The sequence below is a fragment of the Schistocerca americana genome, chromosome 2 (genome assembly GCF_021461395.2).
Source record: "Schistocerca americana isolate TAMUIC-IGC-003095 chromosome 2, iqSchAmer2.1, whole genome shotgun sequence".
Taxonomy (NCBI): Eukaryota; Metazoa; Arthropoda; class Insecta; order Orthoptera; family Acrididae; genus Schistocerca; species Schistocerca americana.
The window spans coordinates 43919460-43991548 of NC_060120.1; positions in this window are offsets into that span (position 1 = coordinate 43919460).

Consider the following 72089-nt stretch of genomic DNA (forward strand, 5'->3'; position numbering starts at 1 on the left):
GCCACCTGGCTATGAACGGCGCCGGCCACCTGTCACGGCACGGCAGTCTAATGACAGATACGGAGTTACTAGCATGTAACCCGCTATTGTTCCTACTTTTTTGTGTCCACGCAATTTATTAGTGATTAAAGCTTATAACACAGGCAAGCACAGATGCTTAATTTTACAGTTCACCAGGGTATGAATTGAATGAATTCCTAGAATTCCCCACATGCCAACATTGCTAGTACCCATGTCACTTGAAATATACTTCACTATTACACCTTGAGTATAGAAACATTTAGTTGCCTTCTTGAGGGTATTCCAAAGTTTGTTTGGGTTTATAGAGTTTCCAGTTAAAAAATTTGCCACAACCTGCTTCCAGTGTACAGTTAAACATCGCACCACAAAAACTAAGGTATGGCTGGCTAGCTGCAGCTCTGATGAACTGCTTAACTCTTCACTAACAAATCCTATATATCTTTTTAAACCTTTGTCATATTCAGCAAATTGCCTTATGGACATTTCATCCAATGAAAGTACACACAATTTCCCTTGGACATCTTCAGACTGTAACGTCACACCTAACCACTGAATAATAGCATTCTGAATGCCAGGTGCAAATTTGCAGGCTTCAGTTCTCCTCTTCAGGGTCCTTGCTGATGTTAGTGGGTAGTTGGTGCTCCTCAGATATTCATAACCCTTTGTACCAACAAAACATTTCACTTTTAGAGCAAATCTTATAGTTTTGTTTGACCATTTGTAAGGGTTTGACTCAGAAACTCTTTCCAAGTAACTTATATGGTCTGGGTGTAAAAATGTGCTCTCCATTGCAGTCATCTTATCATTCATTTTCTTAATCTGTGAAGAGAGAAGAACATTTTGTATGGGCCTGCCATCAAAACATATGTAAATGATAATTATTATAGCACATTTCTCACTAGTAGATTTTATTAATGATAAGTGACTTCACTATAAAAACTCACATCTGCTTTCAGTCTCTTGTTTTGCAACTAAAGGTATGCAACAGCATTGTCATCTTTACTGCAGGCTTCCTGTTTCTGTTCATGTGTTTCTTCCTCAAATGCTTCAGTGGCTGGAAATATAATTATGAAACTCCATTATTTCACAGCTAAAAATGTTCAAATAAAGACAAAAGTTGAAACAGTCTTCTCAGTAACCACCTTACCAGCATTGCGACTTCAAACAAACACTGGCATGCACTCAGCTATGAAACCAAGTTCCCTAATCCCAACATTGCATTTGCAGCTTTAATATTGGCATAACACAATTAGTGTGTCAGGTGCGACAATTGTTATCTTCTGATTTACAATTTATTCTTAATATGAAAGATTTCACTGACCACATTACACAATAACAAACTGTACAAACCCATGTTGTCGACAGAATTCGTGCCAGTACAGTACTGAGAATCGACAGAAACTGCAGTAGACCCAAAGCAGAGTTTTAAATGATTCATGTAAATTTATGCTGTCTACAAATTGCTCACCACCAATTTGGTTCCATCATGAACTAGCATCATTTCAGGTTTAACAAGTGATGGTAACTGATCATAGACTGGAAGGTTACATTCATAAAGCTAAAATAAAGTTAACAACTGCATTCCGTTGGAAACATATGAAAACTGAAAAATGTTGATGAGTATCTCACTTTCATAGGCATTTGATTTAGTTACTGTGCTTGCTTTATGATGTTTCCATTTTGAAGAAACCAATTTGGATGGATTTGGGACGTCACATTTCGTTGGAATGGCATTCCATTTTAGCAGTCTTCTCCCATCTGCTCTCCTTAGCTTGAACTGTGAATCCTCAAACTGAAGCTTTAAAAAATCTTAAATATATAAATTATATAGAAAACGTACGATATTTCAGCTGTAAGTCTTTTAATCGGTAATTTACTTACCAATCACAACTGGGAATGTGTTGTTGGCTTCCATTTGTCTCTCGTACAGTTCTGTAACCATTTATGTTTCCGATCTTTGACTGTAGGAAATCTGAATAATCTGATCCCCTTAGACAAATTGCTGCTACAATTCGGTGCAGTACAGCAACCCATTTCTAAATACACACACTTTCTAGCGACAAACACTATATCCAGTACAAAAACAATCTGCTACATTCGTGTAATAAGCTAGACCCAAAATGGCTGTGATCGTAAAGGATCCTGGTACTGTGACCAGACCTTTCCTATATAGACCTTGGGCACACAGACCCAGCTGCTGCAGGAAATAAACAAACCAGGGCGATGGCCGATGCCCGGGCCGCCACAACACAGCCCAGCCAAAACAAAACAAGCGGCTACTGGTGGTTTCATGCGCAAGTCGGCACTGACGCACGCCACTGCCGACAGCTGTGTGGCTACCCAAACTACACCGGCACACCAGCCTGCCTTCCTACAACAAGCCATCTTTCTACTGGAGAAACCAAAGCACATAACACACCCCACACACATACACACACACACACACAGGCAGACAGTGTGCGAATGTTTGTTTACAACTGCCGGCTACACCAGTACCTGCTGGTCGATACAGGCACTGACATCAGCACGCTGCCCCCACATCTCACCACAGGAGATTACAAGCCCTCAACCATGCAACTGGGAATGGCAGATGGTAGGGGAGGGGGGTCTGCAGTGACAGTCTGCTGTCCACCACAGACCCTTCCCTTCCACCGCTCGGCATGGAGACCGCAGCAGATCTTACATTACAATGTGCAACACTGTGTGACAAACTCCACAAAAAGGTCATGGCCTATGAAAATATCTACAAAGAGAACAACAAAATGTGAACAGAGAACGAGTAACTATGCTTCCACCATCACGGCAATGAATCCAGCAACTACAGACGGCCTGATGCACCTGAGAGCCACAGGATAACTGTATAACCACTAACACAGATACACAAGTTAGTAAAGTGCCTATTATACTTGGTGATGTAGCTCTCATGAGTGGGTTGAACAGTTAGTGTTCACGCTCTTGCGAGCAGGTCAAATAGTGACAGTGTTTCTGATCTCGCAAGTGGGTTACCCACCGATGAGGTTATCGCGCCTAGACCACCCCTACCAAACAAGACAGTTAGCATAGTTACAGACGGCACTGTCTACAGAAATAATACAACTCCGGGACCACCTGTACACTGTCGCCCCACCACCTAGACACACACCCCCCCCCCCCCCCTCCTTCCCCCAGACTCAAGGCAGCAATTAAAGAATTTCTCAAGGACAGTATAATCGGACCTTTGGACAGTGGATGGGCATCACCTATTACTATGTGGCCAAAGAAAGATGGTACATGGCACCTCTGCAGCGACTACCAGTACCTCAAAGCGAGAACGATTATAGATAGCTACCCTGTCCCAAATATCCGAGATTTTGCACATGAGTTGGCAGGGACAACCATCTTTAGCGTGCTGGACTGTAAAAGAGTGTACTCTCAAATACCTACAGCCATGGAGGACTTTCACAAATGGCCATTATCACTCCATTCGGTTTAGATGAATTCTTATTCATGTTTCGGTTGAAAAACGCCGCACAGGCATGGCAAAGATTCATTGATGGGTTGTTTTTCAACGTGGCACAGTTCTACTGCTATTTAGACAGTTTAATTATATTTTCTAAATCCACAGAGGAACATGAACGACACCTGCATTAAGTATATGACAAGCTGTCTCAACATGGGATGGACAGCCTTGTGTCATGTTTGTCAGCCACCTAGTTGATGCAACAGGCATATAGTCCACACAGTACAAAATTGAGCAGATTACTAGCTGGCCCCCTCCCACAAACTATGAAGAACCACATAAATTTCTTGGTGTTGTCACATTTTACCGACAATGCTTACCCCATGCAGCTGAAACTCTACTTCCCATCATAGAAGCTCTACTGGGGAAAAATACATCAGAGAAGAGGAAGCTAATGTGGATAGTTGAGATGCAAACTGCATTCAACAACATTAAAGCTCAAGTAGCCCAAACCGTCACACTCACACTACCTTCACTGGATGCTCATCTCATCATTACATCAATCATTAGCAACCGAGCAATTGGTGCTGTATTACAGCAGGAAGAGCCAGGGATGACACAATCTTTCCGTTGTTTCTCAAGGAAACTGACAGATTCTCAAATGAAGTGGTCGACCTTTGACCGCGAACTACTGGCCAAGTATGAAGCGATGTGCTACTTCCATGAAGATAATGAAGGGAGACCACTTATTATCTATACAGACCATCGACCATTAGCTGATGCAGTAACGAATTTGACTGCCAACATCACACCATTCTGGGGGACAATATCACCCCTTTGACACCACACCATGACACAACCTCCTTTTCCATCACAGTTGATGTCAAGCACTACCTTCCTGAAGATATCACAGTGCCTCTGTATGACACAACGGTCATGGTATCTGCCACGTATGAAAACCAACAGGTCAGCAACAGCACGGTGTCGCATTCATTGTACCACTTCATACTGATACCACAGTCAGTCGATACAGCTACACTGTTATCTACGCTATCCAGGGATGGCATCCTACATGTGTCAGCCTGAGACCACAACACAGAAAACAGGATCAGCCTACAGCCCCACCACAGGATCGCATACAACCACCAGTGGATGATCTAATGATGACACCTCCAGTACCGTCCCCAAGAATATCACTGTGAAAACAGTATCTCTGGACCTTGAGTAGTGTGTTCTGAGTTAGTTAGGTAGTTGGTTGCATGTTCCATTGATCAGTCACACGGTATGGTAGCCGTTATGATGTGGAACATGTCAAGTACACAAGAAATGTGTGCATGAAACAAGATTTTTTAACATATATGTATTACAGTACAGCGTTAAAGATTAATATTCATATTATTTACTCCATTCCCTTAAATGGCACAACATCTATATACTGTATTTATAGATTTATTTATTCCTGTTCAAGAATTCATCTATGGTATGGAAGGAGTTGTCAAGGAGATATGATTTCAATTTATTTTTGAAGCTGTTATTGGTGTCTGTCAGACACTTTATTTCATCTTGTAATTTATCAAAAAAGTTAATAGCAGCATATTTTACCCCTTTCGGTGCCAAAGATGGGTTGAGTAAAGGAAAGTGTAAGTCTTTCTTTTTTCTGGTATTTTAATCATGAATGTCACTGTTGTTTTTAAACTGGTCCATGTTGTTGAGAACAAATTTCATTAGTGAGTAAATGTACTATAAGGCTGTTGTAAGAATTCCCAATCTTTTAAAAAGATGCCTACAAGATGTGTGACTATGAACCCCATACATTATTCTAACCACTTTCTTTTCAGTAGTGAATACTTTCTGTGCAAGTGTTGAGTTATCCCAAAATATTATTCCATATGACATCAGAGAGTGAAAGTATGCAAAGTATGTTAGCTTACTAATTTCTGTATCCTCAAATTCGCAATTATTCTGATTACAAAAGTTGCTGAACCTAGTCACTTTAGAAGATCCAAAATATGAATTTTCCAATTAAGATTCTCATCTATATGTACACCCAAAACCTTAGTATGCTCTACCCTGTCTACTGACTTCTGTTGATGTGTTATATTTATTGAAGGAACTATAGTTTTTGCAGCAGAAAATTGGATGTACTGTGTTTTTTCAAAGTTTAAAGCAAGCCCATTTGCAGAAAACCAATTAATGACTTTTCTAAAGACCCTATTTGTATCTTTTCAATTTGAGTTTATTTTACTGGATTAACAGCTATGTTTGTATCATCAGCAAACAGTGTCAGTTCAGCTTATTGTTTCAGATAAGAAGGGAGGTCATTCACATATAACAACAGAAGGGGACCCATGATTAAACACTGTGGAACATCTAATGTAATTTCATCCCAGTTAGATGAAGTGGCAAACTTATTTAAATCACTTGACCCATACAAAAAAACTTTTTGTTTCCTGTTCTGTAGGCATGACTTAAACCACTCATATGCTATTCCATTTATACCATAGAATTGTAATTTCTTTAACATAATGTCATGGTTCACACAATTAAATGCTTTAGACAAGTCACAGAAAATTCCTTTTGGTGACATTTTACTATTTAAAGACTCTATTCTGTGGACAGTGAAATTGTATATTGCTGTCTCAGTGGAACAGCATTTTTGAAATCCGAACTGTGATTTACTAAGTATCCCACTGCTGTTGAGATTGCCGACCACTCTTGAGTACATTACTTTCTTGAAGATTTTTGAAAATGGTGCAAGCAAGGTTACTGGCAAGTAATTGACATCTGTGGTGACCCTCTTTTTGTAGAGAGGCCTGACAATGGCGTATTTTAACCTGTCTGGGAAAATACCTTGAGTTAGTGATGCATTACATATGTGACTCAGAACATCAGCTGTAATTGCTCCACACTGTTTTAATATTTTATTAGAGATGTCATCTACTCCAACAGAACATTTATTTTTCAAAGATTTAATAATTTCACTTATTTCACGAGAGGTTGTTAGGTGAAACTTAATGTGGCTAAAATTTATCAAAACTGACTCTTCTGTGTATTGCCTGGCTTTTTCTTTTGAACTATTCTCACCAATTTTTTCTCCTACACTTAAGAAATGGTTGCTAAATACATTAGCTACTTGTGTACTGTTCGTTAGCATGGTCTCATTCTCTTTAATAGTAATACTAGTTACCCTAGTGGTTACTTTTCCTGTCTCTGTTCTAACAACATCCCATATTGATTTGATTTTATTGCCAGAGTTGTTAATTTCTTCTCTAACATACATATTTCTTGATTTCCTCACAACATTTCTCAGTGTGTTACAATAACTTTTATAGTGTAAAGCTACTTCTGGATCTTTACTTGTTCTTGCTGTCTCATACAGTTTTCTTTTTCTTTCTGAAGTAATCTAAGTGTTTAAGTTGTATCTGTCCGTATATGTGTTTAATAAATATTGTGTATGTAAATCGGTAATGTTGACTGCCATTACACATCGTGTTCATTACCCAATTCCTACACTGTCCTCAAACAGTTTGGAAAAATTCCTTCCACGTATGACTTGTTGATTAGTTGTGTAAGTGGTTTTTTGAATCCTGCTAACAAATTTAATTTCTATGGGTGATATTCCATCAGTTCCATGTGGTTTTGTCTGTTTTATTATCTGCAGTGTTTCTTTTTCTGTCACTGGAAATAGAGCCACAGTGTTTTGAATGGGATGAATATATGTATTCCATGTGCTATTGTGTCTACAGTTTGTCTTTTCTCTAAGTTTTTGGCCTACTGTGGCAAAATGGTCATTGAAGATATTGACAGTGTTATTCTGTTCTTTTATCATCTTTTTGCTTATCATAAACTGTATTGTGATGTGTTCCTGTGGATTTGATGGTATATGATTTGCATTCGCCTCTAGAGACTAAAATACCTTTTGTTATCCAGTTTTTGTTTTTGTTGATGACTTTACTACTGGCCGTTGTTATTGGGCATGTTATTTGAAAGTAATAAGGAAAGAAATTTATGAAGTATGTTACTTTCTGATCCAGTGTGAAATTTTTTTCCAACCTTTCCCATCCTTGTTTTCTAAGTTTATGCCTGAGGGCTGTTAGGTTTTGTTCATTTAGGTTTCTACTCTCCCTTTTTTTTTGTACACTTTATTCTCTGGTGGAATAATTTAAGCGTATTTTTATTGCATCATGATCTGACAGGGCTGTTTCTATAATTTCACTTTTCTACTGAAAATCACATAGATTTGTGAATATATGAACTGTTTGTGTACAGGTGTTTGCAGTTGGGTGTGTTGGCTTTTATATCGTCTTGTTTAAGCCATATGTTTTCATTGTCTTCAGGAGTTCCCTACTGTCCTTTGAATCTTTTAATGTATTAATGTTGAGGTCACTAGTAGAATCTATTACATTTTCAATGTTATATTTTTTGCATAAACCAAGACCATGTATACAGTTTCTGTTTATCTCATTATGGATTAGTATAGCAGTTCCCCCTTCTTAACATTTCTCCTGCATGAGCAAGCTGTTACACAGTAATTTGTTATGACAAGATTTAAAATTTCATGCTCATTTAGTCCACATTCTGTTAGAGCTAGAACATGAGGAATTTCTTTTTTTAGTATTATTTCTGATCGGTTTACCTTGTGTTTAATGTACTTTATGTTCTGGTGTATTATGGCTAGCTCATTGATGGTGTTGGATCCAGTTGACGATATCGAAGTGGTTTCCCTGGAGCCAACCATAAAAAAATAACTGCTCTTCTACGGAACTTTTCTTGTTCTAGTGGGCACACATACAGCAGCTCATTTGGTTTTACACATGTTTTGTGCTGTTATTGGTGAAGCTGCTTCTGTTGATTGCTGTGGAACTAGTCTGTTGTTGTTGTTGTTGATCCCATTTCTGCTTCTGTTGCTTGCACTTCAGCTGTTATTTGTGTTGTTGTTTGAGTTGGTTCAGATGCTGCTGGTTTTGTCGGTGCTGGAATTTTTATTGAGTATGGTAGTGATGTTGCAGTCATTAGCGATTCTGCAGCTTCTGCATTTGTTGCCTCCAAGACAGAGTCATTTCTTGTAGGGTTGCATTCAGCAATGTATTGGTGATTCGTAAAAGTGGCTGGTACTGACTCACACATACTCTGTTTTTATATGTTTCTAACATTCCATAAATTGTTTTGCACAGCAGAGACTTGCCTCTTCTGTTAGAGTGCATGCCTTGTTATGCAAAGTTACATCCCTCCAGGAAATCTTCACTAAGGAATCTTATGATTCAAAAATTTTAAATATTGTTTGTATCTGCCTGTTTGCTTCCTTAATTTCAGCATTCACACGTGAAGTTGATTCGAGGTCATAACTATGTGGTATACCAAAAACAGTTAAGCCTTGGTTCTCTATCGAACTCAGGGCAGTTTTTAAACTGAGAATAGCATTCACTAACTTGTTACAATACACATCATTTGCTCCCCCCTCCCATTAAAACGGCCTTGACAACTTCCTGCATTGGTGCTTCTGGTTTCACATAACTGTATGCTTTCAGATCATAATGATTACAAAGTATTTCGGCAAGTCTGCAACCGTGACTATCTGAATAGATGCTAAGTCGAGTGAACTTTCCTAAAGATTTCTTATTTTTATTTGGAGATATGTACTTAAAATGTGCACAGTTTTTTGCTTCGTTGAATTCACTGACTAACACATAGATCATTTTTTGAGATTTGTTTGAGTCACAGTTTTCTTCATGAATATGTTCCACATATTCATTTCTTCATTTCTAGGTGGCAGCACTTCTTATTGCATTGTATTCCTTCACAGGACACGTCATTACCGTTTTTTGAAACACAGCTTGTATTACTCCACATTCGCAAATTTTCATCATTTCTGGCAATGTAGTCCCCGTAATCACAGTCTTCTTAGTACATAAAATTGCTGTTTTTGTTTTGTAATGCTAACAAGTCTTCTTTGAGGGATTCAATTTCTTTTGCAGCATTTGAGTAACACTTTCTTTTGTATTCACTTCACTTTGGAAATCAACCTTTTTGTCACAAAAACAGTTATGTAAACAATCATGGCAGCACCACAAGAAATCATCATTCATGAATTTTAGGTTCACTTTTGCACACTTTTCATGTAGCCAGAATCAACACTTCATGCACAGAAATACTTTTGCAACATATTCTATACTTTCCATGCACATTGCATTGCTTAACATTTGCTTTTTAAGAGAGCTGCAATATTACACTGACCTATCGGTGCCATCATGGAGTTACATTCTGGCATCACTCTCCTCTGGTTGATGTGCTGAACTAGAATGAAGTTCTAGATTGTCCCCAAGTACATGTGAAACAGGCCTCTTGGAAGGATGAGGCCATGAATGGGAAAGTATATTGCCACTCTGCTTAGAAAAGTTTGGGTGAAAAACCTTCATAATTCTACATGGAAATGTACTGCCCAGTATACAGGAGATAATTGATAATGAACAACTTCCAGTGGAGGGGAATGCAAGTTCAGACGAATAGGAAGGGGAAGTTGTCACCAATGATAGAAGTCTACCTTATCCACTATAATGGAACAATGTTACTTCACGTTGCTTGTAGTGTGTTATCAAAATATGAAGTGATTGATTTATGAATATTTAATTATGCTCATACGGAGGTAGATGTATTCAACACCTTGTGAAACTATAAGAACATTTGATTTTATGTGTTTATCTATTTTTCTAGCCTTGAGTATGTAAATGAACATGAAATCTAGATGGGCTGAACTCATTTTAATGCAGTACATAGTATTCTGCAAAAGAACTGTGGCAGTCAACAGACCTGAGCAAGACCAAGCCTTTCCTCTTGTTGCTCCATTTCGTAAATACCTATCCTACAAGGGAGAATGCACAGTAGGCTGACCTGGTTGACAGCATTGAGGTATGGTGGCAAGTCACCTTGCTATTTTCTGTTTTGGGAATGCTTTTTCTCTGGTGAGAGGTAGACTTAAGAATGGACTGTGGAGAGTAGACTGCTGGCAGTGAATGTGGTTGGTCATGTTGTGGGGCACTCTACAAAACCTTGAGTAATCGTGCTCACTGTAGTACAATTCATTGCAACAAGTAATACTAGCACTTCCAAACATTAAAGTTGTCTCTGTAATATTGTTGCCATGAATGCAAGATCTTTTCAGGCATTATTAGGTGTTGCAGTTATTACATCATATTACTTCAAGTATGCTGCTCAGGGGTAGATAGCGTGTTACTTCAGCTTATCCAGTATATTAGAGACATTAATAATATGTAGGAGTATTTGCACTGCATGTTACAAGGCAACCTACAGACACTTTATGCTGTAATATTACGTAGGAGAGCCAGACTCACGTCAATTACAAATGAGTGAAAAGAGGTCTTGAGTTAGTACAATAAGAGTTAACTATAATGAGTGTTACCACTTAGCTTAAATGCTATCATTATGGTTAATAATTTATGGTTGGAAAGTTGCACCAATGAAAGCAATGGTGGTGTTGTGTTTTAATGTAAGAAATGCAGTCTCACAACTTTGATGGGTTGTATTGTTTCAGTCTTTCCGTAACTTTTGTTCGCTTAAAATCATTCACTCAAAGTTCTAAGAATAAAGTAACTGATGCCTAAAGACCAAAACTAATTTCTGTTTTGTTTACAAGATCCTTAAAGTAATGCCTGAATACAAAGCAGTTTAAAGTCTGTCAGTCTCAGTCTGATGTAACAAACATTAATCACATTCATGAAACAACAAATTCAGCAACTGTCCTAAGCTGAATGAGCAAACCGACTTTTCCAAAATTCATCCCTTCAGGGTGTGGTGACTGTTTATAGTATGTAGTATATTGTTTTTCTGGATGATTGTCCACAAGGTAAGTCAGTATTGATTCTGGTCTAGTATTGTATGCTGTCACTGTGCGTTAGTGGAAAACATCAACTAACAGAATGATAGACGAAGGTAAGAAGTGGTGTGCATAGCATTTTTTCACTACAACCCTTTAGGTTGCTCAGCAAACACTTCAGATGGAGTAAGACTGTCTAGTTAAATTTGAGAGAGGTAATAATATGGTTAACTATAGTAAGGGTGTGCAGCCTATGTGAAAGTGGCATTCACAGTGTTTATATTGTTGGTTAAGTTGCAAGTTGAAAGTTGTTAGTTACAAAAGGTAGCCAAGGTGGTGGGAAGACCATGCTGCTTTGCAGATGTAACTAAGGACCCGTAACATAAGGTGATCATAGAATCCCACATTTTATGAATAGGAAAGAGAATGGTAGTGTCATTACAACACTGCCCCTTCGAAACTGATTGTAGAAGAAATTGTCACTTTAATTGGATTCAGAGAGAAGCCTTTTATAACCACTAATAGAGGAATTTGCATCACTATTTGAAGAAAGGCAATATTTCATGGCCACAGATTTGATGTAATGCAAAATTTACAACAGCGTGAAGAAAAACCAGTTCATTGTAGCCTTCTCTGTCCAAATATGCTAGATTTTGTGAACCAAAAAGTAAAGAACTACTGACTTTCACCCTAAAGCCAATGGAAGAGTAGAATGAGCTTATAAAATAATATATTAAAAATGTTATTATGTGAACAAGACACATGATGAGTGGATCAATATTTGCCATACATCGTGATAATGATCAATGACCTCCCCTCGTTTATTAGATCCACCACTGTATTGTATGCAGATGATACGACTTTTCTCCATAGCAGTAACAGTCTTAATGATCTTAAAACCTGTGCTGAAAATACACTCACTCATGCAGCATATTGGTTCAGAGCAAATAGTTTCCTGCTAAATGAAAATAAAACTCAGCAGATAATCTTCACTCTAAGAGACAAGCCACTAACTGATGACCCTAGTTCTGTTAAATTCCTGGGAGTTTATTTAGACGAAAAGTTATCCTGGGGCCAACATGTAAACTATATTAGTAGTAAACTATCTAGAGTAATTTATTTATTAAGACAACTCAGAAATTGTGTACCTGAAACATACATCAGATCATCTTATTTTGCATTTTTCCAGAGTATAATATCCTATGGCATTATCTTCTGGGGTAACTGTAGTCATATACATGACATCCTATTATTGCAGAAGAAAGCCATTAGGATAATTACAAATTCTTCACATAAGGCTCACTGCAAACCCTTATTTACTAAACAAAAAATTATGACTGTAATAAACCTCTATATATACAATGTCTTAATCTTTACGAAGAAGAACCTACAAGATGTGAAACGTAGAGAAAATGTACATTGTTACAACACAAGAAGCATCAAACACATATACACGCCTTACCACAGACTATCAAAATCAATAAATAGCTATGAAGTCACAGGGCACAAGCTATTTAATAAGCTGCCACATGCCATACAGGATCTTCCTGAACATACATTCAAAGAAAGACTGCATGAATGGTTTATTGCCCACCCGTTCTATGATATCAATGAATTCTTCAACTGTAAAATGCAGTAATCCAACAGATGACCCACTGTACATTTATTGTAATATAAGCTAAAATATTTCAGTAGTCAATACCTTATCACACTGTATTATAAATTGTAACTTCATTTGACGTTGTCAATTGCTGTAATGGCCTAAAGACAATAAAATCTTTATTATTATTATTTTCTTACAGCAGTCGCATTCATGAATCAATCATGAGGTGGTATATGGACAGCCAATGAGTTCTCCATTTGAACTTACAAATTGCCACCAGGTAGCGATTCAAATGAGGTAGAAGTCCTGATTCAGAAACTTAAAATGATTTGATGAGGGGTACAGCAGTGTAGCCTCAAAACTATTTCTAAACAGATTCAGAGAAGTAACTAAGGGGCCTGAGCCATTTCACCTACTAATTGTGTAACCTGGTGATCAAAAAGTGAAGAACAAAAATTGTCCACACCCAATGAAGGGCCATACCAAATTATGTGTCTGACGTCCTCAATCAGTTGAGAGGTAAGTTGACAAACCACATGCACTTTGACATGTTAAAGGCCTATCATGGACAAGCAGCACTGTGCCTACCTCTGGTTCTGGTGGATCCACCATTAGTGAAACACAATGCTCCTAAGAGTGTGAGAAAGTGTAAAAATCTTCCATCCTCAGCACCATATTGTTATGCACTATGTTCCCAGCATCCTGATGTCCTTTGCTCATGACACTGCATTTGGTGCCTGCTACACAAACAACAACATGCAGCACACATTACATTGCCATGTGTGAGCTAGCTTAAACATCATGTAAGTTATCACATTTTTCTAAACACCGGGAACAATGTGTGACACAGAGTGCTGGAGTTTACAACCTGTGAAGTGATTGCTTATCTACAGCCTTTGTGCCATGCACCTATGGCAATGAAATTAGGACATATACACCACATATGCTTAAATATCTCATGAAAACTTCACCTCTGAGTTGTAGGTAGTTCCCACAATGGACCAAAATTGCTTCATTATTCACTTCACTATGTGAACTAATTGATGCCACAAGACAAAACTTACTATGTGATGGCTACTAAATTTCTCTAGGGCCTACACACTAATATTGTTGATGTTGTTAGTGCCAGTAGTCAGATAAAAAAGCATTGGCAGCCTGTGGTCTTACATTGTCTGTCAGTTCAAAAGTAAGGGGTTCAGCAATCAAGTAATTTACAAATAATAAGTACAGTGTACAAATTTTAATCCGGTTGATTTTTAAATGGGAATGCAAGGTGTGGGCGAAGAAAGTGTCACTAGCGAGAGTAGTGCAGAGGAAGCTTGTTTTGTAACAAGTGTCTACCGTCATTGTGGATAGTTACCTTTGGTTTCCATGAATGAATTGTAAGAAGCAGTTAAGATACACTGAGAATTTCTTCATCACTCTGTAAAAAAGGATGTCAGAAGTAAGAAGTAACAACTGCCTCAGTGACTCATTAGCTCCTAGTTTAATAAATCACCTGTAAATACTAAATATAATTTATCTTTCGTCATTTGAAAAATAATGGTATTCAAAGATTTTCTTTTTCATTTTTGTTTAATTATGCACTAAAGTTGATGATGGTGATGGGAGGGGGGGGGGGGGTGGATGGTACTACCTAATATTTGATGGCACTCAGGGACTAAAGTCTCAGAAAGGTTGGTAACCACTGAGTTAGAATAACTGGTTCCTCTATACCACTTTTCTTCCCTGAATACCTTGTCATCATACACTGCATTCCCAGTAACCTTATGCCCTTCAATCTTGAGACTGAGTACAATCCCCTCTACACCTGGAACAACACATACCACACATTATGTTGTTAAATGTGACTTTCTTAATTGTCATTCATCTGTCCATATAAATTGTTATGGTTGTATTATTTTCTCAGTTTGTTTATTCCTTTGTGAATCAGTGTTGAGTTGTTACATGCCATGAACTTACCCTGTCCTTAAACAGAAACGTAACTTCAACAGCAGATAGATACAGGAAAAATTCAGTTCCTCTACACCAGTCTTCAGCCCTCTTCCTCGTGGTTTACATTGCTCTGCAAATGCCAGGATGTTGACCTGTGGAAGTATGGCAGTTAACCCGCTTGTGAAGTTTTAATCAATTTGCTAATCACTTTTCCTTCACTGCTGATTGAGTACTTGTTTATTTGTTGTCTCTTGTGAAATCCATCATTGAGGCATAACTGATTCATATTCTTGACCCCAATTAGCTCTTTTTGTTCTGTTTCTATGCACTATCCACTGTGGTGTGTCAAACCACATGGAATGTAAGTGCCCATATGCAGAGGGCAATGTGTAGACAGTGAGAAGGTGCAACTTGTGTGATGCCTCCTCACCAGTCATAGTGGCTGCTCGTAATATAAGTAGCAACTGATGCCAGCTCTGCCACACCACACCTAGAATAGCTTTCCGTTGCCCTCCCAATGTCTGCAATATTCTTGTCAGACACTGTGCTCCTTCTGCACCCATCTCCCTACCCTATGGCTTCTATCCGTGAATCCTCCCCATGCAAGATTTGCCCTATGCACCCTCCTACCACCACCTAATAGGCACAATACATACTACCAAAGAGCGAGCCACAACTGGCGCAATACATACTATCAAAGAGCGAGCCACCTGTGAAACGACACATCACATACCAGCTGTTATGTAAACACTGTTCAGCCTTTTACAATGGTGTGATTACCACGAAATTATCAATTAGCATGAATGGGCTTAGGCAGAGGGTGTATACTGGCAACACGAATATCCTGTTGCAGAGCCTGCTGTACAACATGACAATCATGACCTCAGTGCCTGTTTCACCACATGTGCCGTCTGGATTCTTCCCCCAGACACCAGTTTCTCAGAACTCCGCAGATGGCAACTAGCGTTACAACATGTCCTTGGTTCTCGCCATCCACCTGGCTTTAATTTACGTTAATTTCTTTGGTCTCAGCATTTCTTCACAGTAACTACTCTTTTCTTCACTCGGTTTTAGTTTTCTGCATCTTTCATTTTCTTACCCGTCAATGTTTCACCACCCCTTTTTCTCACAGTACACTTAAATTTTCACTCTTATTAACATGTGTAAGATGTTTAAGCTGTAATCTCTGTCTTGTGTATTACGCTGCCTTCCACCTTTGAGCTCTCAGGTTTTCAAATCTCATTCGAATTAGTCCACAACAATCAGTCTTCTTCTCATCCCATCCGGTAAGTCTCCCCTAGCCTGCAGTGCTAGGCGACTTTCCCAAAATCTGCCCCTTGTCATAGACCTCTCCAGTCCTTTTCCTTCATGCATCTTCCTTCCCCTTCAACTGTTCTGCCTGAAGAAGGAGCCAGTGTCTCTGAAACCTTGCCTGATTATAACCTTCTATGTCTATGTTCCGCCACCACTTGGTGAGTAAATTTTTTATCTATCCAGTTAAATTGTTTTGTCAAAAATTCATTGTTTTCATTGTTATATTATGCCACAGGGTGTGTCACACAAACTTGTGCTCAAGAAGCTGCAACTTTGTGATCCTACGTCATGAATAAATGTGACATTTAAGGATGACAGTCATACCAAAACATTCTTCTGCACATGTAATCTCATAAAGCATTTAAGCCTTCATGTCAGAAAGACATTCTTTTCTAATTTAATTTAACAGAGGATTGTGATGTATGTTACCAGACCTATAGTGTACTGCACACATCATTGTACTTATACATTCTTTGTTGTTTCATCATTAAAGGACATTGAGTGCCCTCGTTTCAATTATGAGCCAGAATTATGGTGCCAATCCTCGCTGACTGTTTGACCAGTACATGCAGGCATCTATGCAAAAACATATACAGGACAGCCCTTGTAAAAAAGTCTTGAATTTGATGGACCAAAGAAAACCGGGAAGCCAGCAGAGCTCATAACTGAAGCTGAATATTTCACAGGCAAAGAATTTAATTATGTACTCGTGGAGGGAAATCAGTGCTGAAACTATTAAAAACTGTTTCACAAAAGCGGGGTTCTGTGAGAATGAGATGGCAGCTCCTGTGGAAGATGTTGCAAGTGATTTGCAAGAGTTTCAGGAATTAACAGGCAGTGATTCTGTCACTTGTGAGGACGTTGTGGCTGTTGATGACAATGTGGCAACCACAGGAGTACAAAGTATTGAGGAGCTGACTGCAGAGAGAAGCTTGGAGAATAATAGTGGTAGTGAAAGTGACAGTGACAAGGAAGATGACCCTGTGCCCACATATACTAAGGCAGCTGAAGCCTTTGAAACATTCAGGAGGTATATGATGGCTCATAGACTTGGGGACAGAACAGTAGTTCATCTTGCTCATTTGGAGCAAGAAATGATTACCATAGAGTCTAGGAGAAATAGAAAACAAACATGAATGCTTGAATATTTTAAAAAATCATATGTATGTGATTTTCAGATTGCATAGGTTCCTAGAGTTTTGTGTAAATTTAAGTTCCATTTCATAATTTAATTATTAAAGTAATTTTTTTGTGACTAATTCTTTTTTAATCTCTACCATTTACGGTGTTTTTGTGTAATATATTCAGTGTATCATAAACAAAATTTGGCTCATATTCTATAATTGGATCGACTGAAGAATGGAATACCACCTGTCAGCTTAGGACAATGTCAGATCTTAAGAATGAGTTATAACTTTTTACAGTACAAACTGATCCATTTACTTTCACCCATCCACCTACTGGGCCCACAGTTTTAATTACAAAAAAACTAATCATTTGATACATTAATCATTTGCAATGAATGTCATATTACTGTTGCGAAAATTTAAAATGTCATCTATGGCACCATTTGTCAAAGCCGATTAGTGGTATCCCGATCTTCAGTACTGCCCTGTAATTATTATTTGGAAGCCCTCCTCTTTATGCTGTTTTCCTCTGTACAGTGTTCAGAATTTGTGGTCCAGTCCAAAAATTTCTTTCAGGAGACTGTCAACAGCATCAACATACTTGGAGAAATAGAAATGCATGATACAGACTGTGCTGTCTTGCAATATATTTATTCTCTACTGGTTTCAATCGTGGACCATCTTCACAGTGAAAAAAATCTACTGTGACAACTTCTCATGTCATACATGCTACTTAACCTGGAAATTATATGCCTTTGATGACTTCAAAATGTCAGAAAATGATGCTTAATGCCATAACACTGGCTTAAGCAAGCAGAAATCATTGAAGACATGTAACAGCAATAAGAGCACAGTACCACTGCTTAGACACAACAATACCCCATAGCTAGTAGCCAGTGTATTCACCTCCTGGGTGTTGTGTTATTTATTTATTTACACGTCAAGTTCTGTAGGACCAAATTGAGGAGCAAATCTCCAAGCTCATGGAATGTGTCAGTACATGAAATTACAACATAAAAGTAATAACAGATAAAAATAAATGTTCATGAACCCGAAGAAAGTCAGTCCATAAGAGTAAGTAAACGCAATCAACAGTACAATAAGAATCTGCTTAATTTTTCAAGGAACTCCTCGACAGAATAGAAGGAGGGACCCACGAGGAAACTCTTCAGTTTTGATTTGAAAGCTCGTGAATTACTGCTAAGATTTTTGAATTCGAGTGATAGCTTACTGAAAATGGGTGCAGCAGTATACTTTACACCTTTTTGCACAAGAGTTAAGGAAGTCCAGTCCAAATGCAAGTTTGATTTCTGCTGAGTATTAACCAAGTGAAAGCTCCTTATTCTTGGAAATAAGGTAATATTGTTAACAAGAAATGACACTAACAAATATATATATTGAGAGGGCAATGTCAAAATACCCAGACTCGTGAACAGGGGTCGACAAGAGGTTCATGAACTTACACCACTTATTGCCCGAACCGCCTGTTTCTGAGCCAAAAATAACCTTTTAGAATGGGAAGAGTTGCCCCAAAAAATAATACCATACAACATGAGCGAATAAAAATAAGCAAAGTAGAATAATTTTTGTGTCGAACGATCACACACTTCTGATATCGTTCGAATAGTAAAAATGGCAGTATTAAGCCTTTGAACAAAATCCTGATTGTGGGCTTTCCATGACAGCTTACTATCTTTCTGAACACCTAGAAATTTGAACTGTTCAGTTTCACTAATCATACGACCGTTCTGCGAAATTAAAACATCAGGTTTTGTTGAATTGTGTGTTAGAAACTGTAAAAACTGAGTCTTAGTATGATTTAACGTTAGTTTATTTTCTACAAGCCATGAACTGAGGTCATGTACTGCACTATTTGAAATGGAGCCAATGTTGCACACAACATCCTTTACTACCAAGCTAGTGTCATCAGCAAACAGAAATACTAGAGGGCAAATAATTTATATAAATAAGGAACAGGAGTGGCCCCAACACTGATCCCTGGGGCACGCCCCACTTGACAGTACCCCATTCAGATCCCACATCACAGCTATTATAAATATTGTGAATAATGACCTTTTGCTGCCTGTTTCTAAAGTGAGAGGTGGACCAATTGTGAGCTACTCCCCATATTCCGTAATGGTCCAACTTCTGGAGCAATATTTTGTGATCAACACAATCAAATTCCTTAGTTAAATCAAAAAAATACGCCAAGCATTCGAAATGTTTTGTTTAGCCCATCCAGTACCTCACAGAGAAAAGAGAATATAGCATTTTAAGTTGTTAAACGACTTCTAAAGCTGAATTGTACATTTGATATCAAAACGTATGATATAAAATGATCAATTATCCTTACATACACAGTCTTTTCAATAACTTTTGCAAACACTGATGGCATAGAAATAGGTCTAAAATTATGTACATTATCCCTTTCTTGCTTTTTATAAAGAGACTTTACTACTGAGTACTTTAATAGTTCAGGAAACTGACCATTCCCAAAGGAAAATTTACAAATATGGCTAAATACAGGGCTATCTTGTGTAGCACAGTACTTTACTAAGCTGCTAGACACTCCATCATAACCGGGAGAGTCCTTAGTCTTCAGTGATTTAATTATTGACTCAGTCTCCCTCTTGTTTGTATCACAGAGGAGTATTTCAGACATCAATCTCGGAAAGCCATTTGCTAAGAAAGTTATATGATTTCCTGTAGAAACTAAATTTTTATTTAATTCACCAGCAGTGTTCAGAAAATGATTGTTAAATACTGTACATATATCTGATTTATCAGTAACAGAAATATTTTTACTGTGAACTGACTTTATTTTGTCGACCTTGTGTTGCTGACCAGACACTTCCTTAACAACTGACCATATGGTTTTAATTTTATCCTATGAATTAGCTATTCTATTTGCATACCACATACTCTTTTCCTTCCTAATAACATTTTTAAGTACCTTACAATACTATTTGTAATGAGCTACTGTAGATGGATTGTGGCTACTTCTAACACTTTGATATAATTCCCATTTTGTTCTAAATGATATCCTTATCCCACTAGTCAGCCACCCAGGCTGCTCATTACTGCTAGTACCCCATTTGGCATGTTCTAGTGGAAAGCAGCTCTCAAAGAGCATGAGAAATGTGTTATGAAAAGCATTGTATTTATCATCTATGTTGTCGACACTATAAACATGCTGCCACTCTTGTTCCTTGACAAGTTTTAAAAAACTCTCTATTGCTGTTGGATTAACTTTCTGACATAGTTTGTAGTTAAATATGACATTGGTTTGAGTACAAAAGCCTTTTAGTGTTAAAATTTGTGCATCATGGTCTGAAAGCCCATTCACACTTTTGCTAACAGAATGCCCATCTAGTAATGAATAATGAATAAGAAGATTGTCTATGGTTGTGCTACTGTTCCCCTGCTCCCTAGTTGTAAAAAACCCAGTTTGCATCAGATCATATGAATTTAGGAGCCCTATCAACATCCTTTTTCTTGCAAAATCATATACAAAATTAATATTGAATTCACCACATATAACTAGTTTCTGGTACTTCCTACAAAGTGAACCAAGAACCCTCTCTAGCTTTAGCAGAAATGCCCTGAAGTCTGAGTAAGGGGGCTTATAAACAACAACAATAGAAGTTTAGTTTGACCAAATTCAACTAACGCAGCAGAACTTTCAAATATCTGTACAGTGCAGTGTCGTGATATGTCTGTAAACTGAAATGGAATACTGTTTTGTACGTACAGAGCCACTCCCCCACCCCTCAAGGAACTCCTTGAGAAACAGCCAGCTAATCTGTAGCCTGGTAAAGGAAGCCTCTCAATTATCAAATTATTTAAGTGGTACTCTGATATACCAATAATTTCAGGGTCAAAATATATTAGCAGTTCACTAACTTTATCTCTAATACCTCTTATATTTTGATGAAATATGCTAATTCCTTCTCTACTTGGAAACATTGCATCCTCTGACTTCAATCTAAAAAAGGTGCGTCTCTAACACCAACTACCACCCACTACACTGTCACCTATAAGCTTAACCAGCCTCCCCTTACCATACCTATTGAGGAGCTGGCCATGCCTAGTGAAACCCGATCTACTGATCGATCCAACTGGCACCACTCAGATGTGACCCATGCCCTCTGCCATCAGTGCCCTCCCCAGCCCCACCTTAAGAGCCGCATTAGGGTGAGGCTGATCATGATGCTGAAACAGTTGCACGAAATGCACATTAGTGCCACCAGCTTGAGTAATTATCTTAACTTGTGTCACACTGGTTGCAAATTTCAAGATGGCAGAGTTAGAGAAGCAATGCCTCTGCATTAAATTTTGTATGAAACTCAAGAAAGCCTTTACAGAGACACACCAAGTGATGCAGGAAGCCTGCAGCAATGAGTGCTTAATCTGTACTTGGTGTTATGAAAGGTTCATATGGTTTAAAAATTGCCAGACAGAATCTGAAGATGACCCTTATTTAGGATGCCCTTCAATGTCTACCGAAGACGTTCAAGTCAGGAATGTCACCAAAATTGTGCATGCTAATTGGAGGCTGACTGTCCAAGATATTGCAGAAGAATGTAATATTTCAGTTGGACCATGTCATGAAATTCTGACACAGCATCTTGGAATGCATTGTGTTATTACCAAGGTCGTCCCGTGGCTCACGAGTCAAGATCAGAAAAACCTTTGCCTCACAGCTTGTGAAGAGCTTTTGGATTGTGGAAGTGAGAATGAGATGTTCCTCAAGAGAATCACAACTGGTGCTGAGAAGTGGGTCTGCAGTTATGATGATTAGAGCAAGGTTCAGTCTTTACAGTGGTCGGGAAACTATGCCAAAGACCAAAAAAAGCTCATCAGGTCAGATCAACTGTCAAAGCCATGCTTATAGCTTCCTTTGGCTTTGAAGAAATAGTTCATCATGAATTCGTGCCTTAGGGACAAACTCTTAATTGATGGTACTGTCAGCACATGTCGCGATGCCTGTGAGAAAATGTGAAGGAAATGGCCTGAAATGTGGTGAGACAATTCATGGCTATTGCATCACAATAAAGCACTCACACATTCATACCTGTTGGTGCATGACTGTTGCACAAAAAGCAAAATCACTGTGCTGCCTCATCCTCCATAAGGCCTTACTGGCTGGAAGCTGTATTTGTGAGTCTTTTTGTTGTGCCTATCTGCAATTTTGGTGGAGAATTTTTTGAAGGAGGCCATACACAATATGGAAAAGGTAAGTGTAGAAAAATTTTGTGGACAAAGTTCCAGAAATTTCTGAACAGACCTCATACATTTATGAAAGGCTATATTTGTTCTGAATTGCAGTTACTTAGAATTATTCTAAGGCAATTTACTATTCCGCAATCCAAACAAATTAGTTCTGCTATTAGAGTAAAATACTTTATATTTTTTGTGATGGTTAAACAATTTATTATAATTATTTTGAAACATGTTATTACTGAATTTTGAACAGAAGGTTTTTTCCCCAGAATATTATTCCATACCTTATTTTGAACTGAAAATGTGCATGATATACCTGTAGTACTATTTCTCTGTTGTAGCTTAAGTTCAGTATGCATAGCACATAGCAGATAGATGAAATATTGGCTGTAAGAGCTTGAACATATGTATTACATTTCAGATCACTGTTCAGATAATTACCTAAAAATTTCACATCACCAACCTGTTTTACACCTTTCTTTACCTTAAAGGAGTGCTAATTTTGTTGTTTTGTGTGATATGTGAAACTGTGGCTGCAGTTTTTTCATTGTTTATAATAAGCTATTTTTTTTTCAAAGCAGTCTGTCAGTTCCAGCAGTGATGTGTCTGCTGTAAATGAAACGCCCTTTATATCTAACCAAATGAATAAAATGTTTGTAGAGTGCTTTGTTTTGTATAAACAGTATCACTCAGATTATCTATACATAACAGAAAGAGGATTGTACCTAATGAGGACCCTTTCATTACATCTTATTTGATTAAAATTTCATTTTATGAGTATTTTGTTGTTCTCATTTTTCCAGTGGTTATATCACGTTTGAGAATAACTTTTTATTGGTAGTTAGCAAGATACAATGCACTTGATTCATTTGGAATAACTTTAATTGTGATTCTTTCCAACTTACTCAGTAGAATAGAATGATGTATAACATCAAACGCTTTGTACAGATAAAAAAAATTTCCAGTATCCATTTCCTGTACATTTCTAGCTTTTAGGAAAGGATGCAGGTATTCACCTGCAGAATTGATTGTACATCTAGACTGCCTGAAGCCATGCTGATAATTTGATAGTGATGTACAAACTCTTGCAGGGTATTATAAAAGAGTTTTCCAATTGTATTTGAGAAACCCCTAACGTGTGTCAGATCTACAATCATTTATGTTGTCTGTGACTTCCTATATATGTAAGAGAGTGATTTTAGGAAACTTTAGACTCCTTACATTTTAAGTTCACTGGAGAAACTATGGCAGCTGTACACACATATTCTCCAGACCTTCCAGAATTCCACTTAATGGCTGGGTATCCCCCTGGAGTACCTGGGACCCTGCCGAAAATGGGGCTACACTGATAAATTAATACAGTCTTGACAGCACAGCTAAGAGATTATCTATTTATTCTCTACTTATTTTTATTTATTTATTCAGTTCTTGATCATTTAGGCAGTAGTATGGTGCATGTAAAGTACATTAAAATAGCTTGCACCATAAAAGGTTACATATAAACATACTGAAATAAAACCACACCATAATGGTAGCACACCTATGATCTACACATAAATATACAAAAGATTTGTTCCACCCTTGCATACACTGTTAAAAACATTTTTTGCAGCCATATTTAGAAATGGCTGACAGCTCTTCCCTCGTTTTTTCTTGACTTTTTCAGTGTTGTCAAATCAGTGTCCTTTCATGACCTTTTTCATGAGTGGAAATAAGAAAAAGTTGCACAGAGCCAGGTCAGGTGAGTAACTTGTGTGGGACAATAGGTGAGTAATGTGTGTGGGGCAGCAGAACGATGCCATTTTTATCCAAAAACTGTTTAACAAAGATGGCTGTGTGTGCAGGTGTGTTGTCATGGTGGAAGAACCAGTCTCCTGTGTCTGCCACAAATTGGGTCTTTTTTGACAAACACTGTTGCACAATCTTCTTAAAACTTCCCAATAAAAGGTTTGATTGATGGTCTGATCTGGGGGAACAAACTCTGAATGAACTACACCCTTGCCATCAAAAAAGCAAATCAGCATTGTTTTGATGCTTGACTTGACTTGACCACATTTATTTGGAAGCGGTGATGATGATGTTTTCCATTGGCTTGACTGTTGCTTTGTTTCTGGGTCATAACTATAGCACCATGACTCATCACCAGCAATGGCCTTTGACAGAAAATCTGGATCAGTTTCAAGCTGTTGTTTCAAAGCATGACATCTTTCAACTCACCATTCCTTTTCCCAAATCTTCCATTAAAATTCACTGAACCAAGCTCCAAGTTAACTAACTAATCTCTGACAGTTGACCAGTTGTCTGTGAGCACAAGTTCTTGACATTTTTCAATATTTTCATCAATTCGAGCAGTTGATGGATGCCCAGAACGAGATTTCAATCGACATGTCACCAGTTCAAATGGAACAAACCACTAGCACACTTGAGTTTTTTCTATAGCTTCAGCTTGGTAAGTTGTTTTTAACATTACAACAGTTTCAGCAACATGTTTACCGAGTAGGAAACAAAATTTCACAGCAGCATGTTCTTCCCTTATACTTGCCATCATAAAAAACTAAACAAGAACAAAACAGTGCTAGCTAACACAATCACTGCAGATGAACAGAATAAAACAGGTCAACAACACAGGCGGCACTGAATTGGCAATAAGTTGTGCTGTACACACTTAGCAGCAGAAATGTGTACTACACAAGCTCTGTCTATAGCAATGTTATTGAGGGTTTGTTTCTTATTTTATTTTGGTACCCCCTTGTATATCACTCATGGAAGTAAAACAAAATAACAACTATCAGTTCTCTTGGGAATATCCCTCCAGTTTAGGTAGCCCATTCAACAAATATGTTCACCAGAGAAGTCTACCTAAACATAAGTTATATTAGAATGAGAAAGACAACAGTAATAGATACACGCTATTTCTTAATTATTAAATGAGAAGAAGAAGGTAGCCAGCCAACATTTAAAAGCAAAAGCAAATTAAAAGAATTTCTGAATGACAACTTGACAACTCCTTCCACTCAATAGATGACTTCTTAGATATGAAATAGTAACTAGTTAATTATTTTGTGTAAAGAAAACTTACGTTAAAGTGACACATTCCACATCATTACGAGATGTCGAATTCATGATCTATGGAACAAGGATTGATGTATGAATGTATTTCAGAAGGTAACTCCCTCATACACAAAAAAACAGTGAACAGCATTGCAAGAATGCTGAAACTCATGAAAAGTGCTAGAAATGGGAATCTTCTTATAGAATGCACTACCTCCTGTTGGGGCACTATGTCTTTCGTATTGTGTACTATTGTATTGTGATACAGTTGCATAACGTACGTAATACATCAAAGGTGGCACAACATTGTGGACAGCATGAACAGAAAGACTGAAAGAGAAATGAGAGTCAGCATGGACAACTGATTTTAAAAATGAAAGAATGTCCTAAGAAGTCAGAAAAATTTATTTCAGTGTTCAACACAAACATTTTCAGAAATTATTACAGTAGCTTTCTGTCTCATGGTGTAATTGTGCCTTATTAATGCAACCAGTTTCAGCACTACATTATGCCATCTTCAGGCCCCCTGACTGACTTGTAGGAAAAATTCCACCTCTGGTCCAGTCGAACTAGGGGCCGGCATTCAGTGACTGGTATCTGTAGGTTCCTTCTTAACACAACAGTCCCTCTTATCGTCACTTGCTTAACAGTCAGCAATTCATTCCAGGTGGAAGAAGAATCAAGTGTTTCAGATGTCCACCTATATGTATCTGCTGCTAGGTATCCCCTGGTGAATGATATTTTTTCTTGTTCTGTCTAGGTACCTGCCAGAATACTAAGTTATCATATGAAATCAATGTCTGCACATTCCCATACAGCTTAAAACAGCTACCAATTAACACAGCAGCTTCAGCAGAAACAGCTCAGCAACCAGAAGATAAGTTCAAGGAACTAGAAAAGAAACTGAGTTCGTAACTGAGCTTCTTTTCTGGTTCCTTGAACTTAGGTCCTCAGAAACTTCCTCCACCTCCTCTGTTACTACATTTAAAATCTTACTTCTACTTGTTTTGCTTCAGTTTCAGTCCAATCAATTAGACTCTCTAGATAGCCCTTAATTTGTAACTACTTTTAATCTGTTTCATGAAAACTTCTGTTACAATAATTAAGTAGCCTCCACCCTGCCCTTATGTAGATTTCTGGTTTCTTGAACCTTAAAACTGAACTTTTTATCAACACCTGGAAGTCTTGAGAGGTTCATTGCGAGAGATGCTGATAGCATCAGCTCTGTAAGTACACAAGAATTTACATATTCTTATAATGCAAAGTCTGTAAGCTGTTCACTCTATCAAACAGACAGCTTTGCCAATAAATGCTTCAAAGCCTGTCAAAATATGATGAGAGAGTTTTACAGATATGGTTGTTGTATTCTCCTGTGAAATGTGCTATATATTGCTTTTCTTGCATGGTTTAAAAAAATGAGGGAAGACATTCTTTTGTACCATCACACAGTTTTAAAACATGGAAAAAGCTTAACCCCAGAGTGATAGATCATGAAGACAGTTATCATCATGTTGAAGCATTCCAAAACTGAAAAGAGCCTGAAATGTGACTACAGAATTGTAAATGTAAAATGGAATGACCATATAAAATTAATCGTCGGTAAAGCAGATGCCAGACTGAGATTCATTGGAAGAATCCTAAGGAAATTCAGTCTGAAAATAAAGGAAGTAGGTTACAGTAAACTTGTTCACCCACTGCTCGAATACTGCTCACCAGTGTGGGATCCGTACCAGATAGGGTTGATAGAAGAGAGAGAGAAGATCCAACAGAGAGCAGCACACTTTGTTACAGGATCATTTAGTAATCGTGAAGGTGTTACGGAGATGGTAGATAGACTCCAGTGGAAGACTCTGCAAGAGAGATGCTCAGTAGCTCAGCACAGGCTTTTGTTGAAGTTTCAAGAACATACCTTCACCGAGGAGGCAAGCAGTATGTTGCTCCCTCCTATGTATATTTCGCAAAGAGACCATGAGGATAAAATCAGAGAGATTAGTGCCCACACAGAGGCATACTGACAATCTTTCTTTCCACAAACAATATGAGATTGTAATAGAAGGGAGAACTGATAGAGGTACTCAAGATACCCTCCGGCACACACCGTCAGGTGGCTTGCAGAGTATGGATGTAGATGAAAAACAGTCAATGATGTTCTTCAATCAGAACAACGTAAGTAATTTGAAAAATGAAAAGCTGCATTAATAAGATATCTTGCTTGTGTATTGTATTTAGCAAGACATTCCTTGCCCTTCCATTATCAGTGAGAGCATCTTTGTGGAGGAAATGACTGTGGAAATTTCCTTGAAATTTTCAAGTTACTTCTCAAATATAATCCAGTCGAAAGTTATCTTCTTCAAAAAGTTCTGCAAACTGACAGCTATGTTGTGTCTCATCTTTCTGCATGAAGTCAACATGAATTAATCAAATGTTTAATAAAATTTCAGAGGGTAAGTATTTCTCCATCATGTCTAATAGTACACCACCTAAAACACATAATGGCTGAATGTCTCAAGTAATTCGTTATGTAGGCTACATATTGCAGGTTAGAAGTCATGGTAGAGGAATACTTTGTTGACTTCACTCTGCTACATGAGAAATCAGTTAATGAAATTACAGAACAGATTCGTGACCAGTTGCAAGGAGATGGCCTAAAACTGGCGTACTGCTAAGGACAAGGATATGATAATGCTGCGATCATGGCTGGACACATTAGTGGTGTTCAGAGACGCATTTCGGATATAAAGCCAAAAGCAGTGTCTGAATGATTGTTATGTATCTAAATCTTGCTGAAGTACATGCAGCTACAGGTGATGGTGGTGGTGGTTAGTGTTTAATGTCCCGTCGACAATGAGGTCATTAGAGACAGAGCACAAGCTCGGGTTAGGGAAGGATTAGGAAGGAAATCCGCCATGCCCTTTCAAAGGAACCATCGTGGCATTTGCCTGAAACGATTTAGGGAAATCACGGAAAACCTAAATCAGGATGGCTGGAGATGGGATTGAACCGTCGTCCTCCCGAATGCGAGTCCAGTGTGCTAACCACTGCGCCACCTCGCTCAGTATGCAGCTACTGTTGAAATAAAATTAGGTAGTGCCTCTTTTGGGCTGCGTTCAAAATGTTTACACATTTTTCTTGCTAAGCATATTGAAAGTCTTGGCCAAGATAGAAACTTTGGTACTGTTGAGGGATGGTTCTGAAGAAACCCCGGAAACCAAATTAGATACAGGCAGTTTGTTGGTTTGCATTATGTCCTGTCCTTTCTTTGAATTCCTTTATTTCTGAAGCCTAGCACTTTTTGAAGAGAATGATGCTCGGCTGTATCTGCAAAAAAAGAGGGACTTGATTAATGTGTTCAAAAGCTGAAAGTCCTAACTATCTTGTGAGGTAAAGCAGAGTTCTCTAGTCACAAAAGCAGCTGAGAAAGCAATGGAGTAATGCAATATATCTGATATTTCAACAGAAAGGACAACTGTGAGATGAGATAAGTACCAACTCTGGCTTAAATTTAATTCAGGAAACTCGTCAGGAACAGCATAAGGTAGAAGATAAGCTTATATGAAAATTTAAAAAAATTACGCTACAAATGAATATACTTAATGAGTTATTTGCTTTCCTTCAAATTCAAATAGTATTGGATGTAGAGAAAGATAAATCCATTGTTCAAGATGTTCGTTATTTATGTGAGAAATATTCCAAATTAAATGATTTGGCAATAATTGTTGAAGTACATTGTATTAGACACCACATTTCTTTATTTAAAGAAGTTCATCCAGAAGACATTTTTGTGTGGACCAGTTTAGAATTGTGGTGATCACAGTGAGTGCAGTACTAAACTGGAGAGGCTACCACATGAAGCAAAGCCATGATGTGTGACATCACAGTGCCATTTTAAACTGGGCCAAGATATCAAATTGTTCTGCTACATAGAAAAAATACAATTACCATATATGTACACTATATGATGCTGTGTGTGTGTAGTTTATAGTTCAGTGTTGGTTATTGCCTTGTACCTTCTATCCTTTCCCTGTAAGATCAATTTCACAATTATTCTGATTTGTTTACACACACAATTTCCATGTTTCTGCTAAGGCTGCTGACAAATTATGTGTCTCAAAATTTTTATCTCTGTGAAACAGATTTTTTGCTTCCTCTTTTCGCATTTTATTTCCTGGATGGCAAAACTATAGTGCGACACAAAATCGAAAACATTGACATGAAAAATCTCTGATTATTGTTAGCACACAATATTACATTTGATGCAAAGTGCATTTCTCTCTACACATAATGAGAGAAGTTCTGTACACATCATTAGACAACAGAACTGCTAAACCATTGCCTTGTAGCTAATTTCAGCTGCTAACTGGGGAAAAATCTTTAATACTAATATGAACCACTTTACAGGTTGTAATGTTAACAATTTAGAGACAAGAATTTTGGGAAAGGAAGGAGGTAGTCAAATTAGTAATGTGTAATCAACAAATTTTAGTTTTTATTTATTGTTTTGCTTCATTCAATAAATATTGTTATCATACACTGGCAAATCTAATTGGCTTCTCCAACCTCTGCCTCATGATAGTTTTAGTTACCCTGTGAAGCAGCTGTTGCTTTTTTTGTGTGTGTGCCCTTAATCTAATATGAAGTTACACAGCAGCAGTACATCATTTTAACTGTGACTCATGCATGTCTTCACAGTCAGTGGCATTGCAAAATACGTTGACTCATTCACCAAAGAAACAACAAACAGAATTAATACGCCTGTCATAAAAATGGCTTGGGTTTAAAGTAAGTCTCACTAGAGCAGAATGGAAGTATTTTTCTGTATGCTGCACTATTTTAAACACTGTTACAGATGGGTGAAGCAAATCACTGCCTGTGACAACCTCCATAGTAAAGGCAACTGGAAATTGCCTCAGGAGTCTTGCAGTAAGTGCAATCATTTGGGCACATGTACAGAACAGAAATAAATTCTTTGTACTAAGCACATCTTAACATTTGCATGTTCTTTCTCACAACATATACCGATATGGAATAAATAATAGTCTCCTGGTATTTACCGGGTAGTGTTGAATCAAGAGCCTGGAAGTAACTAGTGTCTTCACAATCACAAGTGAACTTATAACTTTGCTTCTTATGGCATTTGAATTCTTGAACACCAAAAGATCTCACGTTCTCAACGTCATCTACATTACTCTTATCATTTGCAGTGACGTTGACCTTGAGCAACATTGTTCTCAGAGAAGACTGAAACTGTAATGTGGCGGGATTATTGTTACCACTAAACCTAGATCTGATGCAAGAAAAAAAGAGAGTAATGAATGATCTTTTAAGAATTTGCATGCTAAAAATATAATTTAGAGGTTCAGTATCCCGAACTCCTGGGAGTGGTTTCCAACACCATTTACACACATCAAAAATCCCAGCACAAATGTATTGGGAAGAGGCAGTGTTCCAACTTACAATCTCATTTAGATGAGTATTGCTGGCAAAAATGTGTCTCTGAGAATTATTGTATTCTTTGCATTTTTTTGAGGGCTGTGGGGGGGAGGTGTAAGCCGAGGGTGGTGAGTTAATGGGGTTGTTTTTTTTTTCTCTCTGGCAGTGATTTGGGTGGATTGGGATTGGTTTATGGGTAGCAGGTTATGGGTGTCTTAGGAGATTTTTTTGGTTCTGTTTTTGGTGTGTGTGTGTGTGTGTGTGTGTGTGTGTGTGTGTGTGTGTGTGTGTGTGTGTGGTGACATATGCAGATGGTACTGCCGAAGGCTTTTGTTGGTAAGCTATTTTTTATTTTGGTTTTATTCTATAGAGATTTTGATGTTCTTTGTGTTGTATATTTATGGTAGGTTGATTGTGTTTTAATTGCATTTGTTGGCGTGTGTATGTAGGGACGTTATTGTCACCATTTTGTCGTTGGAAGTTGCTGTTACCATCATATCGATGACGTAATGGGTCAAAGCAATGGGTGGAATTGGACACTTTTTTGATACCAAGAATTGCATGAACATTACTGTCATTGGCAGGATGATTGAAGTAAGGGGTAAAATTTTTCAGATTCAGTGAGCACCCAAGATTTTTCAGTGTCTATCACACTGTCACATGTCATTGACCCCAGAAGAACATCTACAGAAAACAGTTTCAGTATACAATCTCTCACAGTTTCAGTCATTTCATAAGCACTTAAACTTTTCAGTATACGACACTATCCAAAAAACTAACAATACAGTAGCCAGTTCTTCTGCACCTATGTTCACAATTCTGCCCAAATCAACATAGCCTGCATACACTTTTTTGTTGTAGTTCCACACAAGCTGCTTCCTAGTTGACATACTATCAAAAATAAGTGCACTCTCTTTAAGATATTGTTTGTCATGGGTATTATGTTTTAGATAGCTGAAAACCTCTTGTAGATAGCCAGGTTCACAATTTACTGATAACTCCCAACCATGAAGAATACTGGTGTGGGGCAAAAGAAAGATAGTGTGAACAAATTTATATGCCCTAGGGAAATAAAAATTCAAAGGGAGGGAAAATTGTTTGGTTAGTTCACTGTATCACCTGGATTGCTTCTCTGCACCACTGTTTTTCAATTCGGCAATGTAAAGTCTAAAGGAAAGCCACTGACATATTCCTGAAGAACACTTTCTAGGTTGTCATTTACACAGTTTCTTTTTTTCAGCACTGTAATCAATTCTGCCATTGTTCCACCTTTTTTTCATGCTGCTTCAGTTTCATATGCAGTCGTTTAACTTTTTTCTTAAAGGCCACAATTCTGCGAGAGAAATCAGTCTAAACACTTGCATCACACTTCTCGTGATTGCCACAAGATTTACACAATGTATTTGTCATTTGGATCTCATTAATTTCCTGAAAAAAATTAAAAGAATCCATCAACAACTATTATGAGCTATCAGAAATTCAGAAGGATACGTTAACAGCAATGTGTATCTCTGTTGCTAGTTAAATAAATGGTTTTACCTCAGAAACTGGTGTTTATTGCAGAGGAGTTGCCTTCTCTGATTGATTTTCACCTGCAAATGGCCTGGAAAACTGAATAAACTTCATGTAGCATCGTCCTTCAGCAGCCGTCTGTCAGCTCCTGATCGAACCATATAGCTATCCTTTGTAAAAATGAGAGCTCCACATGACTTGACATGAATCCAGTATTTCCTTTGTACTGCATTCACCCATTTCTTTGAAAGTTCTGGATGTGAATGAGGAAAACTGAAAAGATTTTAGACATCTTTTACCAGTATTTGAATTTCTTGAACACTGTTTCCTTTACCATATATTAAAGCATATGTAATATACCAGTGGAATTCAATACCACCTCACGTTGTGCACCCATCTGCAGGTGGTCGCTCATGTGGGCACCAATTATGTGTGTCGCTATGGATTGGAGGAAATCCTCTCTGGCTTCCGGCGGCTATCTGATTTGGTGAAGACTGCCAGTCTCGCTAGCGGGATGAAAGCAGAGCTCACCATCTGCAGCATCGTCGACAGGACTGACTGCGGACATTTGGTACAGAGCCGAGTGGAGGGTCTGAATCAGAGGCTGAGACAGTTCTGCGACCGTGTGGGCTGCAGATTCCTCGACTTGTGCCATAGGGTGGTGGGGTTTCGAGTTCCACTGGATAGGTCAGGAGTCCACTACACGCAGCAAGCGGCTACACGGGTAGCAGGGATTGTGTGGCATGGACTGGGCGGTTTTTTAGGTTAGATGGCCTCGGGCAAGTACAGAAAGGGCAACAGCCTCGAAGGGTGCGGGGCAAAGTCAGGACATGTGGGGACCAAGCAGCAATCGGTATTGTAATTGTAAACTGTCGAAGCTGCATTGGTAAAGTACCGGAACTTCAAGCGCTGATAGAAAGCACCGAAGCTGAAATCGTTATAGGTACAGAAAGCCGGCTGAAGCCAGAGATAAATTCTGCCGAAATTTTTACAAAGGCACAGACAGTGTTTAGAAAGGATAGATTGCATGCAACCGGTGGTGGCGTGTTTGTCGCTGTTAGTAGCAGTTTATCCTGTAGTGAAGTAGAAGTGGATAGTTCCTGTGAATTATTATGGGTGGAGGTTACACTCAACAACTGAGCTAGGTTAATAATTGACTCCTTTTACCAACCTCCTGACTCAGCAGCATTAGTGGCAGAACAACTGAGAGAAAATTTGGAATACATTTCACATAAATTTTCTCAGCATGTTATAGTTTTAGGTGGAGATTTCAATTTACCAGATATAGACTGGGACACTCAGATGTTTAGGACGGGTGGTAGGGACAGAGCATCGAGTGACATTATACTGAGTGCACTATCCGAAAATTACCTCGAGCAATTAAACAGAGAACCGACTCATGGAGATAACATCTTGGACCTACTGGCAACAAACAGATCCGAACTTTTCGACTCTGTAAGTGCAGAACAGGGAATCAGTGATCATAAGGCCGTTGCAGCATCCCTGAATATGGAAGTTAATAGGAATATAAAAAAAGGGAGGAAGGTTTATCCATTTAGCAAGAGTAATAGAAGGCAGATTTCAGACTACCTAACAGATCAAAACGAAAATTTCTGTTCCGACACTGACAATGTTGAGTGTTTATGGAAAAAGTTTAAGGCAATCGTAAAATGCGTTTTAGATAGGTACGTGCCGAGTAAAACTGTGAGAGACGGGAAAAACCCACCGTGGTTCAACAACAAAGTTAGGAAACTACTGCGAAAGCAAAGAGAGCTTCACTCCAAGTTTAAACGCAGCCAAAACCTCTCAGACAAACAGAAGCTAAACGATGTCAAAGTTAGCGTGAGGAGGGGTATGTGTGAAACGTTCAGTGAATTTGAAAGTGAAATTCTATGTTCCGACTTGACAGAAAATCCTAGGAAGTTCTGGTCTTACGTTAAATCAGTAAGTGGCTCGAAACAGCATATCCAGACACTCCGGGATGATGATGGCATTGAAACAGAGGGTGACACGCATAAAGCTGAAATACTAAACACCTTTTTCGAAAGCTGTTTCACAGAGGAAGACCACACTGCAGTTCCTTCTCTAAATCCTCACACAAATGAAAAAATGGCTGACATCGAAATAAGTGTCCAAGGAATAGAAAAGCAACTGGAATCACTCCACAGAGGAAAGTCCACTGGACCTGACGGGATACCAATTTGATTCTACAAAGAGTACGCGAAAGAACTTGCCCTCCTTCTAACAGCCGTGTACCGCAAGTCTCTAGAGGAACGGAAGATTCCAAATGATTGGAAAAGAGCACAGGTAGTCCCAGCCTTCAAGAAGGCTCGTCGAGCAGATGCGCATAACTATAGACCTATATCTCTGACATCGATCTATTGTAGAATTTTAGAACATGTTTTTTGCTCGAGTATCATGTTGTTTTTGGAAACCCAGAATCTACTCTGTAGGAATCAACATGGATTCCAGAAACGCGATCATTTGAGACCTAACTTGCTTTATTTGTTCATGAGACCCAGAAATATATTAGATACAGGCTCCCAGGTAGATGCTATTTTCCTTGACTTCCGGAAGGCGTTCGATACAGTTCCGCACTGTCTCCTGATAAACAAAGTAAGAGCCTACGGAATATCAGACCAGCTGTGTGGCTGGATTGAAGAGTTTTTAGCAAACAGAACACAGCATGTTGTTATCAATGGAGAGACGTCTACAGACGTTAAAGTAACCTCTGGCATGCCACAGGGGAGTGTTATGGGACCATTGCTTTTCACAATATATATAAATAACCTAGTAGATAGTGTTGGAAGTTCCATGCGGCTTTCTGCGGATGATGCTGTAGTATACAGAGAAGTTGCAGCATTAGAAAATTGTAGCGAAATGCAGGAAGATCTGCAGCAGATAGGCACTTGGTGCAGGGAGTGGCAACTGACCCTTAACATAGACAAATGTAATGTATTGTGAATACATAGAAAGAAGGATCCTTTATTGTATGATTATATGATAGCGGAACAAACACTGGTAGCATTTACTTCTGTAAAATATCTGGGAGTATGCGTGCAGAATGATTTGAAGTGGAATGATCATATGAAATTAATTGTTGGTAAGGCAGGTACCAGGTTGAGATTCATTGGGAGAGTCCTTAGAAAATGTAGTCCATCAACAAAGGAGGTGGCTTACAAAACACTCGTTCGACCTATACTTGAGTATTGCTCATCAATGTGGGATCCGTACCAGATCGGGTTGATGGAGGAGATAGAGAAGATCCAAAGAAGAGTGGCGCGTTTCATCACAGGGTTATTTGGTAACTGTGATAGTGTTACGGAGATGTTTAGCAAACTCAAGTGGCAGGCTCTGCAAGAGAGGCGCTCTGCATCGTGGTGTAGCTTGCTCGCCAGGTTTCGAGAGGGTGCATTTCTGGATGAGGTATCGAATATATTGCTTCCCCCTACTTATACCTCCCGAGGAGATCACGAATGTAAAATTAGAGAGATTCGAGCGCGCACGGGGGTTTTCAGACAGTCGTTCTTCCCGCGAACCATATGCGACTGGAACAGAAAAGGGAGGTAATGACAGTAGCACGTAAAGTGCCCTTCACCACACACTGTTGGGTGGCTTGCAGAGTATAAATGTAGATGTAGATGTAGATGTAGTTGTCCATCAATTACTCCATCTGTATGCTACATGACTCTTGACTATATTTGTTAAAAAAAAGAGAAACAGAAGAACAACGCCAAGTACTACTGCCCCATTACAATATGGCCACCAAAGAGTGTCAGTTTTCTAGGCAAAGATGCCTTTTAGTAGTCTCTTCAATTTAGTATTCAGCTCACTGGGTGATTACACTGAGCTCAATACTATACTCGAGAGATTACTATGTAAAGCAAAGTCATCACTCATGACGTCACAGTAACAGTGTTAAACCAGGGCAAGGTGTCAAACTGTTCTTCCCCATAGAAAAAATACAATTGCATTTATGTATGCTATATGATGCTGTGTGTATTTAGTTTATAGTTCACTGTTAGCTATTACCTTATACCATCTTATCCTCCCCTGCGAGATCAGTTTCGCAGTTATTCTGCTGTGTTTACGTAAGTAATTTCCATATTGTGGCAAAGTCAGATTTAACCCAGAATAGTGAAGGTCATCCTTTCTTCTAATGTTCTAGCTATGCACTTCACTGTTATTTTTGAATTGGGACTGGTTATTAATAACAAATTTTGTGAACAAATATATGTATTGTGAAGGTACTGTGAATATCCCGAGTTCCTTAAATAAATATCTGCTAGGTGATCTTCGGTGGGCTCCAGCTATTATTCTGATAGTACGCTTTTGTGCAATGAATATTTTTTCTCTTAATGGGGAATTACCCCAAAATATGATGATGTATGAAAGCAATGAATGAAACTAGGCATAGTGGGTTAATTTATTGATATGTTTAGCACCAAAATAGCGAACATAGCTGAACCTAACTATTTCAGCAGTTCATTAATGTGTTTCTTCCAATTCAATTTCTCATCAGTGCACACACCGTGGAATTTTGGATGATCTCCCTTAGCAACAGACTTCTTTTCAAAGTTTATGTTTATCAATTATGTTACACCATTTACTGGACAGAATTATATGTACTGTGTTTTCTCAAAATCTAGTGAGAGTCCACTTGCAGAGTACCACGTAATAATTTTCTGAAAGACATTGTTTACAATTTCTTCAGCTAATTGTTGTTTGTTGGGTGGATTACTATAATTGTATGATCAGCAAAAAGAACTAGCTTTGCATCTTCATGAATATAGAGTGGCAACTCATTAATATATATTAAAACAATAAGGGACCCAAGATTGAACCCAGTGCAATGCAATTCTTGATACTTTAGAGGAATCTACGGATTTTTTCAGACTATCTGTACTGTTAATTGCAACATTTTGCATTCTTCCAGTTAAAAATGAATTAAACCATTTGTTCACTGTCCTACTCGTACCACAATACTTATGCTTATTTAGAAGAATATCATGATTCATACAGCCAGAAGCCTCTGAAAGATCATAAGATAACCCACCAGGTGATCTTTGGTTTATTAATTTAATATTTGATCAGTAAAAGCATATGAAGCATTTTCTGTTGAACAGCCTTTCTGGAAACCAAAGTGACAATTTGTTAGTATTTAATTTTTAGAAATATGTGAAGCTACTCTTGAATAAATTACTTCTTCACGAATTTTGGATAAAGTTGTCAGAATTGAGATCGGGCTGTAGTTGTTAGCAATCAGATATGTCTCGTTTTTTATGCAATGGTTTTACAACAGCATATTTCAGTATATTTGGAAAAATGCCCTGTTTCAGTGAGCTACTACATATGTGACTGAGGATCCAGCTTATCCATTGGGAACAAGCTTTTAGTACTCTGTTGGAAATGCCATCAGTTCCATGCAAGCTTTAACTTTTGAGTGAATGTATTATTTTCCTAATTTCAGTAGGAGAGGTGTGTTGAATTTCAGTTTCATCACATTGCATAGGTGTTGCCTCTTCCATATACAGCCTTGCATTTTCTGATGAATAACTGAATCATATTTTTTCTACAACACTTAAAAAATGATTAATAAAAATATTTTCAATTTATGACTTTTTTAAACAAACTTTTCAGTGAGTTTGATGGAAATACAGTATTCCTGTGCTTTCAGTTGCCCTATTTCCCTTTTAACAATATTCCAAATTGTTTCAATTTTGTTATCAGAGGTGCTAATCTCAGACATAATGCACATCCTTCTGGACCTGGACCTTTCTTAATACAATGCAGTAGTTTCTATAATGTTTGATTGTTTCTGGATTGTTACTCCTTTTAGCTATAAGATAGTTTCCTTTTCTGTTTACTAGATATTTTCATTTCTTTAGTAAGCCGTGACTTTTTAGATGGTTTGTATCAATTATGTTTCAATGTTTTCTTGGGGAAACCTTTTTGCACATTGTGCATTACTTATTACTAGTTTCGTGCCATCTGAAACAATGACTTAACTTTCCAACTGTGCCAGCAGTGCAGAATGTCATACCCATGGAACTGAGTATCAGTTGTGATGCTCCACATTTTTCCATGGGTGCATGCAACGAGGATGCTCGTTTCTCCAGTTTTTACTCTGCTGGAACAGATGACCCTAACCCCCTGTGTCATGCTGCAATGAAAGCAGCACACACCTGCACTGATGCCTGCTGCTGGATTCTGTGTTCACCAAGAAGTTTCTTCCACATGAGATTCTGGTTTTCTTCTTCTGGAGTTTCTACTTCACTCCACTAAGGACCACTTAGCTGTACAGTTTTGGGTCCATATGTACAGCTCCTCTCTCCTTAGTGTGGTCCTTCATTATACGCGTTGTACATCTTAGACACTGACTTCTCACCGATCGCACTCTGCCATTTAATGTACCAACTTCTGCACTTGCACTGGCCAATGGGACACTAAAGCTGGGATACCCTTCTAACAATACCACCACTTGCAAAGTAGGTTAGAAATCAGATTAATAATGTTGCTCACGCAGCATATGTTCACTTTATCGGGCAACAACAAAGTTATTGACTGTGGATGGTATCGTCAGAATGGAAATAATGAAGTCACTGTAAAATAGTCATTAATTTTGGCACTTATCTTGAATGGATTCCCACGTAGATTTTGTCGAAGTTGTTATGGCTCATCTTGTTGATTCTAGGGTGATTCCACTTTGACTGCTAGAAGGTCCAGATCTGTATTTAGGCCATATTTGAAGACCTAACAAATGTGTTTTTCAGGAAATTCTTAATGATCAAACAATCACAGATCAGAGCAATGGTATGGTAGAAGTAATTTTTGAGTTGGTGTTCACGACCCACATTTTCATTAAACTTCTTGTAAATTCACATATACTTCTTTCTAATTGTCACATCATCAAGAAAACAGTTTTGTATCAATCTTCATATATTTAATTTCCACTTTAACCAAACACAAGACTTGACTGTTCTTTTACAAAGCGAAATAACAACTTAACTTCTGCAAAGTGAAACAAAGACTGCTCTGTGCGCATTCGCACCAAAACGGTTGCAAGTAAGTAAAAGATTATGACAGTCTCACAGAAATGAATACATACAAGAAGCATATCACTGTAATATATTAATACATTGGAGTACCTATACATTAATAAAACCAAATGTGAATATTGTCACAAAAATATGTCTGTTACTTCGCAGAAAAGTAGTACGATATTACTTGTATCGAGAACTGGGGTTGGAGTGCCATAATGGTCACATAAATAAAGAACCATTACACCCTGTATCTACATGACCTAGTGTGCAGGTCTCGGGCGTTGTACCACCCGTGGTGCTGCCCCACCACTCGGCACTTAATCGCAATTTCATACCTTCCTTTGGGAATCTACCCATGTTGGTCATCCATGCTTCCACATCTGGTTTCATTCACTGCAATGCGATGCCCCTCCTACATGGATGACAGACCTCTGGCAGCACACCTTGGCACCGCTGCTTTCGTTTCACCCATCTTGTTTCATATTTCTTCCATGCAAGCAGTGCTGTGTTCATCATGTGACCACACACGTGCTTTCTCCATATGACCTATGAGTGCTGGGTACCATATTGCTCCAATACAAGTGCTGGAATTTCATCAGAACATCGCACCTGTCACCATTGCACAGTTCACGCCAGTGGATACTACTTCTGCAAACTCTCGGGGTCCACGGGTGACCGGCTCTGCTACAAGCTCTGCCTCCAGGTCATTTTTTGAAGCTGCCACTGATTCAAATGGACAACCCCATGACACGGTTTACCTTGGTGGAAAAATTATTGAGCATATTTGGTATTGTAGATGACAGTGCTCATTTTGTTTGTTTGGTGAACCATTTGCATGGCCACCCTGACCTTATTAATGACTTGTTGCTAAATCCACCTAAGTGTAACAAATATGCTTCTGCTTTAGTGCTCCTCATCAAGTATCTTTCATTTATGCCAGCAGATCCAATCCATGGCATCATTTACAATGAGAGTTAAGGTGACAGAGACCATTCCCAGCTGTGGTGACGCCTCCGTGCTCAGGTCACAACAGAGGTCATTCCAGACTTAGTGGTTAGTTGAACTGCCACAGAAATTGCAATTACAAATGGTTCATCATACCTCATCAATATGTGAGGATAAACGACAGTTGGCTGACCAGGCATACGCTATTATTCGGTACTGCCATCCCTTGTGCCGTACAGCATCATTTACGATAATGGTACGCCAACATCTATACTTCCCCTTTTGGCTGGTAGAGGTCAGGCATGGACTCACCTTGAGCAATGCAACAAACCGCAGTCACCTAATGGCCAGCAACGGGAGCAACTAGCCACTTCTCACTGACCTTCATTGACTACAGCCAAGGTAGCACGGGTCCCCCCTCTGCTCCCCTATCCCACTGCCATGGGAGGTGTACGAGTCCCTGCTGAACCACACACAGTGTTCCCACCCAATACACACTCTATGCTGGTTCTACATGACCTTAGGGGTTGCTGCCGCAACTGCCTACAGCCCTCTGCGTTCCCAAATGCTTCATGTGTGCTATTGTACGTACCGTGGCTCATGATGATGGAGGGCACCTACAGATGTTGCATTCTGTTTGATCCTTTACTCCACAAGGCCATCTTGACATCTAAGCAGGCCTTCATTGATGTGAAATGCCTCATATGCCGTCTGTGTCACCATATCTCGACACCAGTGATGCACCTTTTGTGACTCCAGCCTGCACTGACGGCATCTCAGGTTAGTGAGTCTTGTGTACTACTAACTCCTGTTCAAAACGTCCCATTGTGTTCATTGGTTCAAATGAACATGTTATAAATGGAGGGTGGGGTTGGTTGGTTCGTTGGTTTATTCGGGGGAGGGAACCAGACAGCAAGGTCATGGATTCCATTGGATTAAAGAACGGTCAGGAAGGAAGTCTGCCATGCTCTTTCACAGGAACCATCCTGGTATTTTCCTGAAACAATTTAGGAAAATTATGGGAAACCTAAATCAGGATGGCCAGATGGCGGTTTGAACCTTGTACCCTTGTACCCTTGTACGCTTGGGTAAAATATTCCGGAGGTAAAATAGTCCCCCATTCGGATCTCCGGGCGGGGACTACTCAAGAGGACGTCGTTATCAGGAGAAAGAAAAGTGGCATTCTACGGATCGGAGCGTGGAATGTCAGATCCCTTAATCGGGCAGGTAGGTTAGAAAATTTAAAAAGGGAAATGGATAGGTTAAAGTTAGATATAGTGGGAATTAGTGAAGTTCGGTGGCGAGAGGAACAAGACTTTTGGTCAGGTGATTACAGGGTTATAAATACAAAATCAAATAGGGGTAATGCAGGAGTAGGTTTAATAATGAAAAAAAAATAGGAGTGCGGGTTAGCTACTATAAACAGCATAGTGAACGCATTATTTATTTATTTATTTTATTTATTTATTTATTGTTCCGTGGGACCACATTTAGGAGAAGTCTCCATGGTCATGGAACGAGTCAATACATGAAATTATAACACGATTGTAGAAACACATAAAATGAAACAAGTCGTTAGTTTAAATAAAGAAAATCAAGAATGTAACACTGGAATTTGCTTAATTTTTTATCTCTTCCAGGAGCTCCTCGACAGAATAGAAGGAGTGAGCCATGAGGAAACTCTTCAGTTTAGACTTAAAAGTGTTTGGGCTACTGCTAAGATTTTTGAGTTCTTGTGGTAGCTTATTGAAAATGGATGCAGCAGAATACTGCACTCCTTTCTGCACAAGAGTCAAGGAAGTGCATTCCACATGCAGATTTGATTTCTGCCTAGTATTAACTGAGTGAAAGCTGCTAACTCTTGGGAATAAGCTAATATTGCTAACAACAAACGACATTAAAGAAAATACGTACTGTGAGGGCAATGTCAAAATTCCCAGACTATTGAATAGGGGTCGACAAGAGGTTTTCGAACTTACACCATACATAGCTCGAACAGCCCGTTTTTGCGCCAAAAATACCCTTTTTGAATCAGAAGAATTACCCCAAAAAATAATACCATATGACATAAGCGTATGAAAATATGCGAAGTATACTACTTTTCGTGTTGAAATGTCACTTATTTCAGATACTGTTCTAATGGTAAATAAAGCGGCATTTAGTTTCTGAACAAGATCCTGAACATGGGCTTTCCACAACAGCTTACTATCTATCCGTACGCCTAGGAACTTGAACTGTTCCGTCTCGCTTATAACATGCCCATTCTGTCTGATTAAAATGTCAGTTCTTGTTGAATTGTGCGTTAGAAACTGTAAAAACTGAGTCTTACTGTGATTTAGCATCAAATTATTTTCCACAAGCCACGAACTTACTTCATGAACTACATTATTTGATAATGTTTCAATATTACACACAAGATCCTTCACTACCAAGGTGGTGTCATCAGCAAACAGAAATATTTTTGAATCACCTGTAATACTAGAAGGCATATCATTTACATAAATAAGGAACAGCAGTGGCCCCAGCACCGACCCTTGGGGAACGCCCAATTTAACAGTGCCCCATTGGGACTGAACATCATTACCACTCTCAATATTGCGGAGGATTACCTTCTGCTTTCTGTTCTTAAAGTAGGAGGCGAACCAATTGTAAGCTACTCCCCTTACTCCATAATGTTCCAACTTCTGCAGTAATATTTTGTGGTCAACACAGTCAAAAGCCTTCGTTAAATCAAAGAAAACACCTAACGTTCTCAACCTTTTATTTAATCCGTCCAAAACCTCACAGAGAAAAGAGAATATAGCATTTTCAGTTGTTAAACCATTTCTAAAACCAAACTGTACATTTGACAGCAAATTATGTGAATTTAAATGCTGCAGTAACCTTGTATATACAAGCCTCTCGATAACTTTAGCAAACACCGATGGCATAGAAATAGGTCTATAATTGTCAACATTATCCCTGTCTCCCTTTTTATAAAGTGGCTTCACTACCGAGTACTTTAATCGGTCCGGAAACCGACCACTGCTAAAGGAAAAGTTACAGATATGGCACAGTACTGAGCTAATATACGTGGAACAATACTTCAGTATTCTGCTAGATACCCCGTCATATCCATGAGAGTTCTTGGTCTTTAGTGATTTAATTATTAACTCAATCTCCCTCTTGTCAGTATCATGGAGGAGCATTTCAGGTAACAGTCTCGGAACACTTTTTTCTAAGAGCGCTATATGATTCCCTGTTGGGACTATGTTTCTATTTAGTTCACCTGCTATATTCAGAAAGTGATTATTAAGTACTGTACATATATGCGACTTATCAGCAACACGGACATCCCCACTACGCACTGATTCTATATCCTCGACCTGTCTCTGCAGACCAGCCACTTCCTTTACGACTGACCATATGGTTTTAATTTTATCCTGAGACTTAGCTATTCTATCAGCATACCACATACTTTTTGCCTTCCTAATAACTTTTTTAAGCACCTTACAATACTGTTTGTAATGGGCTGCTGCATTTAGATTTTGACTGTTTCTAACGTTTTGATATAATTGCCACTTTGTTCTACAAGATATTCTTATCCCTTTAGTGCATTATTGTGGCCATGATAGACACAAAGCCCATGCCTACTACAGTAGTTCAAGTTTATATGCCAACTAGCTCTGCAGATGATGAAGAAATAGATGAAATGTATGACGAGATAAAATAAATTATTCAGGTAGTGAAGGGAGACGAAAATTTAATAGTCATGGGTGACTGGAATTCGTCAGTAGGAAAAGGGAGAGAAGGAAACATAGTAGGTGAATATGGATTGGGGGGAAGAAATGAAAGAGGAAGCCGCCTTGTAGAATTTTGCACAGAGCATAACTTAATCATAACTAACACTTGGTTCAAGAATCATAAAAGAAGGTTATATACCTGGAAGAATCCTGGAGATACTAAAAGGCATCAGATAGATTATATAATGGTAAGACAGAGATTTAAGAACCAGGTTTTAAATTGTAAGACATTTCCAGGGGCAGATGTGGATTCTGACCACAATCTATTGGTTATGAACTGCAGATTGAAACTGAAGAAACTGCAAAAAGGTGGGAATTTAAGGAGATGGGACCTGGATAAACTGAAAGAACCAGAAGTTGTAGAGAGTTTCAGGGAGAGCATAAGGGAACAATTGACAGGAATGGGGGAAAGAAATACAGTAGAAAAAGAATGAGTAGCTCTGAGGGATGAAGTAGTGAAGGCAGCAGACGATCAAGTAGGTAAAAAGACGAGGGCTAATAGAAATCCTTGGGTAACAGAAGAAATATTGAATTTAATTGATGAAAGAAGAAAATATAAAAATGCAGTAAATGAAGCAGGCAAAAAGGAATACAAACGTCTCAAAAATGATGTCGACAGGAAGTGCAAAATGGCTAAGCAGGGATGGCTAGAGGACAAATGTAAGGATGTAGAGGATTGTCTCACTAGGGGTAAGATAGATACTGCCTACAGGAAAATTAAAGAGACCTTTGGAGAGAAGAGAACCACTTGTATGAATATCAAGAGCTCAGATGGCAACCCAGTTCTAAGCAAAGAAGGGAAGGCAGAAAGGTGGAAGGAGTATATAGAGGGTTTATACAAGGGCGATATACTTGAGGACAATATTATGGAAATGGAAGAGGATGTAGATGAAGACGAAATGGGAGATAAGATACTGCGTGAAGAGTTTGATAGAGCACTGAAAGACCTGAGTCGAAACAAGGCCCCGGGAGTAGACAACATTCCATTAGAACTACTGATGGCTTTGGGAGAGCCAGTCATGACAAAACTCTACCATCTGGTGAGCAAGATGTATGAGACAGGCGAAATACCCTCAGACTTCAAGAAGAATATAATAATTGCAATCCCAAAGAAAGCAGGTGTTGACAGACGCGAAAATTACCGAACTATCAGTTTAATAAGTCACAGCTGCAAAATACTAACACGAATTCTTTAAAGACGAATGGAAAAACTGGTAGAAGCAGACCTCGGGGAAGATCAGTTTGGATTCCGCAGAAATGTTGGAACACGTGAGGCAATACTAACCTTACGACTTATCTTAGAAGAAAAATTAAGAAAAGGCAAACCTACGTTTCTAGCATTTGTAGACTTAGAGAAAGCTTTTGACAATGTTGGCTGGAATACTCTATTTCAAATTCTGAAGGTGGCAGGGGTAAAATACAGGGAGCGAAAGGCTATTTACAACTTGTACAGAAACCAGATGGCAGTTATAAGAGTCGAGGGGCATGAAAGGGAAGCAGTGGTTGGGAAAGGAGTGAGACAGGGTTGTAGCCTCTCCCCGATGTTATTCAATCTGTATATTGAGCAAGCAGTAAAGGAAACAAAAGAAAAGTTCGGAGTAGGTATTAAAATTCATGGAGAAGAAGTAAAAACTTTGAGGTTCGCCGATGACATTGTAATTCTGTCAGAGACAGCAAAGGACTTGGAAGAGCTGTTGAACGGAATGGACAGTGTCTTGAAAGGAGGATATAAGATGAACATCAACAAAAGCAAAACGAGGATAATGGAATCTAGTCAAATTAAATCGGGTGATGCTGAGGGAATTAGATTAGGAAATGAGACACTTAAAGTAGTAAAGGAGTTTTGCTATTTAGGGAGTAAAATAACTGATGATGGTCAAAGTAGAGAGGATATAAAATGTAGACTGGCAATGGCAAGGAAAGCATTTCTGAAGAAGAGAAATTTGTTAACATCGAGTATAGATTTAAGTGTCAGGAAGTCGTTTCTGTAAGTATTTGTATAGAGTGTAGCCATGTATGGAAGTGAAACATGGACGATAACTAGTTTGGACAAGAAGAGAATAGAAGCTTTCGAAATGTGGTGCTACAGAAGAATGCTGAAGGTAAGGTGGGTAAATCACATAACTAATGAGGAGGTATTGAATAGAATTGGGGAGAAGAGAAGTTTGTGGCACAACCTGACTAGAAGGAGGGATCGGTTGGTAGGACATGTTTTGAGGCATCAAGGAATCACAAATTCAGCATTGGAGGGCAGCGTGGAGGGTAAAAATCGTAGAGGGAGACCAAGAGATGAATACACTAAGCAGATTCAAAAGCATGTAGGTTGCAGTAAGTACTGGGAGATGAAGAAGCTTGCACAGGATAGAGTAGCATGGAGAGCTGCATCAAACCAGTCTCAGGACTGAAGACCACAACAACAACAACACCCCCAAATGCGAGTCCAGTGTGCTAACCACTGTGCCGCCTCACTCAGTATGAAAGGGACAACACAAAGTTGTCATGATAGATGGCACCCCACTGTGCCATACAGCACGCCGCTTCCCCCCCCCCCCCCCTCCCCCCCACAAAAACTGCAACTTGATAAGACTGCAGTGGCTGAACTCTTGTGGGCTTGTATTGTTCGAACTTAGGACAGTAACTGGTTCTCCACCATACGCCTAGTCCCCAAGAAGGGTGGCGCAGTCCACATCTGCAATTACTATTGTCATCTCAATGAGTGTACCAGAATAGACCATTATCCTATCACACACTTTCAAGACTTCACCCAACTAATTAGCAGAGCACACATTTTCAGTGTTTTGGAGAGCCGCAAGGCATATTTACAGATACCTATGGAACAGAGTGACATACCAAAAATGGTCTACATCACACTTTGGCCTTTTAGAATTTTGTTACATGCCTTACAGCCTCAGAAGTGCAGCTCAAACTTAGCAACATTTCATACACTCACTGCTTTTAATTGCTCTTACCTAGACGACATTCTCATTTTATCCTTCTCTGATAAATAACATAAGCTACACCTGGCCATTGTATAGGACTTGCTGGCATGTAACGGAGTCAAGATTAATGGTGATAAACCACAACTTCAATGCATCTCTGTTACTTTTCTTTAGTACAAAATCTCGTATGAGGATATAGGTCCTCAACAGTATCAGGTCAAATGCCTTTAGGATCTACCACTACCAGTGACTTTTTGCAAATTTTTCTGGTTTTCAACTTTTACATATGCATCTGCCAATGGCAGCAGCTATTCAAGCCCCTCTTACTGATGCATTAGCTGGCAAACGAACTTCCAGTAACCACCAGGTTCTGTGGTCTGATGACATGGTGAAAGTTTTTGAGGAGCTCAAAGCAGCTTTAGAATGTGTCGTCACTCTGTTCTGCCCCTTACCAGATGCCCACATCTGTATTACAATGGACACAAGTTATTTCACAATAGATACAGTTCTTCAACAGTCCACTGGTGGCACAACTCAGCCATTCTGTTTTTTTCCAAAAGCTATCAATGGCTCAATGTAAGTGGTCGACTTTCGACAGGGAATTTTTTGTTGGTGTACAAGGCCATCAAATATTTCCATGCAGACATTAAAGGAAATAACATAACTATTTTATGGATCATCATCCCCTCACAGATGCTACTCTTAATCCTGACATTGACCTTCCTCCATGCAGATTTTGGCAGATGGATCTCATCTGTCAGTTCACAGTAAACATCAGATACATCTGTGGCTCAGAAAATGTGATGGATGATTATCTGTCCAGCACCAATGCATTTTTTTTCTTTTAATTTCAGAGAAGTGTCCCAGTTACAGGACAAAGATATCAAACTTCAGAATGTACATGAAGCTTCTTCCCCTCATTACAGACAGTTTCGTGCAATTTACTGGGCACAGTCAGCCCATTATGGTACAATACATCCATGGGTATCACTCAGCCTATTGTCCTAGCTGCTTTACATCGCCAAGTTTTTGCAGCTTTGCATAATCTTTCATACTCTGGCACTAGGGTTACTGCACAATTTGTCACAGAATGCTTTTGCGTGGCCAGCTATGAGGAAGGACTGCTGTGCATTTGCTCATGCCCGTGTGTCATGTCAGCACAGCAAAGTCACCAGACATACCCAGGCCCTTCTAGGCAAATTTGATGTCCCTAGAAGCCTTTTCTCACATGCACACCTATACCTCATTGGACCGATACCTGTGTCTGATGGTTTCAGATATACCATGTCCATCATAGACCATGTTACACGGCGGATGGAGGCAATTCCTCTTGTGGACAGTATGGCAGATTCTGTAGCACAAGCATCTATATCTTGTAGTGATGACTTTTGTCATTTTCACGTTCTGTGCTATACTTTTGCATGATCATGTGAGAATAAAGAGCGTTTGACTGTTACTGTTGGTTATTTCTATCTGAGACTCATCATCATTAATAAAATAACCACAGAATTGTTAAGGTGGATAATTAAGTGGAAGATGCAAGAGAGTTTAATTAACAGTGTTGTGGCACTAATAATTTAACAATCACTGTGTGAAATTTGAAAGAAGTTTTTCCAACTTAGAGCTAATAAAGATCCATCAGAGACTCACTATGATGCAGGAAAGGTTAAGTAACAGTGATACTTTCTTAACTGGCAGAAAGATACATGTAAATTTTAACCATGTGATTAAACAGTTCTCAAGAATAAAATGCAGAACATTTTAAACAAATACAAAGTATATACTGAAATGTCTAATATTTAAAGTTTTCTGTTTCTCTGTTTTGTCATTCTTGTATCATTACCTGTAAATTATTATAGTTTGAAAATAACAGTAATGACTTTGGAGAAGTAATTTTATTGTATAGTTACATTTTTAAGTTAAGAAAATTAATAGATTTAAAATCTGGATTTGAAACAGAAAAGAGGGCACAATATTCTAAATTCCCCTCGGTGCTCAAACCCCATGTGGTCACACAAACGTGCAATAAAACATAGCAAATGTTCAACAAAAATTGCCTTTATTTGTGGAAAGGTTAATTTGTATGTTTTCTGTGAGGGTTTTTTATACCTTTTCTTTCCCTTTTATAAAAATAATGGTTGATTTTATATTGCCTTTTAAAGGGAGTGTTGAATACTAAAAGTGAACAGTCACATACAGAACAATGATATAGTCACTTCTTACAGTAGTTTTTAGTCCTATTGACTGGCTCTCTGCAGGTTAACAATAGAGGTGTGCTAGCATCAGTTGCCAGGGTTTGTTCAGGCGAAACCAAGACAAGTCTGTTCTGCAGGGTATCAAACATTCTTCATGCTCTGGCATCTCAGTGAAGAACCTAGGAGGGAGAGGATCCTGGTGTTGGGATGGTGGTATGGGAATCTGTCTTTGGGGTATGTCTTTTGTTTTTCTTTTGCCCTAATTCTTCTTTCTACTTTCACCCTTCTCCAACAGGAGTACCAATTCTGCCGCCCCCTCTTCATACAAGTAATAAATTCTATGATAGAAACCCATCAAAACCTCTATCACATAGTGATAGTTACAATCTGGTTTTGAGGAAAGCTAAGGAGTAACACACGCATCACGATGGCATAGAAACAGTATGTTTATTCCATACTGACAACATGTTTTTAATGAAATGGAAGGTATTCATCACAATTATAAATCTTAGGGTGTATGACATGTGAGCAACATCACATGAACAGGGGAAAGAGGAAGAAAAATGAACCCATTCCCTAAGTGTAGTATAATGTACTAACATGGAAGTGAAAAGGAATAGTTTGGAAATTCAGTTGTATTGCCACCATAGCAGTAAAATAATGTTAGGCTGTCATTATCTGCGGTGAGAGCACACATGTGAATGAGTGGAATAATCATCTATTTTCAAATGTGAATATTGAGAAAATATTGAGTCTATAACCAAGAAAGGGAAGTTTTGGAAGGTATCAAATTTGTAGTCATTGTACATGGGCATTACAAGAATACTTAATTGGAAGAAGATTCTTAGTATAAATTTATTCTCTAAGGCTTCTTGGATATGATAAATTATATATCATTGATCATTGATTCACTAGGGTTAGAGGTTAAATAAAGCAGTTGGTTCTTATTCCTAGATTCCTAAATGGACTGAAGAGGATTGATGTGTATCTGTTAGGAACATGTGACTCATCATAAACACAACAATATTTGGCTAGGAAGCATACAAGATTAGTTTAATATATACTGATCTGAGGTTGTAGAAGTAATGAGTAAACCCTAGAGTTATAACAGAAATGAAAAGGTAGGGGAATTCACTGTACCATGAGAAAGGGACTGTTAATATGTTAGCGGGATGGTAACAAGTTTATAAGAACACATAAGGATGCATAGGTGAAATTGTGTTTGTAAATGACTTGGAAATGGCAGTGTGTAGGCATCGAGGGGAAGGTAAAACTCCGAGGAGAGATTTCTTCAAATAAATGAATATGGGAAAGGATAAGACACTTAATTTATTAGTAGTTTTTGGGATGCAGTGTTCCTCATAAAGGTGATGAGTTGGAGAAAGGGTAGGTGAACCTATGAAAGTGATGGCCTATGCCTAGGTTAGGTGAACCCATGGAAGGGATGACCTAAACTGCTTTAGGAGAGTAGAATTTGAAGAAAGACACCAGCACCATAAGGATGAAAGGTAATTCAGAGGCATCTTCCGATGGAAAAAGTATAAGAAGTTCTACGGAGATAGGAAGCTGTAACAAAATTTTAGTTCTCATTCACTAGGAATTCTCCATAGTGGCTGAGTATAAAGAGACACTGGATAGTGCTGATTTTTGGCAGAGGCATTCCCATTTATGCTTGACAGAACAGATGTCTGAGATATGCAGTTAGCAATAACAAGTTATAATTACCTTATAACATGTAGTTCCTTGAATGTGGTAACATCAAGTATTTGTAAAGCAATGCAAGCAACATTTGCTAACAGGAAAAAATATCACAATGCCAAAAAGTAATTAACAGGACCAGAGAAGGAAAGCTGCTACTCACCATATAGCGGAGATGCTGAGTCGCGATAGGCACAACAAAAAGATTCACACAACTATAGCTTTCGTCCATTAAGGCCTTTGTCAGCAGTAGACACACATACACACATGCTCACACACCACACACACACACACACACACACACACACACACACACACACACACACACACACACACTCATGCAAATGCAACTTGCACACACAGAGAGCTGAAACTACCCTACAAATAAATAATGTAGAGTAATGAAATTTTGGGAATACATTTGTATAGGTGACTTAACATTGCAAGATCACAGGTTAATGTAAGCTTGAGATAAGCTATCACATATGTGATAAGCTTGTACATTAATAAACAGTGTTACTACCAGAGTGCCAAGTGAAAGTATGCAGATGTGCATGCATTGTGTTGTATAGGTACCAGATGTCAATTTGTGGGGCTGGAGTTCCATGCCTGTTGCACTTGGTCATCAATACAGGGGCAGTTAATGCTGGTTGTGGATGATGCTGGGGTTATCATCGAATGATGACCCATATGTGCTCAACTGGAGACAGATTTGGTGACTGAGCATTGCAAGGCAACATGTTGACACTCTGTAGAGCATGTTGTATTACAACAGCTTTATGTGGGTGAGTATTATCTGCCAGAAAACACCCCATGTAATGGTGTTCGTGAATGGCAGCATAACAGGTCGACTCATCAGGCTGATGTACCAATTTGTACTTATGGTGCATGGGATTACCACAAGAGTACTCCTGCTTCATAAGAAATCTTGCCCCAGACCATAATTCCAGATGTAGGTCCAGTGTCTAGTACCTTCTGCCTCGGAAGTCGAACATGAGCCAGAACAAATGGAAGTGGTCAGCCCATAGAGGGCTCCGCCTTCGCGGCGGCTATTCCGCGCAGTGGCTCTCGCGCAGTGTGGGTGTCACCACCAACGCCACATGCAGACAGCGGCCAATAGCCGTTCCCTCTGGTTTTGTATATAGGGACTCACTCTGCCCTAGTCCAGTCAGTCTGGTACTCGCTCTGGATTACATTTCTATCTTGGCGGTACTGCGTTCTGGTCGTTGTTCATTGTTGACTTTTGCCTGGCTCTGGTTCTGAGTGGATTTACTGTTGGTGTTTGGTGTTGTGGTTTCCACAAGCCTCCGTTGTTTATCTCTTCCTTGTTGTGTCAGTCATAGTCGGTCGTGGTCGGTTGTTGTCAGTTGTCGTTGGTCTGTCGTCCGACTCGTCCTGTGTTTACCCGGTGGTGCGTGCTCCACCGCCGGCGGCTGCCCCGCCTGGCGGCTCTGATCTGCAGCCTAAGGCATTCCCGCAGTTGGTTTTGGTTACTACACAGTGTATCAAGCACACAGACAGGTTGTTGCCGGTCCTCAATTGGCCTCCTCCTAACCAATACAAAGCCATCACTAGCACCAAGGCAGAAGCAGATTTCATTAGAAAACACAGCAGAGCTCCACTCTACATCTACATCTACATCCATACTCCACAAGCCACCTGACGGTGTGTGGCGGAGGGTAGCCTGAGTACCTCTATCAGTTCTCCCTTCTGTTCCAGTCTCGTATTGTTCGTGGAAAGAAGGATTGTCGGTATGCTTCTGTGTGGGCTCTAATCTCTCTGATTGGGCAGCAGTCACTGGAAACCACCGAAGTCACAAAGATCATACATTCTTGCAACCACTGCTGTCAGCAATCATGTTCCATGGCTACATTTCTGCCAAGTCTTTGTGCAGTATCAGAGAAGTAACATCCAGCTTCTTATAGCCCTATTACATGATGTCCTGATAATTGCGTCCTTGTTGCCTTAAAGAAATTCTTGACTAGCAACTCACCATGTCCAATCTCAAAGGTAACTATTGCTCATGACCATTGAACTGTGTATTTAAAGTAAACCTGCTTTGGATCCTCATAGTGGTGTTGCTAGCACCACTCTTAATGTGATGGGGACAAAATATGAATAGATATCACCTTTCTGATGCGAGGACATGCTACTAACTTTTGTTTATATCACACAACTCCCTGTTGGTGCTGCGATTTTTTCTGTCATTGTATATATGGGGGTTTAGTAAACTTATGAAACATAACTCTGAATGAGACTACACACACACATGGTGAATGTAAGAATAAAATAAACTTCGGAATTTCTCTTCACATCTGTACTCAGGAGTATGGCAACTATAGTAAAATGAACTACACAATGATAAAAGGAAAAATGGTACTCAATTACTGTTTAAGAATAGCATGAAAATGAAGTATGCCAAATGGAGGATCCCACAGATTTGGCAGCAGTGTTATGCATTAAATATGGTATTAAATGATAAAAATTCAAGGAAAATCTAATGTAGACTACATAGATAAGAGATATGAGCTTTTGGAATAAGGCAGTAAATGATATGTATTGTTATAGGAATCAATACCAATTCCGAAAGAGCAATGAGTCTGCACTGCAGTGTATCTAAGCTAAAGGAAATTATTTTCTGTATGAGGAAATGAATAATTCATAGATTCAATTGAAAGAAAGAGACTATGGGATACATTGTAAATCAAACATTTAAATGAAAAAATGCAGGGCTGCATGTGAATTAAAGTTATGTATATGGCATTAGAGAGAATTATATAGATAAGCACTGGTATTATATTTACCTGTATTCAATGGATTGCAAACTGCTTTAGTCAGCCAAGCAGTAAAATTCATGACATGTATCGTCTCATGGGGGGGGGGGGGGGGGGGGGTGTTATGAGATGTGGCATGTCAGTTTTGGTAAAAGGATATGTCTAATACCTCGAGCCTTCATAATGATGCTCATGAGATTTGAAGAAGGTTTATTTTATTAGTAGTTAAGCTGTGCATGGTTTGCAGTATGTGAAGGTGTGATGGAAAATATGGGCCCATCACATCTCCAAGACAATACAGTGAGTTAGAATCTGCACCTGCTGTGGAGGTATTTGTTCCTTGATATCATGGCTTAGATGTGTTTTGCAAGATAAGTCAGTCATAATAACAGTCTGAAGAATGTGAAAGTAATTGTAAATGAAAGTAATGAGTTATTGCAATAAGAAGGGTTAATACACGAGTTCAATGAGGAATTATTTTGGTTTATTTTCATAGTTTAGAGGAAAATCCACATTCTCTTGAAGCACCCAGACTACACAAGAGGAGAAAAAGTCCATAAACTACATCTGGAACATGATTATTTGGCCTTGCCTCGCAGGTCTGAATCAGCAAAATGTCAAAATAGGCCACCACAATAAATTTTATTAGTGTGTATACCATCATCGAGGCCAAGAAGGTGACAGATCATAATTTCCACTAATCATACTTCCTTGACCATGTTTTGCTTCAAGGCCTATCCCTTGAGTCTACACTAAACTGCGTATCTTACTTCCAAAAGCATGCACACCGGAAACTATTGGTGGTGGAATGGGAAACACTCTCAGGATAACACCCAGAATGCAAGGACTTGCAGAAATTATCTTTCTGATTGACCAGTTCATCAGAAATGAAGTGTTGGATCCTCCTAGAGGTACATGAAAAACGAACCTTTTGCCACATAGAAAACATTAGTGGAGAGAGATGTATTCTTTTTTGCTTAATGTAACATTAGAACATGAGATGTTGTTGTTGCACTTGGAACACTACTGGCCAGTGTACAAGAACTAGTGCGTCAGTAAATATAGAGAACACATAATTGTATCAGTAGACATGGAAAGCTGTCCATAAAGAGTTAAAAACTGTTGCCAAACTAAGAAATGCATACTATTTCACCAAGTGCAGACCCAATTGAGAGAGAATATTATGCATTTGTCAGAGCTGGATAGGAAACTTTTGTACCTGGTATTAGAGGAATTTGCAAGGCTTTTTAAAGAAAGGTAATGTTTATTGGCAACATTTCACACAACATGAAATTCCTACTGAGTATACATGGCCAATAGCTCAGAAGATTTACTGCAGCCCCATCACTTACAGTAAGTTGTAGAGCAAACCATTCAACACCAGTTAGATTTTAGGAGCAATTCAGCCTTCTTCTAGTCCTTGGGCATCACCCAGCAACACAGTACCTAAAACGAGCATTCATGGGGAACAAATTGTCACCTCTGTGAAGATAAGCGAGCAGTAAATTCTGCAACTGCTCCAGATATGTGTCTTTGCTCCTATGGGCCAATGAAATGCTCAACTTCTAGTGAAAATGGAAATAGTTCACCACACTAGACCTGAGACCAGGATATCATGAGATACTAATATCTTCTCAGGATAGACCCAAATGGAATTTGTCATGCCTTATGGCTAAATGAATTCCTAAGAATGCCTTTCAGTTTAAGAAATGCACCTGCTACTTTTCATCAGTTTTCAGATTTATTATTGTATGGATTGATACCCATGATGTGCTTAGTGAAACTCATTGTTGTCTTTCTGCAGACAATCTAGGTACATGCAGAAAGACAGAGGGTGTATTATTGCATTTAAAAACTGATTAGGCTCATGTGAGCTTAAAACTGAGGAAATGTTCTTTCACAAAGTCACAGATACAATACGTGGACTACATTATAAATTTTGTGACCATTAAATTAGAGCTGAGCCTCACTGAACCAGTTGAAAACTTTTCTGCACCAAAAAATGTGAAAGAACTAGAATCACTTTTGGGCTGAACCAATTATTATCACAGATTGATATGAGATTACCCCACTGTCACAGAGCATTTTACTTTGGAAAAAATGATTAAAAGTTGGTTGATGTAATGCTATGATAGTATGGGTACCCCACCGTCACAGAGCATTTGACTTTGGAAAAAATGATTAAAAGTTGGTTGATGCAATGCTATGATAGTATGAGTTCCTTCACCACTGCAGAAAGTCTGAAACTGGTGAACGGTACATTCAAAGTGTTTAGTTGCTTAAGCAGATCAGAAGGAGAGATACATAACTATTCATTCTGCAACTCTGTGATATTTAGCAGCAGTAAGCAGCTGCAGTCAGTCTCTGTCCAATTATACTTGCTCCCCTCTATCTTATTGCCGTACTGCCTGCCTTACAAGGAGCTCCTTAAGTGTAAGGTCACAAGTTCAATCTTTAGCAAGGTTCATTTGAAAATGTTGTGTTAACAGTTATGACATCAACAATACTAGTTGCTAATGACTCACCATTTGCACAAGGAGGGTGACAGAAAATGATTGTCTGGGAGCTGCAGAGATGAACCTTCTCTGGGATGTACATATTACACTTCACAAAATGGCATATGCAGCATTCAAGAAATGTTAAAAACAAATCATTATCTTGCACCATGAACACTGACTGAAAAATGGTGCCCCACAGTGATCACAAAGATTCACAACATCAAGATCCAAGGTAAACTCCTTGGGAATTACAAACCATGCAGGATGTTCAGCTTGGCATCCACTCTTAAAGAACGCATATAGAATCATATTAGTGTAATGGGATGGTGAGAGCTGACGGAATGTGATGAGATGCAACTGAGTGTGAAACAGTCTGTGATGGAACTTACTGTGAAACTGGCTATCCTTTAAGGTATTGCTGGATACAGTGTGATAATATGTTTCATAAGCATGGGAAAAACCAACAACCAGAGGCTGAATTTGTCCAGTGGTTCCAGGTGGTATTAATTACAATGTTATACACTTTTCTGGAGAGGCAGTTTGCTCTATACTCAGATTAGGAATCAAGCAAAAGAAAGTTATTTTGACCAGCTATTGGTCAAAAGCGGTGCTCTTACCATAGTTGTAGTCTCTAATGCCCATCTTCAACTCTTGCTTGCTGTGACACGAATGTTCCCTATTGCCCTTGCAAGATCATGCACATGAGAAAGATTGACTGGGGGAAGAGCACCTCCTGCTTCTTGTAGCACCATAAGTAACTTTCCAGAAAATTTGCCATTTAGCTTAACAGTCAGCACAATTGTACATGAATGTGCAAAGGCATTGATATTAGCTGCTCATGATTATGGCTCCCCTGGAATCTAATGACTTCAATGTTGATGGGTCATTAAACCCAACTATCTTGTCACCTCTAATTTCCAGAGTTACTTTCATATGCATTTCCTCTTCAAAACCCTATTTGTCAGAGTTGAAAACAAATTCCTTACTGAATGCTGGGGTAAGTTTGTTTACTTCATCTACAAATATTTGGGTTGATTCTGCAGTTTCCTGTGCTGTGTCAAGATGATACTTTGTTTGAAATTTCATTATCTTATGTCTTACAATTATGTAGCAATATCTGAAGCTATGCAACCACTAACTGCTTCCCTTGAAATCACTGTAATCCATGTTGTGCTCAATTTGATGTGCATAACATAGTATGTCATATCACGCACACCCTGTACATTGTATTGAGCATCCTTGAAACGCGCAAACACCAACTTTTGTAATAAGTGTGCCTTGTCTTATCTAGAATATCTGTTATTTTTCTAAGCACTAAATGGTCATATTGCTGTGGTCTTATTTGAAATCTCTAGATAATTGGTTTTTTTGTTTACTATGCTATGGATCGTCCCCCATGAACCATGGACCTTGCCATTGGTGGGGAGGTTTGTGTGCCTCAGCGATACAGATGGCCCTACCGAGGGGTATCTGTTGAGAGGCCAGACAAACATGTGGTTCCCGAAGAGGGGCAGCAGCCTTTTCAGTAGTTCAGGAGCAACAGTCTGGATGATTGACTGATCTGGCCTTGTAACACTAACCAAATCGGCCTTGCTGTGCTGTTACTGTGAACGACTGAAAGCAAGGGGAAACCACAGCCGTAATTATTCCCCAGGGCATGCAGCTTTACTGTATTGTTAAATGATGATGGCGTCCTCTTAGGTAAAATAATCCGGAGGTAAAATAGCCCCCACTTGGATCTCCAGGCGGTGACTATTCAAGAGGACGTCATTATCATGAGAAAGAAAACTGGCGTTCTACGGATCGGAGCGTGGAATGTCAGACCCTTTAATCGGGCAGGTAGGTTAGAAAATTTAAAAAGGGAAATGGATAGGTTAAAGTTAGATATAGTAGGAATTAGTGAAGTTCGGTGGCAGGAGGATCAAGACTTTTGGTTAGGTGATTACAGGGTTATAAATACAAAATCAAATAGGGGTAATGCAGGAGTAGGTTTAATAATGAACAAAAAAAATAGGAGTGTGGGTAAGCTACTACAAACAGCATAGTGAACGCATTGTCATGGCCAAGATAGACACGGAGCCCACACCTACTACAGTATACAAGTTTATATGCCAACTAGCTCTGCAGATGATGTAGAAATTGATGAAATGTATGACGAGATAAAAGAAATTATTCAGGTAGTGAAGGGAGACAAAAATTTAATAGTTATGGGTGACTGGAATTCGACAGTAGGAAAAGGAAGAGAAGGAAACGTAGTAGGTGAATATGGATTGGGGATAAGAAATGCAAGAGGAAGCCGCCTGGTAGAATTTTGCACAGAGCATAACTTAATCATAGCTAACACTTGGTTCAAGAATCATGAAACAAGGTTGTATACATGGAAGAACCCTGGAGATACTAGAAGGTTTCACATAGACTATATAACGGTAAGACAGAGATTTAGGAACCAGGTTTTAATTTGTAAGACATTTCCAGGGGCAGATGTGGACTCTGACCACAATCAATTGGTTATGAACTGTAGATTAAAACTGAAGAAACTGCAAAAAGGTGGGAATTTAAGGAGATGGGACCTGGATAAACTGACTAAAACAGAGGTTGTACAGAGTTTCAGGGAGAGCATTAGGGAACAATTGACAGGAATGGGGGAAAGAAATACAGTAGAAGAAGAATGGGTAGCTTTGAGGGATGAAGCAGTGAAGGCAGCAGACAATCAAGTAGGTAAAAAGATGAGGGCTAGTAGAAATCCTTGAGTAACAGAAGAAATATTGAATTTAATTGATGAAAGGAGAAAATACAAAAATGCAGTAAATGAAGCAGGCAAAAAGGAATACAAATGCCTCAAAAATGAGATCAACAGGTAGTGCAAAATGGCTAAGCAGGGATGGCTAGAGGACAAATGTAAGGATGTAGAGGCTTATCTCACTAGGGGTAAGATAGATACTGCCTACAGGAAAACTAGTTAGACCTTTGGAGAAAACAGAACCACTTGTATGAATACCAAGAGCTTAGATGGAAACGCAGTTCTAAGCAAAGAAGGGAAAGCAGAAAGGTGGAAGGAGTATGTAGAGGGTCTATACAAGGGTGATGTACTTGAGGACAATATTATGGAAATGGAAGAGGATGAAGATGAAATGGGAGATATGATTACGAGTGAAGAGTTTGACAGAGCACTGAAAGACCTGAGTCGAAACAAGGCCCCGGGAGTAGACAACATTCCATTAGAACTACTGATGGCCTTGGGAGAGCCAGTCATGACAAAACTCTACCATCTGGTGAGCAAGATGTATGAGACAGGCGAAATACACTCAGACTTAAAGAAGAATATAATAATTCCAACCCAAAGAAAGCAGGCATTGACAGATGTGAAAATAACCGAACCATCAGTTTAATAAGTCACAGCTGCAAAATACTATCACGAATTCTTTACAGACGAAAGAAAAAACCTTTAGAAACCAACCTCGGAGAGGATCAGTTTGGATTCCATAGAAATGTTGGAACATGTGAGGTAATACTGAGCTTACGACTTATCTTAGAAGAAAGATTATGAAAAGGCGAACCTTCGTTCCTAGCATTTGTAGACTTCGAGAAAGGTTTTGACAATGTTGACTGGAATAATCTCTTTCAAATTCTGAAGGTGGCAGGGGTAAAATACAGGGAGTGAAAGATTATTTAAAAATTGTTCAGAAACCAGATGGCAGTTATAAAGAGTCGAGGGGCATGAAAGGGAAGCAGTGGTTGGCAAGGGAGTGATACAGGGTTGTAGCCTCTCCCCAGTGTTATTCTGTCTGCATATTGAGCAAGCAGTAAAGGAAACAAAAGAAAAATTCGGAGTAGGTATTAAAATCCATGAAGAAGAAATAACTTTGAGGTTCGCCGATGGCATTGTAATTCTGTCAGAGACAGCAAAGGACTTGGAAGAGCAGTTGAACGGAATGGACAGTGTCTTGAAAGGAGGATATAAGATGAACATCAACAAAAGCAAAACAAGGATAATGGAATGTAGTTGAATTAAGTCGGGTGATGCTGAGGGAATTGGGTTAGGAAATGAGACACTTAAAATAGTAAAGGTGTTTTGCTTTTGGGGAGCAAAAAACTGATGATGGTTGAAGTAGGGAGGATATAAAATGTAAACTGTCAATGACAAGAAAAGCGTTTCTGAAGAAGAGAAATTTGTTAACATTGAGTATAGATTTAAGTGTCAGGAAGTCATTTCTGAAAGTATTTGTATGGAGTGTATGCATGTATGGAAGTGAAACGTGGACGATAAATAGTTTGGACAAGAAGAGAATATAAGCTTTCGAAATGTGGTGCTACAGAAGAATGCTGAAGATTAGATGGGTAGATCACATATCTAATGAGGAGGTATTGAATAGAATTGGGGAGAAGAGGAGTTTGTGGCACAACTTGACTAAAAGGAGGGATTGGTTGGTAGGACATGTTCTGAGGCATCAAGGGATCACCAGTTTAGTATTGGAGTGCAGCGTGGAGGGTACAAATCGTAGAGGTAGACCAAGAGATGAATACACTGAGCAAATTCAGAAGGATGTAGGTTGCAGTAGGTACTGGGGGATGAAGAAGCTTGCACAGGATAGAGTAGTATGGAGAGCTGCATCAAACCAGTCTCAGGATTGAAGACCACAACAACAACATTGCTATGGATGACCTTCAATGTCCATGATTATGTTTAGCACTCACTCCCTGCGCAACAACTGTTGGCCTTCTCTACATTTTACTTGAGTCAGTATTTGTGGCTCCCTGTCTGACAAGGATGATGGACTACATGGCTCAATGCCTGTTTCAATGTCACTTTCACTTGATAAGCACATATCATCATCATAGTTCTCCTCGTGTACATTGTCTGCACCATTCAACATATACATCATGTATTCTATGATTCATCTTGAGGAAATGCCACTGGCAGTTGATAAAGCATTTGTGTCATTCATGGTGGAGGGCCAATGTGGAGACTAGCCACCGGGCCTCACCCATTCACCCTGTAAGTGGGCAGATGGTTGCTCCTCCAGCAAGGCTCGCCGAGCAGGCACACATGGGGAGGGGTTTACTGGTTACTGAGGGCTCCAATCTTAGATGTGTTATGGAGCCCCTTAGGCAGATAGCATTCAGGGCTGCAAAGAAAGCCATTGTGTACTTGATATGTCTGCCAGGAGGCCTCATCTGAGATGTGGAGGCAGCCTTGCTTGTGGCTACTGAGCATGCAGAGTGCAGATGTCTGCAAGTTGTGGCTCATGTCGGCACCAACGACACCCGTTGCTTGGGTTCTGATGTGATCTTCAGTTCGTACAGGAGGTTGGCAGGGATGGTAGAGAGTGCTGGCCTTGCGTGCTGGCAGGGTCTAGTGGAGAGTCTCAATCAAAGATATTTAGAAGTCAGGGGGTGCACCACACAAATGAAGCAGCTACTCGGATAGCAGAGTACTTGTGGACTGTACATGAGCACTTTTTAGGCTAGGTGGTAGTTTGACATGCTCTAATGAATACTCACCAGTCACTTCACAGCAAAGGAAGTCAAGTAGTGCTCAGTTTAAAGACACTTCGACTGTCAGGATTTTACCACTAAACTGTCGAAGTATTGTAATAGAGCTCCCGGATTTACTGCCCTCCAGGAAGGTACTTGCATGCAAATTATTCTTTGGACCAAGAGCTGGCTGAAATCCAAAGTGGAAAGCTCAAAGATATTTAGCGAATCATGGAGAGTACATCAGAAAGACAGATTAGAGGCCATAGGAGGGGTAGTGCTTATTGCGGTTAACAAAAATATTGTATCTATTGAGTTAAAGTTGAGTGTGACAGTGGAGTCATCTGGTTCCATATAACATGTGTAGGTGAGAGTAAGTTAATTGTTGCAATATGAGAGAAGGAAAGTTGCTACTCACCATATAGTGGAGATGCTGAGTCGGGATAGGCACAATAAAAAGATTCACACAGTCATAGCTTTCGACCATTAAGGCCTTTGTCAGCAGTAGACACACACACTCACTCACACACACACACACACACACACACACACACACACACACGCACACACACACACACACACACACACAAGCAGAACTTGCACACATGTCTGCAGTCTCAGAGAGCTGAAACTACACTGCGAGCAGCAGCTCCAGTGCATGATGGGAGTGGCGACTGGGTTGGGTTAAGCAAGCGGCTGTTGCGGGGAGGGGGAGGGATAGTATGGTGGGAGTGGCGGACAGTGAAGTGTTGCAGTTTAGGCGGTGGGCAGGAGAGAAGGTCCGGAGGGGGAGGGGGTAGGTAGCAGAAAGGAGAGAAATAAAAATCAAAAGAAATACTGGGTGTGGTGGCGAAATGACGGCTGTGTAGTGCTGGAATGGGAACAGGGAGGAGGCTGGATGGGTGAGGACAGTGACTTACGAAGGTTTGTTAAAGTATCTGTTAGTGTGCCGTCCCTGAATTCTTCAAATCTGCGTGTCAAGTGGTGACTATTATTTCCACTTTTGTGGCGAGCATTTATTTCGAACATTTAATTGAGTTTTAGTAGTCAGGGCGAAAGACAATTTGGTAGGAACGTACCGTAAAGATCGCCTCTGAACTGATAATAGTGTCTTTTAAGATAGAAAGATTGGCTCAAATGGCTCTGAGCACTACGCGACTTAACTTCTGAGGTCATCAGTCGCCTAGAACTTAGAAATGATTAAACCTAATGAACCTAAGGACCTCACACACATCCATGCCCGAGGCAGGATTCGAACCTGTGACCATAGCGGTCGCTCGGTTCCAGACTGTAGCGCCTAGAACCGCACGGCCACTCCGTCCGGCAAGATAGAAAGATTTACTGTAGTTGAACATACTGACTTTCAAACTGTTGTGCGTGAGATACTTTACTAAATATATATATGAACTGGAACTCTATACCTTCTTTTATAATCATTGTTCTGATCCCCCTAATCGCAAAGAGAATAAATAGAAACAATTCTTTCAGTAGGCTCGACAAGAAAGTGGCCTTGCAGACTGGAAACTGTGGTCAGCATCTTCTCCATTGCTTTCTGGCTGACTGTAAAAATAGTTGCCAGGCTCGCGTGAGAAAGACTGCGAACTACAAACACTGACTACATTAACAACAAAAATTACATACAAAATAATTATATTAATAATTCCCAAAATAAATGCAAAGCTGCCTGAACTGTTATCAAGACTCATCTGGGTAGAAATAAAGATGTTAACAAAAATAATTCAAGTGATGCTTGTATCACACCGGATGATTTCAACACCTTCTTCGTTAATGCTGCCAGTATGAATAACAGTGCTGCAAATGAACATATTCATAAATGTGACAACAACCATATCTCAAATAACAGAAATTCATTTCTATAAAATTGGATATGGTTCCTGTGTTTAAATGGAAAGAAGTAAAAGTAACAGATATTAAAACTGCAACAGCAAAATTAAGTTACTCAAAATCAGAAGACATTTATGGTCTCCCCAGTTTTGTAATAAAAAAAAAGCACATGTAATAGCACGTCCACTCTGTTCTCTTATGAACCGGATGTTTGCCAGTGGCTGTTTCCCTTCATCCTTAAAAATGGCAGTCGTTACTCCACTGCAGAAGAAAGGTGACAAGTCTGGTCCTAATAATTACCGTCCAATCTCCCTTGTACCCATCATATCAAAAGTAGTGGAATAATTGTATACAGCTCCAAATCAGTCAACATCTGTCTGTGAATAATATTCTTAGTGACTCTCAGTATGGCAAAAGCAGTTGAAGATGTTGTTTCATATATATTGTCATCATTCGAATCAGGATTATCAGTTAATGCCACTCTTGTGGACCTCAGCAAGGCATTTGACTCTGTCAGTCACAGGATACTACTAGAAAAACTTCACTGCTATGGTATTAGAGGCTCGGAACCATCTATGATCAGATCCTATCTGAGCGACAGAAAACAAATTGTGCATTTTAACAATATGAGGTCAAATGTATTGGATATCATGCAGGGTGTACCACAAGGCTCTGTGTTTGGACCTTTACTTTTTATAATATATGTAAATGACTTGCCCAGCACCATGTTATGTAAATCCACACTCTAAGCAGATAATACAACTTTTGTTACAGCAGGGAAAGATTTAGAAAAATTAAAAGAGGAAAGTGAGGCTCATCTCAGAGCAGCCATCAAGTGGTTCTAACTCAATGACTTGCATATAAATCATGATAAAACTGTAAATATTCTCTTTAGCTTGTGGGTTAAGAGTGATAAGAATGATTGTGTCTCAGCTAAACTACTTGGGATCCATCAAAATTAACATGGAAGAGTCATACCGATTATATTTGTACTACATTAGCATGTATGACATATTTGTTAGGTAAACTAAGGTCATGTGTTAGTGGTAAGTTATTACTCAATGCATACTATGCCTTTTTCCACACCCATTTAACATATGCCACTTTGTTGTGGGGAAACTCACCCGGAGCAAAACAAGTTTTCATTTGGCAAAAGAAGGCAGTCAGATGCATCCATGGAGTCAGAAATAACGAGTCTTGTGGACCATATTTCAAAAATATAAAGATACTAACAGTTGCAGCTGTCTTTATACTAAGTTGTCTGATACACACAAAAGAAAACCAACACAGTCACAAACTACGACAATCTATCCATCACCATGACACACGTATAAGACAGCAAATTGACATCCCAGTTGCTAGACTAAAGAAAACTCAAGGTAGTTACAGGTACATGGGAGTAAAACTATTTAACATGTTGCCAATAGAGGCACATAATGTGTCACTGAATGAGTTTAAAAGTGTCACAAAGAAATGGCTTAGAGAAAAAGCTTTTTATACAATAGAAGAGTTTATAATGTGCACTAAAGATGATCTTAAGTACCGGTACTAATATAGTTTCACTTAGACTTAACTTATACATGTAAATATAATGCAAATACCTTGTGCAGCATCAAGGACAAATTTTTGTATCTTATTAGACAATAATGATCTACAATATATTACACCATTTCTGTTAGTTATGTAAACTGTATATGTACACAAATGACGACATCAATTGCATTTTTTAATGCCTAAAGATGGATAATAAAATAAATAAATAAAAACACATGTTGACATGTGAAGACACAGGAATGGAACTGTAAAGAGAATTGCAAACGAAAGTGTCAGAGCTGTAGGAATCATAGAAAATGTTGGTTTCATCTCACCCGGAAAGCATGGAAATCGCAAGGTATCTGTAACACAAATGGATGGATTTAACAACGGTGTTTCAAAGTGCTCCATGAGAATCATGAATGCCTGACATCACAAAAACGTGTTACAGTTATGCAGGAGAAAACTGTCTTCAGTGGTAAGCACTCCATCAATGTAAAGAATTTTAAAAGACATTGGTTCCAGATATGTCACGAAGAGAGTTTTTAGTTCAAAGAAGTGACATAGTTGCAGCACGAACTACATCTCATATAAAGATTCGCAATACAGGAAGAGGCAGTTCAACGGTGTATTACGTTGATGAAACGTGGTTCAGTTAGAGTCATTCCAGGAAGATCTGCTGGAAAATAAGTGATGGTACTGGCGGTTTTAAGGGTTTCGTAGAAAAAGGTTCCTGGATAATTATTCTGCATGGTGACTCTTCTTCTGGTTTTGTTTCTGAGAGTAAACTTGTATTTACGTGTAAGAAAAACAGCAGTGAATACCATTCGGAAATGAATACTGTCAGTCTCGTGACGTGATTACAATCCTTGTCACACCTTGTTTCATAGTCGGCCATTCTCAGTTATATTTCAACAGTAACAGAGAAAACACCAAGTACAAACACCAGAAAAGTGGATATTTTTTGCTGGCTTAAAAATAAAAATATTAAGCACACTTTAAACCAAATTCGTGTTGATCACCTGCAGCTCATTAATTTATAGAAGTCACGTGACAGAACGTACAAACTTGACTTCCTTGAACGTGAATGGGGGGTCACACAGTTTTGCGTTTACCCACGTATCACTGCCAATATACCCACATGGAATTAAGTTGAGCAAAGGATAAGGCTACGTGGAAGAAAAAAAAATTCAATTTAACATTCTCGGAATCGTTTGTGCATGAGGCAATAGACAACATCCCACCTGTAGTGTGGGCACAGTCCGTGTGGCATGCCGAAAAGCTTCAGAAAGGATAATTTGACAGGGAAGTGATGATGGATAAAAGCCTTGAACCTGTCATCGTAAATTTACAATCAGATTGTTTGGAAACAATTGTCATTTTGAGAAAAATTGTACTTCACTTCCTCACAAAGCTGTGTCAGCTGTTCTCGTTTCCCAAAGTCACACGGAGTAAATCTGTGGAAAAGCGGGCATCATCTTTAAGACTTGTATTATTATTTCTCTAATGACGGTGACCGAAACTGGTTTTAACATTAACTATTCCCCTCGTAGACTGAACGTATAATACGATGCACCGTAGGCAAATGAGCCTGACTGTTGTCCGCAGCAACGCACTTCGGCAATGTGAACTTTGTTTGTCGGTTCTATGTTGCCGCGCATGCGCAGATCCTATCCCTTCACTGCTCCGCCTCTGCGCGAAAGCTGCGTCTTAAGGCGCCGCGCTGCTGCACCCCGCGCACAGCTGTTAAGGGGATACGGAATCACCTATCCCCGCAATGTTAATATATGCCTACTATAGGGAACATTTTCTCACAAACTACTGGAGACAGAGAGGTAAAAATTTTACTGTATGTGCATTCATATGTTACAACAATACTGAAACAACAGTTTATTGTCAAAGTATTTTCTTACAGAGATATTGTACATTTATTTTTAAGTAAATTTTTTCCATCGCTTTTTACTAGACTATCACCCCTAAGTCTTGTGTAAATCAAGTAATTAAAAAATCGTTGTTTCAGTATGTAATAGGGACCTATGTCACTACGTCATAAAAATTTCAGACTTCTAGGTTGACCAGTACCTGAGATAATGTTCCTAGATGAAGTAAAAAGTAAACTTACGGGAAACGGAGAAAGAAGATTAAAACATTCCTGATCCGTAGCTAATACCCCCTTCACAGTCTTCATAATCATCTTCAAGTCTTCTTTTGGCACCCCTCTGCACCTGTCTTGCTTTTTTCACTAATGTCTTGATTATATTATCAGCATGCCTTAGTCTGTGCTGATCTAAAAAGAACATAGCACGTACTGTACGGGAACCAACACACATACCCAACTTTTGAAGGACCTGGCATTTAGTTATATTTCCAAGATTGAAGGTTGCCACAGCATCATACACACCAAAATGTAGTGTATTAATTCCGACAAACACTGTTTTTGGGAGACGATGCCATATCACACTATTCAAGCACTCGTTGGGGTTCTGCGTTTTTCCATGAAGACATTTCATCAGAAGACTTCTGTCAGCCAGATCTCTGAAAATGGGCTTTATTTCTGCCACGATGGCTGATGGTAGACTGTGGTGGTGAATGTATTTCTCTCCTGTTGTTAGTCCCCTATTGTATTTACACCAGCTGTTTTCACCTTTGGGGCACAAACCATGTTGTGGATGCTCATCCGTGGATGCGGTGTGGAAATATAAAGCCCATATAGCACTCCTCATTTCTTCAAGATTGCCTGTATTTTGCCTGATTGCAAGGCCATAGCAGTTCTGAATGTGGTCTATTATGGAATCAGTCAATCTTCCTCTGCCATCCAAGGTTTTCCCATCATCTAGTTTTTTCCCTTTCATAACTGATTTTAACCTTCTCAGCCTGGCACCCATTCTCTTCTGCACATGTCCTATACATTCAGGTTTGCTTATATTTACACTGTTCCCATATGGTTTGCTTTCCAAAACTTCTTTGAATGCTTTAGAGTCACCATCTCCCAGATATTTGACATAGCGAACATTATACCACTGTGAAGAGCGATGAAAAATTTTCTTCACCCCAGCAACCTCCATGCCACCACTACTACCATAATAATTAGCAATACAGTCATCACTGTGTTCATTTTTCAGCCTGCCTGTGCACCTACAGTATTTAGACATTATTGCAACATCAATAACCTTGCCAGTATCAACACTAGTTGCTGTTACAACACCATTGTTGGAGGTGTGGCCCCTTTTCTGCCACGTGCCATCAAACGCCACTGTGAGGTCACGACTGCCGTCATTTTCTTCCACTGCTTCTTCCACAGCAACCTGCATTGACTTCTGTGCTACATCTTCAACTGCAGATCCTAGTACATAATTGTAAGCTTCAAACTTTGAAGGTGCACTTGGAAGATTTAGAACACCGCATAGCATATCACCAGCTGCTTTGCCCTTACCAATTGCTCGCAATCCATAAACTAACCTAATATTTACACTATAAAGTTCAGTTTTCTTGTATCCATTATTTACAGTTACTGAAACCGAACTTGGAAACTTACAGCTGTATTTACAAACACTGCATATTAAATTAAACTGGGCAGCCAGGCCAACATGGGATTCTACTTTCAGAGAAACGTTTCCATGACATTTTTTGCAGCACAAACTGTTTTCAAGAGCTTCACACAATATATTCGTATCAATGAGTTCAAAAACTTCATTCCCTCTATCAAGTAAATTATATTTCTCTTCCAAATCTCTTAGTTTTTTATGAGAAGCACTGTTTTCATTTGGTGTAAGTTCGTTCGGCAAATCAGTAATAAGTGGATTCACATTTTCCAACAGTGATGATGATGAACTGCTTTGCTTTGCTAATGAATCATTATTTCTTTTCTTTTGCCAGTTCACACGCTTTTTAAATACTTTTGCTTTAGCTCTAGGCATTTTCACTGCGAAAAATGAAGCACTAAATACGAAATAACTCAACAACAACTACTTTCTTATATCACACTGTTTACAAAACGGTCCCGCCACAAAGTCAAAGAGTAACTTGAGGAAACCAGAGAGAAACATTTTCGGGCAACTAGTGTATAAATAGTCGCTGGAAACCGGGATATTTGAATTCATGTCACTTTAAAGGTACTGCCAAAAAGTTCATGGTCAGCCACGAGAGACGTGTATAACTAAAGCGCAATACCCGATCTCACAAATATATAAAAATAAAATAGTTATAATTGTAGTAGAGCTATGTATGATACGTCATTTTAAAGAGGAAACATGGCAGAATATAATACGCCAATAAAAAAAAATTCGATTTTTTAACCCAAAATCCGATTCCGTATCCCCTTAACAGAGAGGAGTGCGCCGTCCGCGCCGCTCCGAGGCGCGCACTGTGTTCCAGTTGGAGCGCGCGCATGGTCTGAAGATGGAGCGAGCGAAGGCCCGTCTAAACTGAGCGCGCGCAAACGCGCCACTTCCTTTGATGTACAACAGCCGGAAAATTGCGCGGCGCAGCGCGGTTCGCCGTCCACACTGAGCGCGCACAGCCGTTTTGCGCAGCGCGGCGCTGCGCGCTCAGTGTGGACCCGCCTTTACGTGACGCAAGCTATAGCGACGTTTGAATTCAACCGTGTTAGGATCTTATTGTTGCAGCACGCGCGAAGTGAGAGAGACAGCCACGTGTCTTGCCGGCAAAGCAGTGGAGCAGACGCGATACTTATCATCCATTTATAAGTAAACTATTCGATGAAAAACTTGATTCTTCCTCATTTTATAGCTTGATATCTTTGCTCAATAAAGGTCTGAATTTATTTTCGTTCGTCATAGTTACTGTGCTGCACGAAACTGAGTACATGGCTGCACGAAATTTTTAAGAATTGGCAGAGGTAAAATCACAAGTAGACTTTCCGTATAGTTCATTTAAGGCCATACATTATTGCGTATGAAATGTAACCAATATATCAAAATTGCATTTTAAGCTGAGACGGGAATGATACCTCTTTTCATTCTTGAGATATTTCGTGTTATATACGCGGGCGAGTCACTCGCGCTCGTCGAAATTCTTTCCTGCGCTTCGGGAATCAAGTGGTCGTAAAAATCGTCATATCCCATAAACGGTTCAAGATATCGAAACGATGTTTTTTGGAAATGTCAGCACACAAAAAGGACTATTTTTATTGTCTGATTAACACTCTATACGTTTTTGTAAACGCGTGAGCAGAGTGTACACAAGACTCCCTATAAATTACACTATTAGGTACTGTCCGAATTTTCATAGCCAAACAAAGAGAGAGAAACAGGAAATCAGGGTATCAAAGTGACCAGCGTGAGCTTGATAATAAGCAGGGTAATTAAGAAAAACTTAATGAGTTGACGAAAAATTGAAATATTTCACGAAAACTGCTGCCAAGCTATGTAAATGAAGTGTCAAAAAGTTCATCTGTTCAAGACCTAGCTATTTTGCACATAAAAAGATACATTGGTGCGGAATTTAAATGTCAAAAAGGCTTCCTTCGAATCAAGTACCAAAGTTAGGATTTTCGAGAACAGAAGACATTAGGAAGGACTAGGAGTCAGTAAGATCATGCTTTCTGAATAAAACTTGAAAATAAAAAATGAAAGAAATCGGTCAAATATTTTGTGAAATGATTTGTGTAAAAAAAATAGATAAGAGAAACGTTCTACATGCCTTTGAATGATCCTCGAAATGAAGAACAAAAAATGACGTGCATCAAATGTTTCCCCAATATGTTTTATTTCGTACTTTTGACAAATCATTTCACATAACGTTTGACTTTCTTTTCAAAAATTTTGTATGCTTTACTATTACAGACTATTTAGATTAGCTGAAACGCTTGGCCTTGGCACTAACTGCTGATGAATTATGTTCGCAACATCAAATACCTGTAAAATTTCATGTTTGTCCATTGTAATTTATTCGGAATTTACTGTGTGTGGTATACTTGGTTAGGTATGTTTACACTTAAAGATGAAGTTTTTTTCAATATCTAAAAAGTATACTTTGCGACGCAATGTAAACAGTGTACATAAAACTGGGTTGTATCTGAATCAGTTCAAATATAAGAAGACCTTGGAATCATACGCAGTACCATTTCGGCGTCGTATTTCCTAACCATTTAACGCTACCGTTATACTACAGCTAGGCCATTTTTGTAATTTTCATTCTTTGTATTTAAGGTAGTCAGTCATTCTTCCACATTTATCGACTGTAAAATTTGTTGATCATGTAAAAAACATTCGTCTTTAATCTATTGATGAGATAGTCATCAGTTCATTCACGTGTATTCGAAACATTTGTCTGGTTATCTTCACAGCTGATGATATAAATTATGAAATTCTCCATGAAGATTCCTCCCTTAGTAAATTTCTTGCTCAGCATTCCTTTCCGCTTTATTTTCCTAAGTAAAGTTAAGTTTGTAGCCTTACTCTCAGGCTACAGTATTCTACAGTTTAGGATCGCCGTTTTACAGAAACAGCTGGTCGGCTCCAAGCAGCCGTCTCGTAGCGCGAGTGGTCGCTCATACGCAAGACACCTGAGCTTTTCTCCCGAAGCTGCTGCTTGTGCTGGTGTGTCACTTATGCAGACATCGCTCGCTGCCGGTCGCATCTGACGCTTATGTAGGACACGATCCTACCGCCGGCCGTAGTGACCGAGCGGTTTTAGGCGCTTCAGTCTGGACCCGCGCGACCGCTAAGGTCGCAGGTTCGAATCCTGCCGGGCATGGATGTGTGTGATGTCCTTAGGTTAGTTAGGTTTAAGTAAGTTCTAGGGAACTGATGACCTCAGCTGTTAAGTCCCATAGTGCTCAGAGCCATTTGAACGGCCCTACCGTCCGGTGAGGCGGGGTGCTGACAATTCTGTCAGTCACTTCTACAATATTCA